The sequence below is a fragment of the Ammodytes marinus genome (genome assembly GCF_949987685.1).
Source record: "Ammodytes marinus genome assembly, chromosome: 3".
Taxonomy (NCBI): domain Eukaryota; kingdom Metazoa; phylum Chordata; class Actinopteri; order Uranoscopiformes; family Ammodytidae; genus Ammodytes; species Ammodytes marinus.
The window spans coordinates 3,621,901-3,693,989 of NC_137232.1; the positions used below are offsets into that span (position 1 = coordinate 3,621,901).

General features: G+C 40.2%; 1 protein-coding gene across 1 annotated transcript; it reads right to left on the minus strand.

Annotated features, from left to right (window-relative positions):
• Positions 1–2,214: 2,214 nt before the first annotated feature.
• On the minus strand, positions 2,215–35,837 carry tbx4 (T-box transcription factor 4; the record flags this gene model as incomplete). The annotated part of the gene is made up of 8 exons (XM_080053846.1): positions 35,796–35,837; positions 35,129–35,223; positions 16,449–16,568; positions 14,439–14,586; positions 4,859–5,011; positions 4,221–4,309; positions 3,491–3,732; positions 2,215–2,816 (listed from the first exon to the last, which is right to left on the minus strand). The coding sequence occupies exons 2-8, from the start codon at positions 35,149–35,151 to the stop codon at positions 2,215–2,217; spliced, it is 1,377 nt and encodes a 458-aa protein (XP_079909972.1). The 5' UTR covers positions 35,152–35,223; positions 35,796–35,837.
• Between the last annotated feature and the right edge of the window lie 36,252 nt (positions 35,838–72,089).

Consider the following 72,089-nt stretch of genomic DNA (forward strand, 5'->3'; position numbering starts at 1 on the left):
GAAAAAAGCAAATTTGGAAGACCCATTGAAATAAACTGGAATCTATGTGACCATAGATCATCAGAAGCTTTGTAGCTTTCCCTTCACAAGTTAATGTAGGAGAGAGGGTATGCTTTTACATGATAAGCTTCGGCAGATAACTGTTTTCATGACAGCAGGAAAACGGTATACAGTATATGTGTAGGTCCTGTCTGAATCTAAATGCAACTTACCCAAACCATTTTATTTGATTTACTGTGACGACATTATGATGTGTCATTTGTCCAGAGAACACTAGAATAACTAGTGTCTGGTATAAAACAAGGTGTATGTACTGTATTTGGTATCTTTTTTGATTAAAGTACGAACTGTAAGTTAACAAGTGACCAAGAGAAACATGTGCTAATCTTGGCATAGTTTGTTGTAAACTTCTCTCTTACTTTAATAGAAACACAATGCAGACAAAAAAAATCCATACTGGATGATTCTGCAAAGCCATGAATTACATCTAATAACAGTATTATTTAAATCCTTACTTTCTAAAAGATCTGTTAAACGAACCTGAAGCTTGGTAATAATATTGCTTATAGAAAAGAAACTGCACACTTGCACACTTGATTGTTTTTTTAATCATAATTTTTATTTTCCTATCATACCATGCATTGGCAAAGCTAGTATTTTTGTACTTTTATCTATGAGTAACAGCTACTTATGCACATGGACCATCCATACCACTTTTACCATACCATCTAGGCTATGTATTGTGGGCTCATGTTTTTGCATGGGTGGGATATGTATCTATATGTGTTGTGTTGTGTGTATATGTATGCTGGCTGCTGGAACACCTACACTACCCTGCTGGGATGAATAAAGTGTATCTTATCTTATCTATAGTTAAGGTATGATTAGGGCAGCTAAACAACACTTGATTAACCTGCCAAAAAATACATTACGGATCCCCATAAAATAATCATTCCTTGTCAATGCAAGGTCAAACTACTGTATGTGATGCTACTTAGAGCTTTTCTTTCAGCTCCCCTGCCTGTCCAGCCTGTTTTGTATTTGCAATCTAGCTAAGGATTTCTTCCAAGTAAATCATTTGGAAGTGGGATTTGTGCGCAGCTCTCTCTTTTTTCATGTGTTCACTGTGGCTTAGGAAGAAGTTCTTTAAGCTCCCATCTGGTTCTGCCTGAGAGTTTTCTTTGCTGTCCCGTTTCATTGGATTTCGTTTGGAATCATGAGTTTGGAGCCAAGCTTTGACAACCAACCACAGTAATATGTCTTACATTCACAAGATGTTTACTTCAGATATGTAATAGCATCGTGCTGCTGTAGACCTGTAGACAAACCTTTGGATAAGACCCTCACAGTCAACTCTCACCATGGATGTATTTTTGTGTTTGTGTGTTCCTTTTTCGCTTGAAAACGGTCAAATATACATAACTGGCTAATATACTGTAGTATAATGCAGTGTATGTACAATTCATTTATATGGCTGATATGATCAATCTCATTTTGCAGTGGACTCGAAGCAATTAAAACCATATTAAGGCCTAGCAAATATCCTCTTGGCACATGTAAATTGTGAGGACTTAAATAAGGCACTGTGATATATATATAAAGTGTTTTTGGACACTATACCATGAAAAACAGTTTAATCAAATTTAATCAAATTACAATTTGAACCTGAAAATGATCATAATATGGGACCTCTTCAACAGAGTGGATCGCTGCGGAAATTGATAAAACCTTCAGTGTTGCATTTTCCCTGGGAGGCCATCCTATAGATATATTAAACATATCACATTCTCCTCAAGACCAAGCACAGCAATTAAAAAAAAAATTCTATTTTCTTACCTGAAAATGTATTAGGTAAGGAGGTATTGTAACTCCCGGTTAGGCAACAATACTTAGATAGTTGTTAAAAAGGTTACTCTCAGTTGCTGTTCAACTAACAGTTCCATCTGATAGACTTCAGGTCAAACCTGCTATTTGTATTTGAACGCTATTAAACCACCCTATCTGATCACAGGCTAGTACATATGCTATACATCTCCATACTCCGGCCACTGTTCTATGTAATAGTGCTTCAGTGAGAATTCATGGATGTAACTGTAAATGGCTTTAGAGTGATCTGTCATTGATCATGGCTGTAGTTCATTATCATTCCTTGACATCAGCAGTCCACAGTGATGTTTTGCACCTTTCAACTTTGGACAAGAACTGCCTACTGCATTAGCTGTCAGTCCAGTGAGTCCATGTGCTACCCAGCCCCACTGGGTACTGATAGGAGGGATCCCGGATGGATATAGCGCCCTGCGTGGGATAGGCTGAGAAATCTCTGTGAGCCCTGAGCGGTGAGCCTGGCTTCTTGTGGAACAGAGGTGGATGGCCTGCCCTCTCTCTGGCCTCTGGAGCTCTCTGGACAGTGGGCGGGTTATAGACCCCCAGCTCGGCCTGTGGTCGTGATGCAGTGGCAGATGATGGGTGAGGTACAACAGGCGTGACCGTGGCAGGGTTGGTGAAGTGAGCAGTGAAGGGCTGGTACGGCACACCATCCACACTGTAGCGAGGGTAGGGCTGCATCGTAGCCCACATATTGCAATTTATGGAAGAGGAGTTGGTGAGGTCGTCTGTGTCCGCTGCCCCAGGTCCAGCCTCTGTTTCCATACTATCGTACATGCAGGCTTCTCTGGAGTCCATGGCCTCGGTGCCATACGGATGAGACAGCAAGGGCGACTCGTAAGGAGGAGCGGAGCGAAGGTAATGCTCTTCTGAGGCAGAGGATGTCTCCAGATATGGCCGCTTACATCCCAGCTCCAGGTGCCGGCTATTATCTGCAAAGTTATAGAGTTTACTGCATTGTTTTTTGAGGCGTAACCTTGTACAGGAGGAAGAGTTGTTTTATTCAAGCACAGGTCAATTTTGAGATTTTTGGCTATTTTGCTTCCATAACATGTCTTTTGTCATAGTAGTATAAATCTAAAAAGGTCCAAAATGGCCATTTAGATGTTTAATTGGCTAAACATTGCCTGTATGCGTTTAATTATTTCTTCTATAAAACCGTCTTTAACTGCCATTATCTCAAGGATTTGTTCATATGCTGTTCATTGTCTGATTTATGATACATATTGTTCTTAAGAACCTGCCAAAAAAATGTAAGACCTGTACAAAGTTGTTTTTTTCATTTATAAAATGAAAAAAGTCTGAATCCAAAATCTGTTTTGTAAAAACTTTGTTTTTACAGAGTAAACAGATTTTTTTTTGTCTTTATCCAACATCTAGATTTATGTTTTGTGCAAATGTAAGCATAAAATACACTATACATACAAACGATAATAGCTTTAAAGTCAGTAAAAGAATTGGCCATTTTTCATCATTATATGTATAAGCTAAACACCGTACCATAGTCACCATAGTGCACTGTCTGGCCTTTAATAGTTCAACCAGTATGTAAATGGGTACACCTGATTCTGTACAATGGCTAATGGAACAGTGGCTCTCAACATACCTCTATGTTTGAAGCAGTGGTACAGAATGCTGGGATCTCTGCTCTGAGGAAAGTGGTTGGAGATAGGGTCTTGGGGGTCTGAGTTAGACAAAGGAACCCCCGTCTCATACTGGTAAGAAGACAACACCTGAGGGTGGTGGTGCCCCGGGAAAACTCCTGATCCAAGCTTCCCCGCCAGGTGACTGTGTGAGGAGATGAGCCTCTGTCGAACCAGATTCTTTGAAATCACTGGGTATTCTTTCCTTTAAAACCAGCAGCAGAACAAGATGAGAGGAATCAGTTTCCCATGCCATTCCACTCAACACACTCTTTCAATAAGGTGGGACAGATTTTTTGTATCCTTACACAAATAAATCCACTGACAAGCTGAAGTTTACAAAATACTTTTTCCCTGCGTTTCAACCTCATACTATATACTATTTAGTATGCGAGAAAAAGATTCAGGATGTCCCAATACCTGCACGTCAATTGTAGTCTGCTGAAAGTACACAATTGCCCCACTAACTCCAATAGCATTTTGGAGTATTCGTCTTTATTCTAGACATTTCTCGGCATAATGAAAAGAAAATCTTCTTTATCTGATTTTTTTCTGTCCCATGGCCCTAGAACTCTTCTGTACTTTAGTATGTAGTGTAGTAAAAAGAAAGAGTATGTGATTTGGAACGCAGGGCTAGTATGCTAAAAACAGAATGGTTACCTTCCTGGTTCCCTTGATTTTGTGTTAACTTACCCCTGAAGTCTTGAAATGCGCAGATCTCCTTCTTCACTCCCTCGAAATCCTTTTGCAAATGGATTGTTTTCAATCTTCAACTGAGTTATCTAGGATCATAAGATTTCATTTAAGATCTCATTCTATTTGACACAAACCAAACGTAAAGCAATGTCAGCTACACTGGTAACTCCTGACCATAGGTCCTTTGCTGTGATGCACTTGCAGGAACAATGTATACATACAGCTCCGGAAAAAATTAAGAGACCAGTCTGGATTTTTCTTAAATCTTCATCTCTACATTACTTATTGAAAATGCTCTGAATGACAAAAAATGTATTGGAATTTGCTAGAAATGTTGTCAGTAGTTTATAGAATGAAACCAAAATGTGCATTCTACTCAAACATATTCCTATGAATAGTAAAACGAGAGACACTGAACATTTGGAGTGGTCTCTTAATATTTCCCAGAGCCGTATATGCACACAATCAATCCATCTACAGCTAGAAAGACTTAGGCTAGAAAAGGAGGGGGGGTCCCCTTTCAGCCGTATAATTAAGAAATGGAAGAACTGCTAATATTTATAAAACTAGGAACATTGCATTAACTTTATTGTGATCTGTAGTAACCTGTATATTGCTGATAAGAGTCCTTGTACCTTGTGGTTTTGATAAGAGGTGACGGATATGAAGGTTGTCTCAGGAAACACATGAGTACAGTAGGCAGTGTTCTTTGATCCAAAGGCGTTGTTTTCATCTGCTTTGACTATGTGTAGTCTGGGCTGGTACTTGTGCATAGAGTTGAGGATGATCTGAGCAGGAGAAGGGAAAGCAACACATTTCACTTTAAATGTTGTTGCAGCAACACACAGTATATGTGGGCAGCCACTCTGGTGTGGTGCATATAGGATCTACTGTCAAGTGCATGAATATAATACTAGATTGTATTGACTTAAAGGGTAAACAGACACTATGTTTTGCAGTCCCTTGTTTCCCAATGTACCCAGAAGATCCTCATAAGCTATGATATGCTCTACCAGGTAGGGAGTCGGGACACTCCACGGGAAATTGTGATCCACACAATGTATTTTCCATTCAGCATAATAGGTTGCATTTCTATTTGTTCTTTCTTTGTATTCAATATGGTGAATCGCTATGTACTGTAGTAGTGAATTAGAATACAGCTACTGATTCAATGAACATTGAGACTCCAATATGACTTAATGACTTCATACTTATATAATAGTTATTTAAAAGCAGTTCATGATTGAGACGTACATCAACAATGCACCTCCAATTAGGTAGGACTAGGAGGTTATACAATGTACAATATAATACAAGACACAACAAATACATGACAAAAGAACGGGTTGCATATTCTATGGGAACAGCTATACAGTAGAACAGCATTGAAGTACACACAATTCTCTCTACAAAAATTGTAACTACGAAAATCTGTGTATATTTCATACTATGTCATATGAGCATGCTACATCTTTTTATCTCCATCACACCTGAACTAGAATCCAAATATGTTGTGTACTGTGGGAGTAAAGCAGGTATAGCATGTATTGAGCCTGCATAATGTTAGGGGGTTTTCCAGTGTCTGCGAGTGGGCTCACTGGCATCAGTGCGCTCACTGCTGCCGAGCGTAAGTGACAGTGGGGCAGGGTCAACACTAGTCCAGCTCTGTCAGGGTGGATGAGCATCAGGGCTGTGCACCTCAGCTCTCCCCTCTCTCATTCTACAGACACTCTCTGAGGAGCCTCTTCTTCCTCAAGGGGGCTCCCAACCAGAGGGCCTGGCAGGGCATGCGAGGGGGTGGGGGGGGGGGGGGGGGGGGGGCTATAGGCTCCGGCCGTACACAAACAGCTCTGTGCTCACATGCTCCTGTTGCTGAGGCAGGCTGGAGACAGACAGGAGAGCGATTGGCTGAGCGAGTGTTGACCTTTGTCTGCTCTGCTGTCTGGCTTAGGTCTGATGCTGATACTGCAGTCTTGTGGGGGTGACTGTCTGAACACAGTGATCCGGGAGGCCTTTGCTCAGATCACTGGCCAGCTAAGTAAGGTTTTAATTTGCTCCTCTTCCCTTATATGAACACATGTAGATAGCATTACTTGACTGATATCTGCTTTGAGTGTGTTCTTAAAGGGACAGTATTTTTTTTTTTTTACTATAGCTTGTAAAGACCCAAACCTTTCACCATACAAGAATGTCAATATTGGATGACTCTGCAAATTCCCAGATTATGTCATATGCTTACGTTATTATTACATTATTTATGTCTGTACATGGCAAGTTCTGTGTGGTTAAGGGGGGGAAAGGTTGTATTTATGGAAAATAAGCTGTTGTCAAAAACGCCATGGCGAATACAAAGTTGGCAATGACTGTAAGGTCTGTGATAGGACTTAAAGTCCAGTCTTTTGCATTAAAGTCAAATTTGCAACACACCGATTAACCAGCCCAACCCCCTGACCTCTACGTTCGTATATACTTTCCACAGTGTCACATAACAGGCATATAACTTCATGCTGGTTCACTCAAGGTTGGCAATTGGTGTAAATTGTGAAGGCTATGTTATTTTCAAATATGATTGTGATTCTTTTAGATTAAGAGACTGAATGACCATAGCACCTGTTTGGACAGGGTAATTGATCAATGACTCAGGACTTTACTTTGCAGTGATACCAACCCATCCCTTGTTTATTATATATATCATTGTCACAGTGTCCTCAGAACATCTGCTGCTAGAAAACCTATCCTAGGTCATAACATCTACAGCCGCGGAATAAATTAAGAGACCAGTCTTGATTTTTCTTAAATCTTTATCCCTACATTACTTAGTAAAATGTCCTAAATGACAATATTTTTTTTGTAAATTTGGTAGAAATGTTCTCAGTAGTTTATATTATAAAATCAAAATGTTCATTTTGTTCAAACATATGCCTCTAAAGAGTTAAACAAGAGCCACTGAACATTTGGAGTGGTCTCTTCATTTTTTATATTGCTGATGCTGAGCCTATCCATGGTCAAGATAAAGACAATGGTTGGATGAAGATTAAGTGCAACACAGAGAAGAGAGATTGTCAGGGATTTGAAGAAACCTGGGAACAAGGCGCTACCGATCGCTTTAAACTCGCTATTCCAGATTCAAGAACAGTTTTTTTATCCTAAGTGCAATTAAGAGAACTTAACTCCAACAGTAACTATTCAGCAGGGTTTCCGCAATATGTTTTACACTTCTTTATTCTGTATTTTATGAGCATTCTTTTTATGATCCACTGGAGAAATGTCATTTCGTTGTACACTGTGCAATGATAATTAAAGGCAGTGAATTAAACTGCAATTAAATAAAAGTTGTTCCTTTGTCCTGGGGCCTCATTTATCAACAGTGCGTAGAAAAGGTTCTAAATTCACTCTTACGAATGAAATTTAGTATGTGCTTAAGTACAAAAAAATTGGTATTTATCAAACATGCGCTGGCCTATCATACGCACACCAGTAAGTCATCAATCTTGATAAATCCCACATGTTCTTAAAGGGGACTAGGGCTGGGCGATATGACGATATCATATCGTGGACGATATGAAAGTGTCTACCGGGAGAGATTTGGCCATATTGTTTATATCGCGGAGAAAAAAAGTTAATGCATAAATGGAGCAGGAGACAGCTGTCCCTCCGAGTCCCAACAGTTACACTGCAGTTACACCGCCGCGCCCCACGGGGGCTCTGCAGTAGAGTTCTGGGCTGCAATACAGCTTCTCTACCCGCAACAGAAGAAGCCTCATCTGTTGCTCTAGCTGTCTAGCTCATGGTCTAGCTTCGGTGCACTGTCACTACAGTTAACAAACCAACTCCGTGTCACGGTGGCAGAGCAGCTGGTTTTAACGATCAAAAATGTCATCGGGCAAAGGAAACTTGCTTGCTGCTTCAGCGTGCTGTTGCCGTGACACAGAGTTGGCTTGTTTTAAGCCGCAAACTACATGGGTTAGCTCTCGTGAGCTAGCTGGCTAATAATGACATCTTCAGCCTACTCGGGGCTTCACCCCAGTGCTGTTATTGTTGGAGACAGCCAGCAAGGCTGGTTTTATGTAACTTTAAAACATGTCAAACTTGAAAATATTATTTGTGTTGAAGCTGGAGTTAAAGTTTTACCAGACATTTGCTCATTAGTTAATTTTGACAGCATTTTTAAATGAAGATGAGCAAATACTGCAGGAAAATTCAAGTCTTTCATTATTTTGATATAGGCTACTATCAATTGGAAAATGTAGGCTCTTTGGTTGATGCTGTCATTTTTATTTTGCACTGACTGACTAAAGCCAGACTGGTGTGGTATTTTGCACCAGTTTCTCTTTTGTATGGAAATTTAAGTTCCAAGTAAAATATGAAAATAATCTAATGTGATTAAAGTTCAGTACGGTTATTGTAATCCATTGAATTTTAAGGAAAAATACTATATCGTGATATATATCCATATCGTGATATAAAATTACCTATATCGTGATATAAGATTTGGTCCATATCGCCCAGCCCTAAAGGGGACATATTGTGAAAAACCAAACATTGCCGGTGTTTGGGCACACTGTTTAGGTTATTGGGGTCTCTACCAGCACACACAAGCTTCAAAAAGACAAATATGTCAGTTTCTTCTGGGACACTTATTTCGAAAAGGGGGGGGATTTGAAGGTTTGTTCCAAAATACACCGACTGATGACGAAATTGGTCGGTTTTCATTATCATAAATACTCCCACGGGAAAGCTCACCAGAAACTCGGCAGTTGATTGGCAAATCAAGACGCCCCGTTGGTAACCACGCACACCTGGCAGAGCCTCCACTCGCTCATGCAACAACAAGCTGCAGTGTGAGCTCAACCTCAAGCTACCATCACACCCCAGCCTCGAAGCACACTAGGGCTGAATGGATTTACTTCATTTTTTGTTAGGCTATCTCCAGCAAAGGTTTGCAATCTGTTAGTGTGATCAAAGCCTTTTTACTGGAGTGTGGAGGAGACTGTGCCAGGAAGACTGAGAGACACCATCCGTCCGAAATGTAAGTAGTCCTATTTTAAAAATAATTCTGTCCATTTGTTAGTTCAATGTCTGTAATGTGCTTTATTTTATCCCTCCTATAATAACCAACACCGACTGAAATGAGAGAATGCGGGATTTAGTCGTTAGCATTAGCGCCCGCTAGCTTTACCGTTAGCTTTATGCTAACGGTTAGAGCTGTGAGTCTTTTGCAGTGACTGTTATTTGGCTCTTTTGTGAGCTCACGTTAGTCCTGCCGTGACAGCCCCTGTGTGAAAAACAGACGGTGAAACTGTAGGGTGTGTTGGAAACTGAAGAGTATTTTTTTTAATAGCTTCATCCTGCTACCTGCTAGCTGTCTGATTGTGTAGCTCAAGTACACACCGCAATAAGTCTGCGGACAGTGTGTAGTACAAGCAGCAGTAGGCCTATTACATGATCTCCAGTGTAATGTACACATAGACAGGAATACTGTAAGTTGTCTCTGCTGGTGTTTGTTTCCTGTCCATTATATTTCAAAAAGCACACAGTATCACTCAGAACTTGTTGCTTATTGAGCCAGGGCTATACTGAATTTGTTGTAGCTTTGCCATAACAGATGTATGATGTAGGCCTATACATGTCAGCTAGGCTACATGATGTAACATTGAATGTGCCATGTTTTACAGGTATCTGAGTGACCTGATGGAGCCGGACGGAGCCACCAAGACCGTCACACTATCCGTTCCTTCAGAGGAGGATGTGTTCACTGGGTGGGACAGGTGGTCTTCTTCAGGGCCCAACAACAACTGGACAGTTACATAAAAGTTATGGCTTTGCTTCTGTTTGATATGTACACTTCATATTTTCATTCCACTGGCTATGAATAAACTGCTTTATTTTTAAGGATGTTTTTGGTCTTTTTAAAATGTAATGATACTGTTTTATCAGAGAAAATCTTCAGCGAGATGAAAATGTGAGTTTCAATTAATCCTTTACTACAGGTAGCAAACAGTGACAGTAAGCAACACAATACATTTTTTAACGGTAAAACTTTATTATGAATGAGTGATCACAATACAAATGATACATTATCTACTAGATATTGAAATGTTGTCAGATAATTTGCAACTCTGACAAACCTAAAGCATAATTATTTCAACCATACATTTTACAAAAGATAATGCCTTTCCAGTGAATCTTGACATGATTCAGGATACATTCTTTTCCATTATGGTTACTGTACATTTTTACATGTCAACTCAGTATCGGTTCACAACCAAAGCTTTTTCACTCCACTGGGCTGTAGGTCATTCCACAGACCTGTAAAGACAAACGTAAAACAGGGTGTATGTTACCAGTTTAGAGAGTTTATACATACTTAGCTCAAATTATGTTATTGACTGTGACATAATTAAACAGTATTTACCTGAGGATAATGTCAGGGAAATCAGAAATCTTGATGCCATTTTCACAGTTTTCAGCTCAGACTCCTGTCTGAACAGGTTCAGTTGTACATCTTTTAGTTTAGAACTGGTTAGTGTGCCGATATTTGTGGTAGAAATGAAGCTAAACATGTTTACATTGGTCTCCATGCTGCATTGGCCAAAAGTAAACAAAACTGACAGCTGGGCGTGTGCCATGCCCATGTAGGTAGGTATAGAGTAAATGAGCAGGGCGGTGCATGCACGCCCATGTAGATCTGACCAGTCAGAGCAGACTAGTATTTTTGCGAAGGGGGGTAGATGTCAAAACCTACCTTTTGAGATAGAGGGCAGAAAAGGCTGGAAAAGGCGATGAAGAAATGGGCAATGGTAGAAAACTATTGGGTTTTTTGAACAATAAACCATGAAAACCTTTTCTAGTAGACCTTGGAAATACACCTTTAAAACCGAGATTTAGCATAATATGTCCCCTTTAAGTACCATGCTCGTTCACGCTTAGCCATTTGCATTCAGAAACGCCTCCAATTAACCATATATGGTCACAACACATCCCTTTATCAACCATGTGAATGTGTTTTATCCCTCTCCGCTACAATGGCAAAGAGGGCAACGAAAAGAAACTTCTCCAACACATAAATGGAAACCCTTGTAAACCCTTAAAACAAAAGAAAGCTTGCTGCATGGGAAAATGTGATATTTTCGAGCAAGTTGTGAGGCAACGGCATTGTTTGGGGTCCGCGATCTGACAACTTTACGTGCAGTCATTCATAAACTCTTTAAATAAATAAGAGATGAAGATAAGTTCCTAACAACATTAGAGTTACTAAGGGAAATGAGTGATTGGCGAGTCACCGCGGCTCGTCCAGCTCACAGCTGAGTGCTGTCAGATAAGACGCACAGAGGGCATCGGAGGGATCCTCCGCTTCAAAACATGTAAACGTGTGACACATTTAATGAATAATCAATTAGAGCTTACCTAAAAATAAGTGTGCCATATAACTATTTATTGCATTTAGGATTTTAGCTCATTTGGACGCTGTTTTGACCGTCTGTTTTCATTGATATATTGGCCATATCTACTTTCAGTTTCATTACTGAGTCGTGATCAGTGTTCTTAAAGAAACTTAGATTATAAAACAAGAGGTCCAAAACACAGATGATGATTAAACAAACGTATCAAATGTATGACTTTATATTACTGCATGGGTGGATTTGACGCGCGTGGCGATTATAGATATAAAGAGAACGCTGGCGGTTCTAGTGTTAATGTAGACGTTGAAACTCTTAAATGCTTTGCTTTGTGCTTGTAAAATCGCTATTCTACCACTAGATTCTGTTCGTAAGCATGGTCAGAGCTGTGCTTACATTTACACACATTCATAAGTCTGAGTACATGTTGGTAAATTCCATACTTTGCGTGGCAATGTTCTTACGCCCTACTTACGCACAGATTTGTGCGTAAGTACGGTTGATAAATGAGGCCCCTGGACTCTACAATAGGCTGCCCTCCAAGAGAAAGGGCGGTATGAGTGAAGAAGAAGGCAAATAAACTATGGTTAAATGTTTTTATTACTTCTTCTGTAGTGACATTGTTACTGAATGGGAGTTCTTTCACTCCCCACAGTGAGAAGCAGTGTCCTACTACACACCTCCTGGCCTGGGCTCTGTCCTCATTACTCGCCCTTATCACTGGCCAGGCTCTCAACTCAACGTGACAGCCCGGCCCTGCCACTGATCTGAGAGGTTATGAACCTAATGAGTCGGCCCCATTGACGGGATGGCTTCAGACAAGCTATCCCACAATCCCCCTGGGGAGCACTGCCACAGTCACACTCTTCACATCCCTCCAGAGCTCCTCCTCACTTTCTTTATCCAGTGAAAAAACACCTTCATGATTGATCCTGCTTCCACACATATCAACTACTTATTTTTCTCTTTCATCAGCAGATTGTTTCACAAATATGCTCCTCTTACTGCATGGCTTCTGACATTGGCGTGGGACTGGTCATGTAATGTCAGCAGTTTTCTTGGAGGTACAACCCAAATCGGCAAAAGTGAAATAAATAAATTGTGTTGGGAGGAAAAGGATAAACCCTGTTTACTGTATTATGTATTGATGAGCAGGCTGATTTTTGAACTGTTGAACAGTGCAGATCCTACACACTCCAATTTTCATCTGTACATTTTACAAACACCCATATACACTAACTGGCCACTTTAGTAGGTGCACCGGTTACATTTCTTGTTAACACACATAACTAATCAGCCAATCACATTGCAGCAACTCAATGCACCTGGACAGGACAACTTGTTGAAGTTCAAACTGAGCATCAGAAAGAGGAAGAAAAGGGCTTTACAGTAAGTGACTTTGAACATGGCATAGTTGTTGGCAGGGGCGTAGCACCAAATTCTGGGCCCCTATACAAAAAGTCCTGATGGGCCCCCTGAAAAGCGGTCTTACAATACACATGTCTCTCTGAGCCAGACAACTCCACAATATTTCATCTGATGAATGACCAAATCATTACTTTTACCGGTGTTTCCCCCATAATATGTCTTAGTCAAGGTGGTCACTGGCCAGGGTCACAGGAGGCGCGGCGCAAATTTTGGGGGTATTTTGCTCAAAGATGCCAATGCGCACTATAGAAATAAACAACTGTTTATTTGAATACAGATGTGCAATTTTGTTTGCTATGTGCAAGTATAATTTTACAGACAGTACAAAACACAATTAAAGAAAACTTCTACTGTTTTGGTGCAATACTATGCAGACACACTAAATACAAATAATAGACCATACACTTGTGTAGGCACATCAAGTGCAAATTAAACTTTTTAAAGTTCCTTTATGGATGGGGGGCTGTGATTATTGTGGACAATAGGCCTACTGTGATGCGATAGCCTATAATTAATTAATGGTTATTATTAGCCTACTTGCTTGATTTCTTTTTAAATACAGGTTGTTTTGGAACATGTCTTTCCCAATTTAAAACATAAAAATAAAGCAGCATTGAAAATTCAGAAAATCAATCTTGTTGGCCTACACTAGCATGCTGTTCTACAAATAACTCAATAGTTGAAATAATAAATACAATGTGTTTTCCCCTTAAAATGTCGAAATGCATTTCAAAGGCAGTAACAGTGTGGCACTTCTTTAAACTTACTGAAACTTGCAGGGGCCATCACTCTCATGTATTCATCAGACTTTTCTTTGCGCTGTCTGAGCTGATAGATAGGTTGTGTTGCCACAGTGATGTGGAGTCTTAAACTGTCCTAGCTTTGCCAGCACTTATTTCTGTACAGCTAAATATCCCCATAGAAACATCGCTGCGTTTATTTTCGCCACCAGTTCAATTCAATGTTGGCTTGCTCCTGCTTACTCTCCCGCATACATGGCTTAGTCATGCGCAGGCCCCTGATCTCCTTGCAAGGGTCAGGGGCCTATCACGAGCCAGTCAATTATTTCTTTTTTTGGAATGGCATTGTTCAGGGCCTTCAAAGATCGGGGCCACACATTTAGCTTGTTTAAAAAAAAAAAAAAAAAAAAAAAAAAAAAAAAAAATTTAATGGGCCCCCCTCTGCCTTGGGCCCCCCCACGACTGTATACCTTGTCTACCCAGTCCGTCGGCCCTGGTTGTTGGTGCCACAAACAATATTATGTAACCCACTGATTTTGAAAAGACACATTATACAGCCGTGGCGTTTACATACGATACAGTTTAAAAATAAATAGGAGCCCTTTCTTCAAAAAGTTCATGAGTTAGAGAAATGACTAATTACTCACATGCCCAAAAGGGTCCAGGTGATTGTTTGTTAGCTTGAGCTTCTGAAAGGACACCAGTTGCCTCATCCAGTGAGCTCCAGTGGCGGGGGAATCAGGGTGCACGTAGAGCCTGCCTGGCATCGCTGGCTCCGCCTTGCCAGCCACCATCCTAAAAAGCAGATTGAAAGGCGTGCAGAAGCAAACTTTGATAAACAAGGAAAAAAGGAATCGGTGTTGCCCTTAGCTGTTTTCAAGAGCTATAGTGGCATCCAATGTTTTGAAAATATGTATTGTTTGATCAAACATAGCCTACTAAATATGTCTGTTCCTATCCCCACAAGAACCATATCTCCTAATGTAGTTGTATAGAGACAGAACACATGCTTGCTCTCAAGCCTCACAGTATTACATCCCTTTGGACTGGAGAGAGGTGGCCTGTGCTACAACATTACTAGCATTGCTTCTCCAAGGTGTTGCTGAGGAACACCAGAACCCACCAACTGCAGGCCATGCCACATGATCACAAATAAATGGCTGTAAAAATGATGCAGGGGATTTTGTGTTTTTTTTTCAGCTTTTTCCTAACAAAACCTTTTCTTTTTGTTAACCCGTTAACCATTAGACCAGGGGTGTCAAACTCATTTTGGTTCGAGGGCCACATACAGCCTCTCTGATCTCAGGTGGGCCGGACTAGTAAAATAATGGCAAAATAACTCCAAATCCCTAACTTTGTTTTTCAGTAATATGCTTTATCACTCAGCCTACATTTGTAACCTACATTATCACGGATCACAAGGGATCTCTGTACCCCCCAGGAGATGTCTTAGTAAAGGTTGCTGCTGGCCATGGGAATAGGAGGTGCGGCGCGTAGCGCCGCAGCAAAAATTTTGGGGGTATTTTGCTCAAAGATGCCAATGTGCACTAATGAAATAAACAACTGTTTATTTGAATACACAAATACAACAGGCACTGACCTTACAGTTGTCCAATTTTGTTTACTATATGTACAGGGACACATTTTGTGCAAACATGCAGACAAAATACAATTAAATAAAAGTGCAACTTCTACTGTTTTGATTTATTTTTAAATACAGAGGTTATTGGTTGTTTTGGAATTCGTTTTTCCCAATTTAAAACATAAAAATAAAGCAGCATTGAAAATTAGGAAATACATCTTGTAGGCCTACACTAGCATGCTCCTGCTCGTTTTGCGCACACAGAGCCGCAGACACACCACGCTTGCTAGTACATTAATTGTTCAGCACTAAAAATAAAAATAGTTTTATTTTTATAAAAAAGTAATAAAATAAATGTACTAAAAATAAAAATGTTTTTTTTTTTTTGGTTTTTACTTTGCCATAAAGCACTGTAGGAAACATTAATAGCGGTGAAGCAGGATTGCCATTTACCATTTCCCACGTTGCTAAAATGTGCTTTTTTTATTTAGGCTGCCCCCTAGCGGCAGGAGTGAGCATTTCGGTTATTTCTTTAAAAATTCATAACTCCTCACAGGAATGGGCTAGAGACTTACTTTTTTTTTTGACATACTCAGAAATTTATGCTCTACAGGTCGCGGGCCTGATCAAATCATCTCGCGGGCCGGATCCGGCCCGCGGGCCGTATGTTTGACACCCCTGCATTAGACCATGTCAGGCTTAGATAATATGCTTTTGTACAATGATTAAATGAAGAATTTCGGTATTTGGAGACTGGGGGCCAGATCCACTGAAGGATTTTGGCGCTTTTGCAGTCGCTAAACTGGTGCAAATGATAGGAAGAAAATGCAGAAACAGAAGAACATTCATCGACATTAAATCCCGGCAGTCCAATGTCCAATGACAAACAGTTAGTGCAAATGTAGAAAGTAGTGTGACATTGTGAATAGGATTGTAGCATATCAGACTTTCATCACATAGTTACATACCCTCATTTTCACCATACTGTTGCCATGTACAGAAGCTGTCACAAAGCACTATCTCACTATCTATAGTAGCAGTAACATTCAATAAGGCTTTGCTGTTGACAACATACCATTTATTATCACAGAACTTGTAGCGGTGGTCATCAGCTGGAACAATGTCAATCAGTAGGATGTATTTTGTTTTGGGGTGCATCCCGCTCACTTTGACCTTGTAGCTAGGAAACATCCTCCTGTTGAAGAATGTAGAGAAAGTTGTTCGATGTGCTCTTTCACACGAGGACAAAGCAATATTTAATACGTTATATTAGATTCATTTGCACAAGCACATTCTGCACCATAAACATATTTATTCTTCAAGAGAAATCAGTTTGGTTAAGGGACCTTTAAGAAAAAATTTGATTGAAATTCATAATGTTATACATAACTGTCAGTTCACCTAATATGCATCCAAATTCAGGATTTGTTAAAGGATTGGGGTGTTAAAAGTCCTGTTGAGGTGATTGGACTGAGAGAGGAGTAGGGTGAGAAGCTTGCCTACACCCAAATCTGAAATAAACCCTAACTTTAAAATGAAGTTTTTACACCGATAACCCCACTAAACACATTACAAAATAAAACCCACTGGCCAAATTCTTGACATCGTCTTTACCGTGGAAATCTCACATCTTCTAGGCTGGGAGTGATTTGTCTGCTTGTAGGCATTTATTTGGGAGGAAGACTGAAATCCGCTCATACTTTTGAGACCTGAGAAGCCATAAAAAAGTATGGGAACACGCTTGATCTTTCATCTTCGTAAATGCCTCCAGACTAAAAGACAGAATATGCTAATATAGCACTCAAAGCCATAAAACACATGAAGGGAGCTACCTTTCCTGACCTTTTCTGGGAAACCCAAAACTTTTTTGTTCCATCTGCGCCAAAGGAAGTTTCACAAAAGGGCTCTGCGCCCCCTTATAAAGCCCTAAGTGGTTTTTAACGGCACCCCGGATCGGACAACAGTTTAGATAGCCGACGCGTCATCGCTGAGGAGGCTACAGTCAAAAAGGGCCTGCAGTCTATCTGAGGGTGCTGCCTATGGCAACGTGTTCAAACATTGGAGGACGCATTCGTGACAAGCTCTGCATGCTTTCTGGGGAGAATAGCGTAACATTCAAAGCCTTCTCTTCATACTTGCTGTTCTGATCGGTGCAAATGTCCTTTTCAGCGGCTCATATAGTGCCTGACACCATCTGATCATGTTACTGTAAAATACTCCCTGGGATAAGAGAGAGAGAGAGAGAGGAGGGGGGATTGAGGCAGGTAATTCAAATCTTTCTCCCAGGCTCCACATCCAATCAGTGGGAGAGATCAGTCCCAGTATCATCCCCACTGAAAGATGAGTTAATCTCAGAGGAACATTCAAAACAGAGACACTGCTCCACTCACATGGTATAGGCAAAGCACATGAATGTCTGTGTCTGTGTCAACACATGTGGCCCTCAACACAATTTGTAATATGGCCATCACTAACCAAACCAAAAAAAACATTTCCGAGTTGATTTCAACTCCCCAAGTGTTACTTTAACGTTTTTTGCGTTGATTATTGTTCAGTGTTGGGGTTATTTCTCAGAGGTAATCATGTCAGAGTTGAATCAACTCAGATCAACTCTGCATAGATTGAATTGAGCTCCTCCCCTGCATTTCACCACTTCATTTGGAGACAAGAATACAAGTCAGCGCCAATCTTCTCTCCTCGTGCAATTGACAATGGTAAGTACAATTAGATTAAATTTACTGAAACAATTATAAATTGTTGCTATGAACTGCAGTCTTTACTGTGAAACATCTACAGAGATTACACTCTTTGCACAGCCATGTTTAGGAGTCTGTGGCTTACACTGATAGCTAGCTAACCCTCTTAACCAAAACCATCTCAAACATTATCAATGAAGTTTGAACAACCCTTTTCGGTTAAACCATGTGATTCTTTGTCCTCAGCCTACAACCAAGAAATGTCCTCCTTGTTGCTGATACACCAAGGCTGAAGTCTCTAACAGTTAGTGCATCTGATGCAGTTGAGAAACGTGCAGTCTTTTCATAAGGTAACTATTATTAAGGTGATTCTCAGAATTTGTCTTTTCACCTTGTTAGCAACACGTAGTTATCTCTGTGGCCGCACATTATTCTTATGTCTAATGTTCAGTTTGCTTATCTCAACCCTAATGCTGCTGCAGTTTGGAGTAGCAGGGTCGGCAGCCATACCTCCCTGCTGTTGGGTGTCAGAAGAAGAGCAAGATTGACAGCTTCTAGCACATTTAGTGTTTAATATGTCCTATGATGCTGATTTAGTAAATGTTTAGACATTTCTGTAGACAATAGTGTATAAAATTGATGTGGGGAACTGAAGGACTCAGCCACAGACAGAGACTTGAGATCCAGACTGCTCATACAATGTTGCAGATGGAAGTTTGTACATTATACCATCATTCATAATGTTTAAGTATAAGTGTTTGAATTACTGCTTTCATGAAACAGAAAAAATAAATAGGGGAGAACGGGGGAATCTGAGGCATCGGGTAATGTGAGCCACCCCCTGTATCTAGGCAACGGAAAACATTTGTGGTCATGTGAGATATATGTTTTCAAGCCCCTCTCATTTCCCCATGGCCCTGAAAGAGAGGACCTCATGGTGCAGTAGTGGTAAGCATGTTTTTTTCACCAAAATAGGTATTTTGCATGTAAAAGTAAATTTTCTTGCTGTCAACTTAATCAACTGTTGTGCCAAAGCAAATGTATTCACGTAGAAAAACTTATATCATACGTGTTGATGAACTACCAACATATGAAACCATGTGATGCTGATAACTGAAGATTAGCCTGAAATGCTAAGAGAGGTAGTTTTTTCTCAAATTGTGGTGGTGGGGGAAAGTGAGCCAAATGCTGTGGGGGAAAGTGAGCCACTGCCTCACTTTCCCCCACCATGAGGCACAAGTTAAGTTTAGTCTTAAACATATTTTAATGTAATATTACATGACATATGTTTTATTTTAATGTCATACACATTGTAGAAAAGCCATCATGCCAAGGAAATACACCAGGAAGACGACCTGGGGCAACCACACGGAAAGAGCACCTTCTCATCTTTCCCTGTAACCTTCAGGGCTGGAATGTAGATTAGGCCAAATTGTAGAGTATGACAGGCTGATGTTATAATCCAGTTGGGTCTTCTCCTGTGTTCTGAGTCCCAGGCTGTTCTCGCTGGTTCTGATTTTCCTATGCTTTGACCCCCAGACACTAGCTGGCTCTAAGGGTCCTGTGTTCTGACCCCCAGACTGTGTTCTAATCTAACTGGTTCTATCTTTAATTTGAATCTTATTAAAACCTTTTGAATTATAATATGTTGTATTTGATTTTGTTCAGAGTTACTTTCAAGTGTTTAGAATATTTGCTTTGCTTAATTGACCAAACCCCATCATTCTTTTACTAGTCCGACATTAGTTCTGGAATGTGTAGCTAGCTTTCAGGATTCTTACTGTTACAATATGTGTTGTTATGGTAGTTTCAGAGTGGAAAAAGTAAGTGGATCAGTTTACCCCACAGCTGGGGTAAAGTGAGCCACATGACAACTTTTTTTTAAAACAATCATATTTTCACTGCCCTTTGTCTTGAAAAAATTCTGCTAATGCCCATTTCTAGGAAACATCTTGAATTAATGGGAAATGTGTACATTTGAGTGATAAATAATTTTAGCTCCCTTAGAGGGGAGCAAATGTAAAAAGTGGCTCAGATTACCCCGTTCTCCCCTATAATTGTTTTGAAAATTGCTTTGTTTATTGGAATCATCGATGGTATTTAATAATATATTAATATATATAAATAAATATTAGATTTGAATATTAACCTTTTTCAGTGTAATAGCTTGACACTTTAGAGAGCAAAAATAACACTACTAAATAGTAAAAAAAAACAGAAAGTAACTACAGACAGTGTTGCTTGTTTAATCCCTCAGTGTTACTTTAACTCTGTTTTGCGAGTTAAAAAAGGAACTCTGGTACAGTGTTAAATATTTAACTATTTTGAAAGTGTTAATTTAACTCTTAAATTTAACTCTAAATCTGGACCTATATAAACCCTGAAAAAGTGTTGAAATTGACTCTGTGGGAGTAAATTCAAGACTCGACTTTTTGCTGTGTAGAATCACATATGATTTAAGGGTCAAAAAAGGTTGTAATGAATTGACTATTTCTAAAGGCAAAATACAGTGTTTATTCCTTTTCAGAGCATTCCCACTTGAAGTCATAGAGAAGGGAGACACTATATACAGCTGTGGAAAAAATTAAGAGACCACTCCAAATGTTCAGTGTCTCTTGTTTTACTATTTATAGGCATATGTTTGAGTAGAATGAACATTTTGGTTTTACTTTAGAAACTACTGACAACATTTCTACCAATTTCCATGAAGTAATGAAGAGATGAAGATTGAAGAAAAATCCAGACTGGTCTCTTAATTTCTTCCTGAGCTGTATTGCAAATTGGGATTATGTTTTTTTTTTCTTAGCTGCATGCGCAAAAAGGTCAGAAGAAGTATGAAACAGAGTTTGAGTATTTCATTTCTGCAAACCCGGTCATTTACAGAGTACAGGTGGAGGGTTTTGGGATTTCTTTTGTTTAGGGAAGTAACAAACATGATTGGATGAGTGCATACTGGTTCAGCATGAAAGGAAAACGTTTCAAACATTGTTATTCAATCCGACAAGGACGCCTTTAAATTGACTTGACCCAAATAATTCTAATCCAAAAGACTTTTTGTAAAAAAAAACTTTCAATATCTCCTCACCGGCCAATACCCGTCCAAACTGTGTGTGCTAAAGACATTAATCCGTAAAATATGCTCTATAAACTGGTATGTATACACAAACAACAATGCTATTGGACAGGTAGTTAGTGACGACTGCTTTTGCTGGAATCCCTGACTCCACCTTTAAGTGTTTGGATAGATGAGCTGAACTGTGACCTTGTTTGGAAGCTAATTATCTTAGCCGTATAAAGTCCCCACTGGTGGCATGCCCCACTGCACTTATACATTTTGAATGTCAAAAGTGTGTATTTTAAATTTTAACAGATAATAACACACTTGTACATATCAATTTGTTTTCATATTCAAATTTTAATTTGTGTTTTGATATTGTGACAATTGCAGCCGCACAATCACTGAATTGTATTTTGCTGTGCCTCATAGTCCTATCGTTGAGCTTTCTGTTTTCTCTGTCTATAGTGGTGGATGCATGTGAAGTAGAGAAAAATTATATATCCCTGTTACATATATGAAAAAGCTAAAAGGTAATGCAACCGATTCTCAAAGGCAGACAACATGAAGGCATGGGTATAAACACACGGCGCTGTGACTAAGTGAGTGATTTTAAGAGGAGCATGAGAAATGGCTGTTGGAGAGTGTGTGTATGATATCAGTGTCATGGTGTGCGTGTGTGTTTCTGTGCCCAGCCAGCTGTTTCTCTTAACAATCCCACATGTTAAGGCCCTTTCCAGTGATCCATTCCCGCTCTGGGAATCTTCAGTATACCACGGGCAGATCAAAAGGAGTGTTGGCGGGGAATGATGAAGCGCTACGAGCCTATAGTAGACTGGGCCTTTTGTGGGCGCCGGGTTCCTCTTATCAAGCGGCCGCTGCTCCCTTGACGGGCTGTGTACAGAGAGGGAGAGTGAGGGAAGAGCTGCACTAGGGGGCTTTGTAGAGGGAGGATTAGGCCTGGACACTGACACTCACAATAACAAGTCTAGTGAGTGGACTGAGTAACTCACTACTCAGAGTGTTGGGAGAATGTGGGGTACCCTGCACGACGGCCTGGCTGCTCAAATGCTCCAACACTGGGTCCCCAACTCCTTCAAATTCAGGAAAATCATTAAGAAAGATGTTCTTATTATAGTGGAGCCGATAAGTGCTACAATCTTTCAATTTGTGATACAAGCGTGAACATTGGCATGAGCAGTCTCCATGGGTCACTTGACAAGAAAATTGTCCGAGACAATGAAATGAAAAAAAAAAAAAAAAAAACGGTTTTATGGAAAAAAAAACAATACATTTCTATGAGAAATTTTAAAATTCACAATTTAATTTCCCTAATTTCGTTGTACAAGTTTGCACAATAAAGTCTGACATCTTGAAATGTCTGGGACAATTTTCTTGTCAAGTGACCCATGGAGACTGCACATGCCAATGTTCTTGTTGTATCATCATGTAATACTACTGTAGAAAGGCTACAGTTTAGGTGGTCTTGAGGATTTCAACTGTTGATTGTTTACATCTACTTTGTGAGACAGGAAGTGCCCCTCATTCATTATAAAGAAGTTGTCAGTGCTCAATTTCCAATCTGTTAGAAGTTTGTTAAGACTCGAAATGTTGTGTTTTTAAATGAATCTTTCTGTCCCGAAACTTTCAAACTCCTCAAACAAAAACACATCCCACATGCACAGAGTGGAGTATTATTTCAGCTGCTCTCCAGGACGGCTGAAAACATCATGAAAACAAAGTAGAACTGACCGTCTGTAGTTCAAACTGTCAGTTCATTTATCTTGTAAAGTTTAAAATGATACACATCACACTTAGCCACGTCACATTCTGACATGTCTGTTGATGAAAGGTCCACTCCAACGTCTCACTCGCTGCCTGCAGAGCCACACTGCCATCCCTCCATTTCACTTCTTCCTCTTGACCTTTTACTTCCACTTGTAAACAGCAGAGCCCCTGCATCGCCTTCTCCCTACTTGGTTTATTTTAAACGACCTGGCACTTATTATGATTTTACTTCATATTAGCCATTCAGCTATGTGTAGGTGAAGTGGTCTGAGAATATCTACTCATCACTTTGCTCTCCCCTGCCTCTGTGTGCCGGCCCCAAAAATGGCCACTGCTCATGTATACTTTGACCAATCAGAGCAAGGCTCCGATTCTCCGTTCTTATTGGCTGTTGGGACTGTCCGTTCACCTTGGCAACGACGTTGTTGCGTCAGTTGCGTGAGCGTTCACGACCCTAGCAGTCTGACAGTTTGGCACTACGGCAGCCAACAAACAGCAATGTCTACAATCAACGGCCCCTAAATGTCCTATTTCCCCTTTAACAACAACTGCTTACACCACTAAGACAGCAAGGATACGAGGAAAGACCGGGAAAGACACTAGTTGTAAAGACATGAACTCGCATAACTGTCGTTTGGAGGGAGGAGCTACAGCGGGTAGAGCGTGTCAGGGAGGGACCAGAGAGAACACAAGTAGAGCGGTATTTGGATTAGAATCTCTATCCCAACTGCTATTTTCTCCCAAATCATATACCCCAGCTTTAACACAGATTGTGAAACATTTAATTGCTGACCACAGCTGTACAATTAAACATACAAAGACAACTGGCCCAGAGGTTAGAACAATTTCTTAAACAGGGTCTCAGTTAAGTCGAATCAAGTCAACTTAAAAAAAAAATCTAAATCTTACTAAGTAGCCTACATTCCTAGTCATAAAACACAGAACCTGACAAGCAACATTTCACCTAGATATAGGGACTCGTAAATTCAATACACTTGAATTGAAAATGAGGATTACAAGGCTGGCTTACTGTAACACAAAAGCTCTTCCTATTACTAGCAGAAAATGCTCAATATGAGTATTTCCAGCTAACCCTGAAGATATATCATCTTTAAATGCAACAATATCACTTAATACTCTTATTTCAAGTAGGTGATTATCTTAACTCTAGAACAGTTCCACTAATGTATTGTATAAAGGAGAAGTAAGTGATATGCTCCTTTTAGTCAGTGACTGCAGTTAGCAGTCCACTCCCTCGTCCCTACGTCACCACCACATGAACACACAGCCGTCTTCATCAGATAGTGCCGCGATGGAGAGCAGCGAGTCATCATTCACGTTCATCATTCACGGCCACCTCTTTTTAGCACTCTGTCTCCTGATTGGATAAAAACTAGCAGGATACTCAAAATTTGATCTGGCAATAACTGCAAAGCTGAATGACTGGGAGACCTGTGTCATGAACTGTGCATCCTGTTTAAGTAATTGTTGTATGAATATAGATTGATTTGACACTTATATTGACAAAAAATATCACTTACTATTACTTATTTCTCCTTTAAGTTAAACTTGCAATGACGAGTATGACATGGACAAGTCGTGAGAAGAATACTGCAGGCTTATTTTGAAACTACTTCATAATACTGGTCAAATATACCTCCAAATGAGTTTTCCCAGTGAATTTCAAGATATCTTCTATCTTGAAGGACTTCACCTTGTATAGCTTGTTTTGTTTTTTCACGTGTAGCCCAATATCACAAAAAAGAGCTTAACAGCTACAGACAGACTGATAGACAGAAACCATTGTCAGATGCATGTATACTGTAAAATGTGAAGAATTCCCTTTTACCATGTTGTGCTTTTGGAAAACAATGAGGGTTGGAAACCCCAAGAATTAAGAAAATAAATGATAAAGACTAAACGATTATTGACAGGTTAGGACATGAAACTAGAAATGCAATTCCTGAAGAAAATGTGGTGTGAATGCTGCCGCTGTGGAAGCTGACGCTTCACTGCTGAATGTTCAAAGAGTATGAAGTATGAATAAATAAGAATTGAATTGAAACATTGAATGAATCACGAAATATGGAAAAGCATTAAATTATTATAAACGTACAAAAGCTGACGCTACACTGCTGGATGAATATGAAGTCAAGGTAACAGTGGCAATCTCATCAGTACATCATTGAGTCAAAGTCGACATTCATTCAAAGTTTGAAAAAAAAATCCCCCAAAGCTTATTATAAAGCTTGTTATACCTATTGGTTTTACAAAATGCAAGGTCACAGTGACCTTTGACCTTCAAAATGTAATAAGTTCATCTTTAGGTTGGAGTGGACAAAGTGCAAAGTTTGAAGAAAATCCCTCAAAGCGTTCAGAAGATATTGCATTCACAAAAGGCAAGGTCACAGTGACCTTGACCCTTGACCTTGGAAATCTTATCAGTACATAATTGAGTCTTCGGGGGGGGGGGGGGGGAAAGAGGGGAAAAAATTTATAATCCATTGTACTGCAGTTGCTTTGCTACTCTGTGATTTAATAAAAAAACAGTCGACACTTTGTGCAAAGTTTAAGGAAAATCCTTCATAGAGATATTGCGTTTTGAAACTTTCCCCATGTGATCATTTGTTAATTCTTTTTCACATACAATCAAGTTGAAAAAAATGCAAAGCAATATACTTTATGTTATATTGTTTTACCCTATCTATTTCATTGTTTTTTGTAAATTGAAGTTAAAACCGAGCAACAGAATGGGGAAGAAAGGGGGTTTAAGTGACTTGGAACATAGCATGTTGAGGGTGCCAGAGGGGCTGGTCTGAGTATTTCAGAAACTGCTGATCTACTGGGATTTTCACACACAACCATCTCTAGGGTTTACAGAGAATGGTCCGAAAAAGAAAAAATACCCAGTGAGCGGCATTTGTGTGGACGTAAAATGAAATTTTGAAGTCAGAGGTCTGTGGAGGATGGGCATACTGGTTCATGATGATAGAAAGGCAACAGTAACTCAAATAACCACCCGTTACAACAACCAGGGTATGCAGAATACCATCTCTGAACACAAAACACAACCAACCTTGAAGCAGATGGGCTACAGCAACAGAAGACCCCACCGAGTGCCACTCCTGTCAGCTAAAAACAGGAAAATGAGGCTACAATTCTCACAGGATCACCAATATTGGACAATAGAAGATTGAAAAATCATGCCTGGTCTGATGAGTCTCGATTTCAGTTGCGACATTCAGATGGCAGAATTTGGCGTAAACAATATGAAAGTATGGATCCATCCTGCCGTGCACCATCAACCATGCCATGTTCAAAGTCACCTAAACCCCCTTTCTTCCCCATTCTGATGCTCGTTTTGACTTCAGTACATTGTCTTGACCACGTCTTCATGCCTAAATGCATTGATTTTATGCCATGTGATTGGCTGATTAGCTTTTTGTTTTTATAAGCCATTGAACAGGTGTACCTAATAAAGTGGCCGGTGAGTGTATATGCTTATTCTGAATTTAACACATTTCAAAAAAGTTGTGACATGGGCATGAGATTAGGAGAGCTGTAGAATGTTAAAAAAAACCTGTTTGTAACATGACTCACATAAACATGTTAACTGGTTACAGGTGATATTATCATGAATGTATATAAAGGGGCATCCCGTAAAGGTTCAGTCTTCACAAGCAATTATGGGGTGAGGCTCACCACTTTGGGAAGAACTTGAGAGGAAAACAGTCCACCAGTTTAAAAACAACATTCCTGCAAAGAATTTAAGGATTTCATCATCTACAATCCATGATATCATTAAAATATTTTGTAGAATCTGGATTAATAAATAGCATGATTTTATAAAGGATATCACTACATGGGCCATGGAACACTTCAGAAAACCATTGTCGGTAAACACAGTCCATCGCTTCATCCACAAATGCAAGATAAGACTCTTACCATGCAAAGTGAAAGCCATATATCAACAACCAGAGGTGGGACCAAGTCATTGTTTAGCAAGTCACAAGTCAGTCTCAAGTCTTTGCCCTCAAGTCCCGAGTCAAATCTCGACTCGAGACAGGTGAGTCCCGAGTCAAGTCCCGAGTCAATGCTGACAAGTCCCGAGTCAAGTCCCAAGTCCTGCAGTTTGAGCTTCGAGTCATTTCGAGTCCTTTTAACCAAAAAGTAATAATATATTTACCCATCATGTACGCTTTTAAAATCCATATTTATTTATTAAAACAAGTGCAATTGAAATTGTGGAAATTTTTTTTACGGACATTGCACTTCCTAATTGCACTATTTACCAGTGATTTTTAACATTTAACTCATATTTAGCACATACACGCACAGACACTCACACATAGGCTACATGTAGAAAAGGCCCCAAAGTTTATATGTAACAGTGTTGTTATTTCTTATAGTGTGTTAAGATGTGTTTTGTTCAGTGTGGATGACATTATAGCTGTCAGTTAGTGGCTGTGACGTCAGTCGGCCGGAGGGTCTGTTTAGTAAGATTATTTTTCGTCAGGTGTGTGAGCGTGCATGTTGCCGCAGAAGTCGAACATTCCACAGTTGAAACGTATTTATTTGAGTTTATGTGAATCACCCGTGTGTGAGTAAGTAGGCTACATGCAGTCCCCATCGCTGTATAAGTAACAGTTTATGGATGTTATTAACGGCCGCGATTCGCGGGTCGCAACAGCTGTTCTAGCGTCTCCTCACGAGCCGAATGTAAGCTTTTGTTCTTTTCCCGCGATCTATGCTGCTGTGGCTGTGAAAGAAGGAAAATAAAGAGCGGATAAACCATACTCCTCCTCTCTTAGTCTCATGCTAATAGTCTGACGTGTTTGGCCTGAAAGGTGAAGTAAGCGGTTTATTTATGTTAATATAAGTGTTAAATCGCTCTTTATTCATACAGTGATCACTTACATAATGTGCGCGTTTCATAAAGCCGATCTCTCAGTCAGCTGCTTTGCATGTAATCGTCAAATAAACTTATTGGAGGATCCCGAAATTTTTATCCAATCAGAAGAGAGAACGCTACAAACCGACACCCGTCTCACTCATACATAGTATACATATATATACTGTATATATTAGGGCTGTCAAATTAACGCATTCATTTCGATTAATTAATCACAGAAAAATTAACGCAATTAAAAAAATTAACGCAGATTAATCGCACTTCTATATTGCCCTTTGACCCGGTGCAAAAGAGGTGAGGCGATAGCGAAGCTGCACCTGTAGCTTGCTGACACGGCCCGCACGGGATTAAAGAGTAAAGAAAGAAGCATAGAGAGGGATGTTTTATGGGAAGCTCCGGGCAAATAAGCATGAAGGTAGGAATACGTCTTATGTTATTCTCCGCAGTGTCTGTGCATTATTGATTTAGTGGGTGCCTAATTAACAATAGGTTCAAAACAGTATCTCTCAATCTTCCTCTGTGTCTCACTTTTGTTTGCTAGCTGCGATCATCTCCTTCAAACAGACACCCGCCCCCTCTCACTCTTCCAAGCATATGCCTGTCTTTTTTCCTCCTTTGTGTGAGAGAGAGACGAACGGTAGCCTATACAGTTGTTTATAAACAGGCATAGAAGTGTCATATAAGTATGTGATTAATTTAGATTAATTAATCACAGAGCCTGTAATTAATTAGATTAATATTTTTAATCGCTTGACAGCACTAATATATATATACATATATATATATATATGTATGTATGTATATATATATATATATATATATATATATATATATATATATATATATATATGTATATATATATATATTAGTGCTGTCAGTTTAACGCGTTATTAACGGCGTTAACGCAAACCCATTTTAACGGCATCAATTTTTTTATCGCGCGATTAACGCTCGTCGTGGCCTAGCAAACGTTGTGGTTTTTTCACATGCTGTTGCATCAACTAGTAATGTTAGAACAACTGAAACACCACAAACTATTCATATGGCTCGCCATTAAGTTACTGTTAAGTCAACCGGAACATGTCCTACAGTGTAACTTCACATTAAAATCATTTAACTGGCAAAACGGCTAAATGTCATGTCAATTCTGACTTTTATTTTGAAGCAGAAACCGGAACCTAGCACTTCCTAGCTCAGCTGCGCGACCTTCACTAGTCTTCTGTGTGTGACTCGGGGACTACGCGGAAAAAGAACAGAAAAGTAAGCTTTTCATTTGCAAAAGTCCTACTTATAACCCTGCGCCCCACCAAAACCTCTATGAATGTTAGTGGCAGCCGCCAGTCATTCATTTTCACTTCAATTTTCACTATCAAGGGTGACTTAAGCCTCGGCTGCAGCAGCAGCATACAAACCAACCACCAGCACACAAGTGTATAGTGTGTCCACTCCACACAGTCTGAAATGAGTCGTGGATGAACGACTCCCAAAACATTTAGGCAGCAACCACCTTAATACTAATTTGTTTTATATAGGCTAGAGCCTATGTTGTTTTATGGTTTGGTTTTTAAATAAAAAATTAAGTTCCAATTATGTTTGTGTATGCTGTTCTAGGGGAGGGGGGGTCTACATTGTTGTCTATTTGCACTGAATTGGAAATTATGATATTTTAGAAGAAATACACTGAATTACAAGGGTGTAGAGAATGGGTGTGAAAAGAGCATTACAATGAGAAAAAATAATGGGACAAAAAGAAATCAAGAGACATTTAGGCTAGAATAGATAAAAGTTAAAGTGAGTTAACTATGACATTAATGCGATTAATCGCGATTAAATATTTTAATCGTTTGACAGCACTAATATACAGTCATTTGAAAAAGTTTGGGACCCCCTTCTAATTTTGGGGATTTTTGTTCATCATTAGCTGGGATTTCAAAGAAGCAAATTCCTTTTCATATATGACATACCTTAGGGAAACAGAAGCAATTCAGCAGTGTCATTTTGTTTATTGGAATAATAGAAAATATGCAATAGGCATCATAACAAAATTTGACTGGTGCATAAATTTGGGCACTCCAAAACAAAAATGACATCAGTACTTAGTTGAGCCTCCTTTTGCAAAAATAACAGCCTCTAGACGCCTGCGGTAGCCTGTGATGAATGTCTGGATCCTGGATGTAGGTATTTTGAACATTCTTTCTTACATACTAAAGCAATCCAGTTCAGTTAAATGTGATGGCTGCCGAGCATGGAACGCCCGCTTCAAATCATCCCATAGATTTTCGATGATATTCAAGTCATTGTACTGCAACGGCCATATCAGAACATTGTACTTTTCCCTCTGCAGGAATTTGAACTGTGTTAAGGGTCATTGTCTTGTTGGAATATCCAACCCCTGGGCAACTTCAACTTTGTGACTGATGCTTGAACATTATCCTGAATAATCTGTTGAAACTGGGTTGAATTCATCCGACTATCCACTTTAACCAGGGCCCCAGTCCCTGAAGTGGCCACAGCATGACCACAAATTTGACAGTATGTTCAATCGGCTCAAAAGAAGCCCGACGACATCTACGACGACCGATTTCACGGCACACACCAAACAGATTCGTGTCCCAGCCCCCTCCCGACTCTACGACGGCGATTATCGGGCCGGTGTGTCCGGGCCTTTAGGGAGTGAAAAGGAAATTGCTGAGAATGATGAAGATGACAATTCATTGTTCATGTAAAAATACTGAAGATTTTTTTTTTAAAAGGAAAAAAAGGGCTTTGTTAAAGCTGTTAAAGTCCAAGTCATGTGACCCGAGTCCACACCTCTGTCAACAACATCCACACATGCTGCAGACTTCTCTGGGCCTGGGCTCATCTGAGATGGACTGACACAAAGTGGAACAGTGTGCTGTGGTCTGATCAGTCTACATTTCGTTTTTGTAAATCATGGACGTTGTGCTAAACATGATTATAGAAAGTTTAGTTATTGTAAGCTTTAGAAGTTCAGAATGTTGGTTCAAAGTATTCCAAAAAAGTGATATAATGGTGGTTAAAGATGGTTGTATAGGAGAAATATACAGACGCAAACAGTCATGGTTTAGTCAAAAAATAACTAAATGTACATTCTTAGCTTACTTACATTTCATTTAAAGCGGGTGTGTGCCCATGCACAGCCTCTCAGAGCTGCTGTGGTTATCTCTGCAGATATTTGACTCTTTACCCAGCAGAACACAAGCTCACATTTGACCCCCCCCCCCCCCCTTCCCTATTTCGTCTGCACTGGTTTGTGACGGTATGACTAGGCTTTGACAACACCTCTTAAATATCTGTTTGATGATTTATCATCTGGCTCTGATAGACAAAGCTGTCACTGTTGTTCTGGGTCATGTCATAGAATTATGACGATATATTTGATTACATTTTCTTTTCTACTCTGTTGTTCATATTTGGATCATTAACGGAGATTCGCTGGAAACGAGTCATACTTTACTTCTAAATCTTAATCTACAGGGCTACCACAACAGCCGCCTCACTAAAACTGATTTCAATGTGAATGACCCAGTGTGGTGTGTTGATGTGTGTTGTCTGTCTGACAGTAGGTCAAAGGCACAGCTGCACAGCTCCAGCACTGCAGGGCCTTCAAAGGGATTTAAGGATTCAGAGACCACTTCATCAGGCGGACAAGGGAAAGCCCATCTCTTACAGTTATGCAGCATTAAGGGGAAAATGTGGTGACCTTTTACATTTTTTTACTGGGAAGAAAAAACAAAAGCCCATCCCTTGAGGAATGAGAGGCGGAGGTGGGGTTTGAGAGTGTACTCACTCTCTGGTTAATGTCCAAAAGGCCTCGCTATCTAATCCTCAGGTCGCATTAAATCCAACAAGCTGAACAGTCATTTGTGTTTTCAATTATATAGTGGCTGGCTGCTGCAGGGACTTCCTGTCTCCTCCCAAAAGACAAAGTTATATTTTACTATTAGTCGTCTGAACAGATCATCACAGAAAGGTATGGTACTCATTATGCGTAATGAATTCATCACTTTAATATAACTTTCTCTGTCATTTTCCCACACATTTAAATACATTGTGACTAATGAAATATTTAATATTTTCCAAGTTTTTTATTTCCAGTGTAAAGTTGGTGGGAACTTACATAACTATTCGTGATAACTATGCTAATGTTAACACTTGTATTTATTATATCATAATTGTAACACATTCGTAGTGTGTGAAATACCTAATGAGTATTTATGAACAGTTGTGGAAAGTACGTATATTCACTCAAGTGCTAATTATTTGCTATTTTCTTCCTCTACTGTTGTTGTTCTAATGTACTTTTTACTTTACCCCAAATATCTGCCTGTAGTTCATTTAAGAGTTATTTAACATTTGAAGGTTTTACACTTTACAAGCTTGTTGTTAGCACTTCAGTAAAATATCTAAATGCTTCTGCCAGCAACTATTACTACGGTTATTTGGGTAACACTTTATAATAACTATACACTACTTAGCATTAGTTAAGGATTAGTAATGCTTGATTAATCATTTATAAAGCATTATTCCTACATTATAAATGAAGGATTCAATATTTCTAAATCAAGTATTTACCATTCAAACGCAGTTGTATATGATTTATTAATGGTTCATAAGATCATTCAGAAAGTGTCAGTAAATGATTAATAAACTATTTACATGTAGCCTATATTTATGCATGTATTTATACTAGGGCTGTTAAATTTAACGCGTTAACACAGGGTGATTCATTTCTGGAATTAATGCGTTCATTTTTTTAACGCAATTAACGGATTCTAACGTTGTGGCTGACCAAGGATCAGTAGCTGTGCGCGGCCAAACATAACAGCACGCTAGCCCATGCCATGTTTTCAACTGCTAACGGCCACGTCTGTGTCGCGGGCGGCAGTTGCTGTCGGAAGCAACAGGAGGAGAAACATTAGCCTCGTTTGAGATGTCGCCGTCTTGCTAAGACCTGCGCAACTATGACGCTCGGCTTGCTGAGCGCACAGCATTTTTGCAGCATTTTTGTTGTGCGCTCAGCAAGACGCGCGTCATAGTTGCGCAGGTCTTGCTCAGACCTGGGTAAGTCGAACGAGGCTAATGTCTGCTGTTTTCAGACATGACGTCGGCTTTCTGGCACAAATGTACAGTCCTCTAGAACGTGGTTGTGCGTACACACACACACACACACACACACACACTCACACACACAAACAAAACGGACCGCAATCAAGTTGTATTAAAGAATGCACAACCTGGGCGCCTTTAGCTCAGTTGGTAGGACGTCCCCCCCCCGGGCCGGGCCCAGCAGCAGACCCGGGTTCGATTCCCGCCCGCAGACGTCCTCTGCATGTCACTCCCCTCTCTGCCCCATTTCACCTCTGTCTCTCTGAACTATCAATAAATCATAACAATGCCAAAAATATATATATATATAAAAAAAGAATGCATAACCTATGGATTCACCAAAAACATTCGATTATATAGCCTACATTTGCTCAAAGACATAGCAAAGAGACAGATACATTTAATTATGGTGTGGTAGGCATATTTGAGTTTGATTTAAATGTATTTTTTGTATTAAAACGATAATTTGGATTTTCAATTAATAAAAAGACTAATTTTAAATGTACATACGATCATTTATTTTTCCGTTCATACAACAATATACAGAGAAAATTCGAATTTTTCCGGTATATTTCGAAACGTAGAATTAATCGTGATTTAATCGTGATTAATCCACAGCAGCCTGTGATTAATCTGATTAAACTTTGTAATCGTTTAACAGACCTAATTTATACATATACTGATTAAGACATGCACCAATGGTAAGTGAGTATGTTTTTTTCGATGTTTTATAAAAACTTAATAATACTGATAAACTCAGGTAGTTACTAAATTGTTAGTAAAGTAAATGTGTGGCCTCATCTACAGCGAGGACTATCTTTGCTTTATAAAGCATTTACAAAGGAGATTTAAAGGCTGGCAATACCTGAAGTCTCACAATGATCCTTCTCTTCTCAATAGAACAAGGAAACAGACACAACATAAAGGGATATACAATGCATCTAACCCTAACCCTTATGAGCAGATGCTAATGAGTCTATGTAGGCTACACTGAGATAGGAAGACAGAGACAACAGGAGAGTTACATCTGTTCACATTGGCTGCCAGTCAACCATTTGATTTCACATCATATGTCATATTGATTTACTTAGGCCTATTCAAAATATAAACTAATACATCAACAAATCCTCCATTTCTTCTGCACAAAACTAGGCTACTCAATAGAATCCAACAACCAAAATAAAACGTATTATCACATTCCTTTTCAATACTGCAGATAATAATTAGCCTACATTAGCCTAATAGGCCTATACATTTTCCAAATCATTTCTCCTCTTTACAGTAATACACTGTAGGCTAGTAAACCTTTCAGTGGTATTTAATCTACGGCCATGTTTCTTGAGTTACCTCGCTAAAACAAGTAGCTGTCACGTGACTGTATTTCAGTTTATGCAACTTAGGTGAAAAAAAAGGTCATGGCTGACCCCTATGGTCCAAGAGGCTTTATTGGTGCACCATGAGCTGTACATGTGTAACAAATGACAAGTCAATCAGAGTCAGGGGGAAAGGGGCGTGGCCTGTCAAATATTGCATTTTTGAGCTATGGTTTTCACATTTGTGGCGCCCCCTATGGGTTTGGCTCGAAAAGCTTTAGAGGACATGCTACCACACATGTTCTGCACATATCCAGCAAGTGTTATGATGATAGGACCTACGGTCATGAGTTATGGCCAATTAGCTGCTAAGCCCCGCCCCTGAATAAACGTTATGGTCAATGTTTTTCAAGATATCCTACTAATCTTTTACAGTCATCCGTATCTCATTCCGCTGGTGCTTCGTGGTCAATTTGGTGTTGATTGCGTGAAATTTGAGAAAGGTCTGTTTTTAAGTTCAGGCAAATTAGCGAAGAATATTTCCTGGCGGACTTATAGAAAGGAATAGATGAGCTATGCATGCACACACCTACACACAGACACAGACACACACACACAGACACAGACACACACACACACACACACACACACACACACACTAAAACACACACACACACACACACACACACACACACACAAACACACAGCTGTTACTAGGCCTACTTATCCGAGTACATGCACAACGTGACATGTTCAAAATAAGAATATGAGCATTGGGACCCATTTTGAACCTACACGTATCATGTAATGCTTTTCCCATGTTGTGTGACTGACTGATGGTGTGTTTCCTGCTCCACTAACCTGCCTGCTTTAGTAATGATCATCTCTGTGCCGGCCTCATGGAACCTCTTCCACAGTTCCCTCTCGTGAAGAACCACCTTGATGTTCTCAATGTTCTGCAGGAGAGCACACAGCACTGTTACAATCAACACAAGGCAACACTCAACTCTACACAATGTATTAGAGATGGGCTTTCAAGAAAACCATAATGCCATTTAAAATACAAGTATATAATCCTGCTACAGAGCAACTAATAGAGGAATCTGCCGATTATATCAATATAAGTGTAAATCTCCTCTCCAGATGGGTTGAATGCATTTTATCGCTTGAAGTATTTTATTTGATTAATTTTTTTCTTCACACATAACTCATCAAACTACAATAGGTGCAGTTTTTGGTGTGAACAGAAATGTCCACTGTTTCTGCACTGAACCTTTATTATTATAATTAGCTTTTTCTTGAATCCCAATTAACTTGCTTTAATTAAGTTGTATCTATTTAGAGAAAAAAACAGTGCCTCTTTATTAAGCTACTTGACTTCAGGCCCTATGTGTGTGTGTATGTGTGTGTGTGTTTGCGTGTGCGTTTGTGCGTGTTTGCGTGTGTGCGTGCGTTTGTGCGTGTTTGCGTGTGTATGTGTGTGTGTGTGTGTGTGTGTGTGCGTGCGTGTGTGTGTGTGTGTGTGCACCTGGTCGGGCTCACTGGAGCAGGGGATTGTGGGAGCTGTAGACAGGCCCGGTGGTGGTGGTGGTGAGGGGTCTGGGAGGGGCTCTGTGTCCGTGGCGGTCTGGCCCTGGCTCATACATCCATGGGTCCCAGCTGAAGCCTTCTCCTGCAGCATCTCTACAGGATGACATGCAGAGCCAGCTGGGTGTCATGTGATAGTTCAATGCACATCGGACCAGGCATGTGTGGCAACTTCTCACAGAGATAATGTCCACTCTCATTTTATAAATCCCATCAGTGTAGCCTTCATTTACAGCATTCTGTTAAAATGCACATATGTAGTTAGTCTGCTTTATTATATACTGTACTACTGCTTCTTTCCAGTGAATGTGAGGCGGCTATTCATTTGTACTGACAGTAAAGACAAAATGATGAATTGTGTAACGAAGACTGTGTAAAATGTACCATTGTCTAAGAAGCATTGTATTTTTTTTTAAAGATTATTTTTAAGATAGTACAGAGTTGAAATGGGGTGACAGAAAGAGGGGGGATGACCTGCAGTAAAGACCACTGCAACGAAGGCCGGAGCCAATATGGTACGCGCTCTATCCACTACGCCACCGGAGCGCCCTAAGAAGCATTGTATTAAAGGTTCAGTAAGCAAAATGGTACTTTTAGCTAACTTCCTGTCAGTTACTGCAGTTAGCAGTCCCCTCCCTCGACCCCACGTCACCACATTAAGCAGCGAGTTATCTAGCATTATCTCAGATCCGTAAGTGCGATGATAAAAACCATCATGCGAAACTTCCCAAAGACATTGGGAAGGATTTTTACCTGCTCCGCCATTGTAGGCGCATACACATTCAACCATCTGTCGCTTTTTGCGCGTGCACCGGCACTGAGACGCGCCGGTTTGTAGCGTTCTGTCTTCTGATTGGATATCAGGTTGTGGGATACTCGAAAAGTTTATTTGCCGATTACATGCAGAGCGGGTGACAGAGAGACCTGCGTTATGAAACGTGCACACTATATAAGTGATCACTGTATGAATATAGAGCGATTTAACACATATATTAACACAAATATATTGCTCACTTCACCTTTAACTTTGCACAAATGCATTACCAGTTGACATGCATGAGATCATTCATATTATATATTTATTTTAAAACGTTAACTGACATCATTTCCCAGACTCTCTAGATATCCAGGCCTAATTAATAACAAATCTGTATTTGAAGAGCTCTGAAATGTATGCTCGAAAAATGTATTTAAAACAACTTTTGAAAAATGTCCATCCTGCTCACTGATAATACATTTAGAAAACCATGGGACGATCACATTTTAAATTGTCTATTATATCTATCTTTAATTTAATTCCAGTGTATAAAATCCCTTCGTCCGCTCATAGAAGTCTGCTACTAAGGTCTTCAAATACAAACACAATTTCCTAATACTAGCCACATTTGTTTTGGCCCAAACAAAGGGTGACTTAAATTCCGTTATAATTGAAAAAATAAAGAAAAAGAAAACATCAAATGTGGAAATAAAATCCAGCAAATTATCTTTCACCATGTAGGTTTCCTCCTCAAAAGTGAGGTCAGTTGTTTGGACTGGACTACTGCATGATAATAATAATAATAATAATAATAACAATAATAATAATAATAATAATAATAATAATAATAATAATAATAATAATAATAATAATAATATATTTAATTTATATAGCGCTTTTCTCGCACTCAAAGCGCTTTACATAGACAACAACTTTACATGATGGTTGAAAATGACTCGTGTTGAATCGGGCCAAGTTGTGTTTTTTTTCGATGGAGATTATTATTGGACGAAAAACATGAAAAAAATTCTCCAGATTTCAACTTTTTTTTTCACACTCTCTACACTGTCTGCTATCGTTTTCAAAATGTAAAATAAGAAATTACAGAACCTTGCACACACGTTGCTGTGCTGTACCATCTCATCCAATCTACAGTAGAATCTTATCACTTGACCCTCTCATGTGAACCTTAGCCCAGGCAGACTCAAAGCTGTTTAGCTGGGTCAGGTAATAGCCAGCCAGAGGCCTATAGCTTTGAGTTCAGATTTGTGGCAGGGACTATAGACACAAGCCTCGGCAGCAAATCACACTGACATACTGTGATCATAGCTGGGGTAAAAAAATGCAACGGAGAGAGTGCAGTCTGGTTGGACGGTGCACATGTACTGTTGTTGTAAAACTGACGCAGCTCCAAACTACAGTTGATAGACTGGGTTTTTCTAACAGACATCTGATCCAACTGACATGGTGTGAGTAGAAATGGAGGAAGCATTAAGGTGAGACATAGCAGGCAAAATGTAATTTTTTCAGCTTTTTCAACTTGTAAATTTAGAGATTTCTGTGTTGACATATTTGTCTCCTTTCAGTTTAAATCAAAGGTTCAAAATGTACTTTTAGGTGTTTATATAACTCAACCTTATCCGTTTGCGTCTGTATATTTCTATATACAACCATGTTATAACGGCCATTATCTCGTCAAATATTCTTTTTTCAATACTCTGAACACTTACATCGACTCAACTTTCCGTAATCATTCTTAGCACTATTCCTAAAGTAATTACTGAAAGAATTGTAGTCCAATTCATGAAAAAATGATCTTCTTTAAAACATGCCTGATATAGGGGGCGCCCTTAGCTCAGTTGGTAGGGCGTACCCCCCCCCCCCCCCCCCGGGCCGGGCCCAGCAGCAGACCCGTGTTCGATTCCCACCCGTGGCGGTTCTCTGCATGTCACTCCCCTCTCTGCCCCATTTCACCTCTGTCTCTACACTATCAATAAAGCATAAAAATGCCAAACAAATATCTTAAAAAAACATGCCTGATATGCATTTCTAAGACCTGCATAGTCTTTTTATAAGAAAAGGTATTTATACAAAATCTAGATTTTTTGTTGTTGTTGAAAGAGATGAAAATGTAGTCATAATTATATAGATATTGCCAAATTAGCATATTGATTCAAACATTTCTGAAAAAACTAATACAATTTTTAATAAGTATTTTATTTTAGTTATCAACTAGCTTTCCTGATGACGTCTATAAATTAACAATGTACCTTATTCCCCTGCAGTGTCCAACCTTAATCCATTATGTTCATTATATTGATGCTCACATGTCCCCCTGTATCTCACGCTTCAAGAACTACTGCAGATTGTCATTGACACAGCTCCCTAACTCTCCTAACCCCATGTGTGTGTGTGTGTTATCCTACTGCTGCTGACCACAGTGTCACCCCGCTCCACACTGCACACCATCTTCTCTGAGTTCTACAGACAAGGCAGCAATATTGGTGAAGGAATAACAAGCACTTTATTCATGCTTCAAACACATCCATTTAGTTTTCAATGCTATGTCAGACTGCCATGTATATCCTGATTATAATTTGTCTCTCATGTTAAGGCTACTGTATTCCACACTGACCACAGGTTCCCATCACTCTCATATAACTTTATAGCGTTCTCAAGTTATCTTAATTACCAATCTTTCTGTAGAAAGGAGGCCATGCAGGGCCAAAGTACAGCACTACTGGCGTGTTGCATGTCTTCTCCCTGCCCCTGTGTGTGAGCCCACAGTGCTTCATTCCTTGGGCCTGTAAACACACACTCTCTCAGGCATGAAAGTGGAGAGGCCGTGTCTACTGTAAACTGATGGAGACATTTGTGAAAGCTAATAAAGATAAGGGGCTGACAGGGAGAATAGCCACAGAGCCATTCACTGGTACTGTTTAACAGAGCAGCACCCATTGTTTCTGTTCCTGTCACTGGACACAATCTGAAAACTATTGTTACTGCACGCACAACACAGAGCTGATACCTGTCAACGCTGTAAACAAAACAACAACTAATAAATAAAAACAGAGGTTTCTTGTGAGCTGCATGTTGGGTGCCTAACGTTACATATTTAAAATCCTTCAGGGAGTTGGGTGTTGTGACTGCTGTTTGAACTGAAAGAAATGTTTGCTTAAATGAATGGGCTTGTAAATCATTGTATTTTCAAAAGGAAGAAACAATGCCTGTGCAGCACTGATAAACATGTTAGGAATCTTCCTATGCAGACGTGGATAGTTGGGAACTATCTAGAGCAGGGGTTCTCAAACTTTTGATAGCTGAGGGCCAATTTAGGAACCCAACATTGGACCGAGGGCCGCCGAAGGAAAAAAAATTATAAAACTGAAATAATTTCAATGGCCAGCGTCTTTGCGTCTTTACAGTTTACATGTATTGGTCAGCATCCAATACTGTGTAATTAACACATTTAAAGTAATAAATGAAGGGCTAGGTGTCATTTCAACATTGGGGAACACACATTAAAAGCGGGGGTCTGGGGGTTGTCCCCCAGAAAAATTTGAGGTTTGAACACTTCATTTTGTGCATTTTGGTTAATTTTTATGCAGTAATTTGTGTCTTCTGTATTTATTTATGGTGGAAATGTTAAGGAAAAGACAACTCGCTCCCATTGACACACATCTAATGGAATATAAATCAAGGCACTGAGGCATTCTGTATTGCATTCAAATATTTATTCTACTTTATTGTTCAAAACTTTCTACACATTGAAAACGTATCACCTTTTGGAGTGTTTTTTTGTAGGACTCACTACTCATGATGCAGCAGCAGTGTTAACTATTATGACACTATACATTGGAAATAAACAGGGTGGGCTATCAGCAGTCAACTAGGCAGATAGTTCCATGGCTATCAGCAGCTAGCTAACGTTAGTTTGTTAGCTAAACTTTAGGCAAAAGAGTTAGAAACCAGATAATGTTAGCATCCATCCTTAGACACTTGACCTAATCTAATTCACCTTGAATGTGAGAAAGTGCATCGTATTGGGCTTGACAAGCTCACTATCTAACAACTTACATTGGGACCACTACACTGCCTGCTGCACTGCGGGAGGCTGACCAGCCGTCTGCAACGAGAGGCAGAGGCCAGCCGAACTTCGCAAGTTTAATAAGTGGGGAATGAATACAAACAATTAGGAGGGATATTTAAGTGTTTCGACCCCTGTACTGTTTTTACTGTTACGGGGGACGCATCCCCTCCGTGCGTTTCAATAAAAAAAATAAAAATAAAAAATAAAAAAATGTTTTTTTTTTTTTTTTTTTTTTTTTAATAATTCATAATTCAATGCGGGCCGCGGGCCGCCAGATATGCTTCCGCGGGCCGCCATTGGCCCGCGGGCCGCACTTTGAGAACCACTGATCTAGAGGATAAGTTTGACTTTTCCCATGGTCAGAAACACACCCTGAAAAGATAGGATTATGTGGATACACACAGTCATTAACAGGAACACTAAAGTAGCTGAGGGGTTTGATAGTGGCTTTGTTGGTTTCAGCCCTGATGTTGGTCAATATGATGTGTGTGTGTGTGTGTGTGTGTGTGTGTGTGTGTGTGTGTGTGTGTGTGTGTGTGTGTGTGTGTTGTATGATATTAGGCCTGTTAGACAGTTGTAATACATTTCAGTCTGTCGCCATTTTGTGTCTGCATCTCCGATAAAGGCCTGAGCACCAACAGGCTTTTCAGTCTTAACAAAACAACAAATAATATATATATAAATATCTCTCATCAACTGCATAGTTTAATTACACTTCAATATAAATTAGCAGCAACCTTCTGAAAGAAAAAATCCTCTAGGAGAATCCCCATTCATGAATCGCATATATAGGCCCATTAGTAAATTGATGAAAGTCGAGGTCTGGCATTTAACCTATAGACAACATCAAACACTCCCACACAAAAAGAAATGCGATGGCCATCTCATATACAAACTCCCACATTGACCTCAGCGCCCATCAAGCCTGTGGCTTCGTGCTCCCAAACCGTTCATGTGATGGGGAGGACTGTTTTAGGATCACTAAAAGGCGAACGTGCGAAAAAACCTTCCAACACCATCATTCATTTACGCAAGTAATCAAATGTAAATAAAAAAAAGATTAACTTATTTCTTATTATTTAAATGTTTTTATTTCATTATTTCAAATCATATTAAACTATACATGCTATTTCGATCGGGATTATCTGTTAATACCTGGGTGCAAGCCAATATTTAAGCATAAATATTTAAAAGATGTTTCATTTATAATAATGAAAATAATAAACTGCATATATGCCTACTATAAACGGATGTAATAATAAGATATGGGCCTAACAAGAATTAGACCAATATTTATATGTATGAATATTATGTAGGCTATTTGATGACAGTAATAATGTAATGAACAAAAATAAGCAATAAGGAGCCTATAGGCCTAATATTCAGGGGGAAAAATCGAAAGACAGCCTCGGTTTTATTCTAATCAGCTACAGCCCTCCCTCCACATCCACAGATCCAAATATCCCCGATCAGACCCCCTCACACTCTGCGCTGTCCCTTGCCTTAAACAGCGCTGTTTGAAAGCAGTCAGATTATCAGCGGATAACCATTTCACACACAGCAGCTAATACGTGTCTGTGTACTGTACCTCATGCATTCAGCTATCATCTGCTTAAATCCATCCCTGTGCGCCGCGGCTCTGTCTCCAGCCTGCAAACAGCGGGGTGGTGCACGTGGCTCTAAAGCGTGTGTTCTCTGGCGGGACTCTGGAGACGTTGCGGCGGCGATGCGCTGGACTGATGTCGGTGCGTCGCTCGGTTCGCTCTGCCTTAGTGCCCTTCAGCTACTCCAGCACAGAGGAGCTCAATGCGCCTGTGCAGTGCGCTCTGTAAAGGGGGGAACTCAATGGGTTGTTTTCTTGGAAGCGCGCTCACACACACACACACACACACACACACACACACACACACACACACACACACACGCACACACACACACACACACACACACACACACACACACACACACACACACACACACACACACACACACACACACACACACACACACACACACACACACACACACACACAGTTGCTCAGCCCCCTGGTTGTGTGAAAAGCAGTATGGGAGAGAGTGGTTTGTCCCCCGTTCCTCTCACTGGGCATGCCTTCACTCTGCAGCCGGTAAACAGAGCATTCCAGGCGGACTTTACCTCCTCTGAGCCTCGGCAACAGCCAGACAGCAACAACACAACCACCAAATACATCTGTCCCTCACATTCTGCCAACATACACTTTGCAATTCATTACTGTATCATTATGTTCCCACATAGAGCCTCCTGCTTTGGGAGAGCAGATTATTTACCCTGCATGGGCAGTAGCCTGAGCCGCTGTGTGAACCGTCTCTCCATCATTTACCTCTATAGGAGGTCAGCAGAGTGGACCAGACCTCAGGAAGTCATTCACCTGAGCTATTGCACACACACTGCTCACTGTTTACAAGTGGCATATGTGGCTACAATACAACACCAGAATCGGAATCAGCTTTTTTTGGCCACAGTATGTGCACACTCAAGGGGCTTGACTTTTAAATCTCTCTTGGTCAAACTTTGTTATCAATTACATTACATTGCAATCAAAAGCTATTATTAAAGATGAATAAACATTTAAAATGAATAAAAAAATATACGCTTCACTCAAGGAAATGATCTCCAGCGTTCGATTGCCTTAAATGATCACGGCCTCAGCGACAAATCCACCGCAAGAATGAATAACTATTGATAGGAAAACGATTTCCCCCATACACACTTATACACCAGATGAGTAGGCTATACTTCTGACAGCAACAACACATTTGAATTTGCAAATCTACTGCAGTAGATATGAAATGTAAAACGCACAAACAATATAGGCCTAGGCTATTTATGAAAAATAATAATTATTATAATTCAATATTCTTCCTAAATCCATGGATTAGGCTACATCTCAATAAATCAACTGGTGAGATCATCTCTGTCGATTTACAGAATATATTACAGAAGTAAAGATCTACGCGCATCCCAATTAAACAAATGACTTGGTCGACTTGAGAAAACAATGCGAGGCCCGCTATATCCACTAACACTTTGGCCTTCATTATTAAAAAAATATAATAGTTCTCTAGTCAGAAAAAAAGCTTTGTTACAATAACGAAGATTTGAATCACACTCAGGCGCGAATACACAAAGTTATTAACATAGGATAGCCTACATTCAATTAGTAGGCCTACTAATAAGGAAGTGCCCTAAACCACTAGCGAAAAATATTAAAGATCCTGGAATAAAATGTTAGCCTACATTAAGCTTTTTATTTAGATCACCCGTTGGTATTTTACTTAGCCCTATTATAATTCAATTCAGAACAGCGGCCATTAGAGCTTCACATTTCCATTTGTTTTCCCTAACCGCAGTTTCATACATAATAATTTGATATTTGATAATAAATTGTTGAAAAAAATAAAATAAAAATACAATAAAATAAACGCAGTAAAGGCTGCTTTGGGTCACTTGATGCGTTCACTACACTGACCAGCCTCACAACGGCCTGAATGTGAAACCACTTAATAATAAGTACAAAATATAAGAAAATAATTCTTAAGAAAATCTTCACAGCTTTAAGCAGGTCGTAATGTGGCAGGCATCGTGTGTGTGTGTGTGTGTGTGTGTGTGTGTGTGTGTGTGTGTGTGTGTGTGTGTGTGTGTGTGTGTGTGTGTGTGTGAGAGAGATGTTAGTCACCCATCGGCAGCCATCAGTCATCAGCTTCTCGACTGCGCACAGGCCTCGCTGTAGCCTATATTTGCAGGTGAAATATGCGCTTGTGGTTTGCGCCAACTTGACACGAGCGAATGAACGGCCACCGTTTGTGATTGGGCCATGCGTGTGTTCGCAGCCTTATAGCGCTGCTGCCAGACACTCAACTGCGACTTCTTCCAACAGCTGAGTTGAGTTGCTGCCGGCGCTGCTTCAGTCCCCAAACCTCAAACTATTAACTACACACACAATCTTACCCGCACTCATAAACACCACTTCGTCTGCTTCATTCACTCCCATCTAAAGTCCATACATCACTCTAGACTCTATCCAAACCATACAACACCTTCATGTGCATGTGTGTGTGTGTGTGTGTGTGTGTGTGTGTGTGTGTGTGTGAGGCTGCATTTCTCTCATATGTCCTTATTCCGTCACAGCAATTTAGACAACCTATTCTAATTAGCCTGAAAGCAAATTACAGTAAAGCCTCAACCAACCCCCACAACTCATTCGCGGCCTGTGAAGTCTGCTACAAAGTCTGGGCCTTATATCGCCCAGCCCTAAACAGAAAATGTGCCATTATTAATATATATACTATATACTCATGCACACACACACATATATATATATATATATATATATATATATATATATATATATATATATATATATATATATATATTCTGTTTTCTTCTGCATGTTCAGCACCATGCACTTTTTTACTGGAATTGCACTTAAATACTTTTTATTTTTCAACTGAAAGAAAACCCACACAGTTGTAATGTGCCTAGTTTCTTTTGAATACATGTATATATTTTGACATTTTTTTCCCCCATATGTTTTATAGGTTAGTGTGTGTGTGTGTGTGTGTGTGTGTGTGTGTGTGTGTGTGTGTGTGTGTACATTGGAGAGTAAACAACATTACTATACACTTAATATCTTAAATCTCGAGGTACATATTAAATTGCGTAGTGACACGCATGTTACACCCAATGGGTGCCCCACGGTCAAAACGCCCAAAAAACCTGTGGAATTACTGAAACTTTGCTCATTGTAAAACAAACTATACTTAACATGCTGTGTGAAAGATCAGGGAAAAGCTGTTGCATGCTCAAATTTGAACACAATGAATTATCTTCATTCATTTTTGTAAATGTATTCATAATTTTTTTATTTTGACTAAAATGGAAGAAAAGGCACCGTGAATGTATTGAAAATGAACAGTTTTAATTTCTAAGGAAAAAAAGTGTTGTACTTAAAGAGAAATAGTGAGTTGTTTAGGGTTGGTGTTAGTGATGTGTGTGTGTTCTTACCTCAGTGACCTCTGTGTTGCTTTCTCTCCTCAGCACTGGGGGAATGTCAGTCCGCACGGTGCCAGGCCAGGCTGCACTCCTATCTGCTTCAATCACAATAGTCAGATTATTTTTTTATAGTAGAAGAATTGAGCGTAGATCCTAGAGGGGGAATTGAACCTGGACACACTCCCACATGTCACGTGGTTTGGGGCAGGAGGAGGTTACACACGGCAGGCAGGCTGAAACCAGTGTGGGATTGGGAAATATGACTTCTACAAGGGGGATCACTGGAAGACTGGAAGGGACATACACACACACACACACACACACACACACACACACACACACACACACACACACACACACACACACACACACACACACACACACACACACACACACAAATGCAGGACTCAGCTCTGTCGATCAGAATTCTTATTAGATGTGTTCTTGACATAGAGTAAGTATTATTACATCATAGTATAACATTGCTATCGTTCATGTTTATAGTTTGCTCTATTCTTATTAATTGTACAATATTTTATTTTTGCAAAATGAGTCCAATAAAAAACTGCAAATACGTTTCTCTAAATTAAGAGGTTTTACATTTTTCACATCAACTGTGTACCACCGTCTGAAGATAAAGAAACCAATTTAAAAACTACATTTTTTTTCTCCAAAATGTTTTGTCTTCTGTATTGTTGTGTTAACTATATGCTGTTGTGTTTTATGTAATCCAGGGTTGAAGACCAGGTCATATTCCTGCTTTAGGGCATTGGGAGATCTGACTATTTTCAAATCGTGACTCATACATTGCTGAAAACATTTCTCCCTCATATCGAATGACTGATTCAGACAATGTTACATAAACTCTTTTTCGCTGCTTTTCCATTTTACTGCCAATCCAGTGATCTTGTTTGGTTAGAAATGACGGTTGCTGAATACTCCTTCCAGTTTCACCTCCCTGTGTATAGTCATTGCTGGAGGCTTCTCGTCGCAGACACCTCAGAGATTGTCAGGCTGAAAACGGGCTCCATCTTCAAAGCAGGGAAGTGCCTCCATTTCAATCATTTGACATGTTGCTGCTGTTGGTGTGGTGGTTGACGGAGCGTGTGTGTGTGTGTGTGTGTGTGTGTGTGTGTGTGTGTGAAACCACGTAATGATAAGTAAAAAATACAAGAACATAATACTTAAGAAAATCTTCACAGCTTTAAGAAGGTCGTGCTGTGGCAGGCATTGTGTGTGTGTGTGTGTGTGTGTGTGGGTGGTGGGAGTCTGGCCTTTTCTCTCATTTCCCTGTGTAATTAGCAGGAGTTGGACAAGGGGGGGGGGGGGGGGGGTCAAGGCACGCCAACATATTTCATACCCCGACTGTTCTATAGGCATCCTCCTCCAAAATGGCGGATGAGGCTCCATTCTGTTGTTTAGCTGGATACAGTGTCAGCCCTGCTCCTCCTCCTTATATTCTCCACACCGCTTCCTTTCTATCATCACTGTCCTGGCCGCGCTTTAGCCTGAACTGGACTGAGCACGTCAAAAGATAAGGTGGAGATCTTCACATGGGCTCTCCTTTCTCAGGCCTTTCTTGGTCTATCAAACCAAATCAGTTTTAGTTGTATAGCCCAATATCACAAATAGACATTTGCCTCAGTGGGCTTTACATTCCATACAGTACGACACCCTGCCCTTAGACCCTTAGCTTGGCTGAGAAAACACTCCCAGTAAAGAAAACCTTTATTGGGATTAAAAAATTGAGAAACCTCAGGGAGAGTTGACAGAGTAAGGGATCCCTCTCCCAGGACGGACATACTGATTTACTGTCTACTGTTCACGGCTGACCTCCTATACATGGCATACAGTAGAAGCACACATTAGAACATTTAAGGAGGGAGTTGTTGTGGCTATTCTGTATTTGGAGACAATATGGGATTGATCATATACTGTATCACCATTTTCCTGTTTGCTTTTTTTAATGTAGCTGCCTACATTATGAGAATACCACTCCAAATGTTCAATGTCTCTTGTTTTACTCTTTAGAGGCATGTGTTTGATTGAAATGAACATTTTGATTTTATAATATAAACTACTGACAACATTTCTACCAAATTCACAAACAAAATATTGGCATTTAGAGCATTTTCAATAAATAATGTAGAGATAAAGATTTAAGAAAAATCCAAACTGGTCTCTTCATTTTTTCCACGGCTGTATAGCGCAGTATTAAGGAGTCGGTAGAAACAGAGCTAAAAGGTAAAGTGTTAATATTTCATTTCATTTTGCTGAGTGGCTTCCACATTCGTTGTAACTGTATAAGGTGATAATATATATAAATTCATAGCACCTTTTCTTAACACTGTTACAAAGCCTTTAATGAGGAAAAATAAAAGCAGAACCTATTTCCAGTAAGAAGACAGGCAGACAGAACTAAGCCAAACTAATATCATAAGAAAGAACAGAAATAGAATAGGTATAAAAACAGAATAAACAAAAGCACAGAAACAGTGAATATAAAATAAGACCAGAGAGAACATAGGTGATTGCAGTGAATAAATATAATCACAAGTCAAACATTTTCAATTGCTCTAAATTCAGTTCCAGAGTGTCAGGGCTTATAAAGAAAATGTCCGATCAGACTTTCCCTGCGTTCCAAATCACATACTTTTTATTTTTTTCTACACAACATAGTAAAGTACAGAAGAGTTTGAGGGCCACAGGAGAGAAAAAAAAGTCAGATAAGGAAGATTTTGTCTCGTTATGTCGAGAAATGTCAAGAATAAAGACGAATACTCCAAAATGCTATTGGAGTTAGTGGGGCATTTGTATATTTTCAGCATACTACAATTGACGTGTATGTATTGGGACATCCTAAATCTTTTTCTGGCATACTGAATAGTATGGAAGTATGGGGATTGGAACGCAGGGTTTGTTATCAGCCGTGACCTGGGGACAACTAGCGTATATAACTAGCATCAGTGGATCACAGGGGGGACCTTTTTTACGTCTCTCTTTCGGCAGCTGCATTTTGGATGAGCTGCATTGCACTTATCTAAACGAGAATAGATGCACTTGTGTACAACTTAAAAGGGCGCAGATAACCCATCCTTTGGGGACCCATACTTCAGCTGAGCTGGTGAGGAATTAGAATTTCACATAGAGATGGAAAATCTTTAGCCTCATAGCATAATTGCCTAAATCATATTTACTCTACTCTACTTTTACTCTACATCTACTCTATTATACATCTACTCTACTCTTCATCTACTTTTCGTTAGCCTAATAGCATAACTGCCTAAGTCATCTTTTAAGGGTTATAGAGTACGGCCTATGTTCAATCGATCCTTTAATAATATCATGTGTTTTCCCAATTCAACCTATGGGACTGAGCAGATCAATTATTCATTTTCTGATTCTGATGACAACAGGAACAGGACTGACAAAAACACCAGGTCTACTTAATAGTTTTTTCCCCATTGGCTTTGAAATGTTTCATACAGATTACTACATCGAGTGGAATTTGTTCAGCTGTCATGGACATGCATCTTTTGACATGCCACATGCAACCTTTACCACCAGTATGACTGTGTGTGAATGAATAGAACCTGGATCCCTGTGAAGGTGAACAGTTTAATACGTTGCTGAAGACTCACTTTTGTTGCATTGGCCTTTAAGTTGAGACTTTGACACTCCTAACTTTTTTTCAAGTATCTTATATGTTATTTTGTATTGTATCTTGTACAGCACTTTGGTCAACTGATGTTGTTTTTAAATGTGCTGTAGAAATAATTTTGACTTTGACTTTTGACTTTACCAACTTTTAAGACAAGCGGCAGAAGCTACAAAGTGACTTGTTATGTTTTGTATACTGTTTTCCACCCTTAAAAGTCCCTGGATATTTTGGAATACTTTGCATTCATACAATGACTTCAATGTTTTAAAGGTAATGTTTTGACAATTTTGTTAAAAAGTCTCTGCTGTCCAGGAATTCTGGAATCTAAAGGGCTGATTCAGTTCAACTAGAAGAACTGTGGACTTATTGGAAAACAGTTACCCCTGAAAAGCATGGTGGCTACACTTTAGGTAGTTTAGACCTTCGCTGTGTTCTAGTGTGGTTTCCAATATGTCACGGATTCCATCAGCATTATGTGGAAGGGATTAATCTGTGTGGTCACATTCGATCCAGGCCTAAATCCTTTTGTGGCCAATTAATTGAAGAGTTGTGGTTTGAGTTTCCACAAAAGGCATTTCAATTCAGTCTCTAACATGGCTTTTGTATTGGTGAAGTTGGCTGTATATTTGCTAACTTGCAGTTCAGGGGAATTCTCTCAAACGTAAGCCTCAAATCGCAACTTTGTAAAAATGTCCCTTTGTTCACTTAGGTAGAATCAATCATAATATTGGTGATTCACAATTAAATGTTGCTTTCTCAAAAAATGTCCAAATACTTTTATTTAGTTTACCGACACAAAGATATATTTGGCACAGATCAGCTCTGCTTACATACACAACGTTAATGAGTGTGTGTTTCCAGCATGGAGCAGTTAACCTCCAGCTCAGAGCAAACAACTAACTCACACTGAAGGCCTTTGCACACCGGAGGCGTTTTTTTTCTCGTGCAATTGATTCGCACATTAATAATAATTATCGAACATTTATAGAGCGAAAACAAGCTTCCATGACAGCAACGTAATTTCTCTTTGCAAAATTCCGTCTTTTACTTTTTCGCACGTTCGAGTTCGAGTAATCAAGTTTGATTATTCTAAGAAGTTGCTACCGATAGTCAGACGCGTCAAATTCGCGTTCCAAAAGATTGGCTTTTTTTTTTTTTAAGATATTTTTTTGGGCATTTTTATGCTTTATTGATATTGTAGAGACAGAGTTGAAATGGGGCAGAGAGGGGAGTGACATGCAGAGAACGACCGCGGGCTGGAATCGAACCCGGGTCCGCTGCTGGCCGAGGTCCATGGGGGGGACGCCCTACCAACTGAGCTAAGGGCGCCCCCTTACGATTGGCATTTTGTGCTGTTTATTTGCGACATGTCCGGTGCGCAAAGGCCTTGAGTCAACTTCTTCCCGCTTTCCATCAGCAGCCACCAGACACACAGTCAGCTGCTGCGGAGGCCACTCACACACCCCTACTTCTAGATAGGTCAACTAGTAAACATGCTTTTCCTGCAAGTTCTATCAGGAATGTCTTTAGGAATGTGCAATTATGGATATCAACATGCGAGATCAGTCATTACTACAGATGTCTGTCCTTTGATCCTCGTATTATCAAAACCAATCCCAATGTTTTGTTGGTTTAGGTTTAGTTTTGGACAATGTGTTCGTGGAGGGCTTCCTTCTGAATAATTCATGGTATCGTATGTATGGCTTGCTTATTGTGGAGCAATACAAATATTGATCATTAAATATCATTATTAGTCTTAAAATTCAGTGCCACATTAGTTTGATACGTGCAATGTGAACACATGTGTACTATATGTGTCTTAAGTGGTTTGATATAGCTATTGCAGAGGGTAATTGATCCCAAAATGTGCTCCTCTCTACAACTTTACATCAGTTTCATTGTCTTTACAATGTATTTATATGAAAACACAACTGCAACATAAGGCAGGGCCAAAGCTACCATTAGGTACAGTGAGGTTGTGTTGTCTGTAAATTAAATAAAATATATTGGGAACATATGCAGAAAAAAAGTCCAATTTATACAGTATTTATTAGAAATATAGATTATTTAATTCACATTCTCAGAGGAATTTGAGATTTCAGTATTTCCTAAATTCTGTTCTCACAGTCTCTCGTCACCAAATATGTAGCAGCCCTGTAACCCTGAACCAAATCAGCAGTATATATTAACACATGTACCTATTTGTCAATACGAGGAATTTCCAATTGAATCAAATAGAAACAAAATGGCTTCTTTATGAATACATTTTGGGGTTAATTGTAAAGGTCATGATGAGGGTAAACTAAGGTTAGGGTTTTAGGTAGATCATTTTTCAAACACCATAGAGTCCATGTGGTCCACATGTTCCACTCACAGGAATGACCAAATTATTACAATAAATGACAAAACAATTGAAAAAAAAGAAACACAGTACGATAAGTTTAGAAAATGCAGAGGCCCTCCAGCTCCAGATTGTTTCGACTCTACGTCCATATGTTCACCCAGTGAAAACATGTGATTTGGCAAACCCTGTTTGCACTGTTCAGATGTGCGCAGTATGTGGGAATGGTTGTAGCAACCTAAAGCTTGATCACTGCATGTGCTGACATTCATCTTGACAAATAGAAATGGGATGGCATCAGTAACAGTGTCTCATTCCATGAGGTCCATCATAATTTGCAGTGCCGTGCTCCAAAAAAAGCCTCAGTTAAGGTGAAGTTTTGTGTTTGTGTTTGATGGCTTAAAATAAATGGAAATTATTATTATTATTTCAAATCCTGAATTCATTCAAAGTTTATTTTTTAGCATGGCATGATGTTGAAGCTGTCTAAAAAGACTAGCAGGGCCACAGCTCCTGTGTATGTGGCCTCTCTCTCTCTCTCTCTCTCTCTCTCTTTCTCTCTCTCTCTCTCTCCCTCTCTCTCTCTTTCTTTCTCTCTCTCTCTGGCGTCCCACTATAGTTCCCCAGTGCTTGAATTTAAACAGTGTCATGCCCTTTGTTTTTCAGAGGTAATCCCCCGGACTCTTTGAAGTGGGCGCCATGTTTGCACTGTGACCATTTAACTTGGAGCGCAGCTTGATGATATTAGTGTCAGGGTCAATTGCTGATTCCAGTTGGACTTTAGAAGCTGGCTGGCTGGCGGTATGTGGGCATCATGTGCTGCTCGGTTCAAGATCTGGTCAAACCCATAGTCTTACTTACACTCACACACACACTCCTGCTCCTCCAGTTCCTCTGATCCCTGAACATGTGACACAGGCAGACATGGGACCTGGTTATCCTGCTGACTTCACAGACCTGAGCCCAGCACAGTGGAAGTTGTTCCTCAGACCTCCCATGAAGGAACCTCCAGCCTTCCCTTACTTCCCTTTTCATAAGGAAAGAGAAAGAGAGAGAGAGAGCCATACGGAGTAGAGTAACACAGCAAACTCCACTGTGTGCCTCAGTGTAGAAATGTCTTTGCCATGTGCAATGTGTGAGAATGTGGAAGTGATACATTTGGACTTTCCCTGCTGCCCTTTTATGTGGTTGTCTAATAGCAGATGTAGATCTGGCTGGCTCCTATTGGAGACTTTCTTATTAAAGCAAAATACTTGAGTCATGAGGAAATGAAAAGCAGTTGGCAGTGAATTGATTAAAAAATGGGTCTAACGTCACATCAGAGGAAAAATTAAAATGTTTCAGAAATACAACAAAAATCCTCGTAGCACCTTCAACAAAAGAGAGAGAGAAATAATAATAATAATGATATATATATATGCCTAAATAGATTTAGGAAGTACTCTGCAAGGTCCCACCCTCTCAAATGAACTTTGCCACATGTCCTGAGATGTCATGGAAAGCATGCATCTCTCCACTCCCACCCGAGTTCAGTTATAGTAAACGATATCACTCAGGTAGGCACTCTTCTGATTATGAAACCAAAAGAACGCTGAATTTTTATGTTTTCTGTTGAAAAAAAAATAGGTCAGTAGAATATGGTTTCCTGTAGTTGCTAGCAATCAAACTAGTCTAATTTACCTTAAAACATTTCCCATGTCATGCAGGGTAACTTACAAATATACAATTTATTTCTGAAGCAGATATGTCCAATCTGTGGTTTACTCGGGAAATAATGTAATCATTTACGTAGAATATAAATAGGTCCCATGTTATGAACAAAGTGTGTGATTATGGATGGCAGCGAGGTGACAGAATCAGGGTGAGAATAGGGCTTGTTGTCAGTGGGGTTAGTGCCCTTTTCTTTCTCTTGCTTGAGCCCCTGACCCCCCAAACATTGTCTGTGCACAGCCCTGTTGGTTGACATCAGGTGTTGGTAAGCATGTCGTCAATGTAAGACCACAGTGATCCTAAAACAATACAGCCGTTACATTATTTTCTTTTAATGCAGGTTTCACTTCTTTGTCTGGTTGGATTGTGTTCTGACATGGTTAGGTTCTGGTGTTCCTAATACTCCCCCCTGTGGTTGGACCTTTGCCACTCCAATGTCTCTGAACTAAATGTAAAACAGCAGTGCATCTTTGCCTGTGACAAACTCATTAAAAAACAGTTGTAACAAGGACGAGCTCGTCGGGATTAAAGTTAAATGGAACCAGTGGGCTTTATTTTAAGGGACTACTTTTTGTCGTAGTCCTTTTTGGCTGTACTTCGCCGACTTAGCTCTGCTGCTGGCGGTTAAAAGCCTTGGACAGCCGTTTGTCTCGCTGCACTTCACTATGTCTCCGTTTTTATTGGGTGTGAGTGACTTGTCAAAATAACTTCTTTCTCTTTGGGCTCAGCCTTCGTTCTCATGCAGGAGAGGAACCCTGTGTACACCCCACCATCTGTGACTGGCTCCAGGACTTTCTGACTGGCAGGCCCCAGTCTGTCAGGATTGGACTTCAGCCAGCATCATCACAAACATTGGCACGCCACAGGGCTGCGTGCTCAGCCCAATCCTCAACACCCTGTTCACTCATGACTGTGTCGCCTCCCACATTGACAACACCACCAAACTTCTACAGCTGCATTGTTGAGAGCATCTTGACCGGCTGTATCACCGCCTGGTACGGCAGCGCTTCTGCTCTGGACCGCAGACGACTGCAGAGAGGGGTAAAGACTGCAGAGAAGATCATCAGAACTCCACTGCTCTCTCTGCAGAGCATCTACCACCACAGAGTCCACAGGAGAGTTGCCTCCATACTCAAGGACCCCACCCACCCCCAGCATGGACTGTTTACACTCCTACCCTCAGGACGGAGTTACAGAAGTGTGAAGTCCAAAACAACCAGACTAAAGGCCAGGACACACCGGCCCGATAATCGCCGTCGTAGAGTTTCGAGGGGACGGAGACACAAATCTGTTTGGTGTGTGCCTTGAAATCGGTCGTAGTTGATGTCGTCGGGCTTCTTTTGCGGCGGACAGTCTTTCAGTTTGAGCAATTTGATTTGTGGAGGGCTAGCGAATCAGTGAAGCCCGGAAGTGAGGCGGGTAGCACAAACAGCTAACAACTGTTAGCCATCGTTTTAATGTGTTTGTTTGTTTCGTTCAGCGAGTACTCACATGCATCAACCCTTGTTGACTGCTCGACACCATGCTCGACACTCTTTGCTAAAAATGGTGCTCTTTATGGTCCATAAATATAAATACGTATTTCTATCTATGTTTATGGTCTAGAGAGCCGTCCCATCATTTCCGGCTTCCGTATTTTTTCGGGCCACAATACAGATTAGCGCCGCCTGCTGTTATGGAGACATTACGTCCCGCGCAAGCGCAGAGCGTACGGAAAGGCAACAGTCGGTTTGGTGTGTTCTTTGCACTTTTTCGGCCGCGACGGGAAGACTGGAGCTCCCTGAATCGGCAGTCTCCATTTTCGGGGAGTCGGACTGGTGTGTCCTGGCCTTAAAGAACTCTTTCTTCCCCACTGCCCTCTGACTCCTAAACAACAGATAGAAGTCTGTTGTTATTGTTATTATTCTACCTCAGGACTGCCACCACAGTTTACATTTGTACATTTTGGTTATGCACAACGGCACACTTTCTTGGATTTGCTAAAGCTAGCTTTAAGCACAACAACAGCGGCGGAAACGTCTTATTTTTACACGCGTTGCCTCTCGCTTTGCTCTGTTAACCCATGCAGCGTATTTTCGCCGGTCAATTTGATCGCTACGTTCGGTAATTATGTTGTGTTTACGTCTAGTAGCGGTGTTTTTAAATATGGCGGGCATGAGGTTTGAGTTGGTCTGGTTGGTCAGGATAATCTCTCCCCCCGGCCGCTGGCGCAGGCATTTCTCATCTCTGGCCCAGCTCAATACTGGGGATAGGGTAGAACCGGTTTTTACAGCCCGGAGACGGCTCTCTGGTGGTGTGAAACCAAAACACTGGCTCTAGCTCCGAACTAGCTCCGATTTTTAGGCGGTGTGAAAGGACCACCTCTCTGCCTGTCTGGAATGCACATCTCGTTGACCGATGAGATTAGTGTTGCCGCGTGTTGTTCTCATTAAGAAAAGCGTTGTCAGTGTTAGATACTCCTGCCACGCAAGTTTCAAAAACATGGCTGACGCTACTCAGTGAATCAAGTCCGCTCCTGGCATACAAAAATAAACAGTTAAAGGAATACAGAACAGAATGGAAAGAGCCCCCTACATCATAATATCATAATATGCAGCCATTGGTAGTATCTGATCTCTATTTTGTTAGTTATCACGATGGTTTGCTGAAGTATTTTCCCCTGTTGCTATGTAATCCTACATTAACCATCGTCCTTTAGGGATGGGTTGATGCGTTTCACTCATAGATTGTATATAAAAAGGTTCCACTCCTGTCAGACTGTCTACCTTTGGCGGGCCGCATTGTATTTCAAATTCAGGGCTTACAACGTAGAACCAAGTCAGACATTCACACGACTGACACTTCCGTTCTGCCCCTTCATAATAAAAGCACTTAACAGGAAATAGGTTACATCTCCCCTCCTCCAAAAAGAAACGTCCCCGTTTCCACACAGAAACAACTTGTGGGCACTAAAGAATAATGGAAAGTTACAAAAATAAATAAAATGACTGAAATTGCACACAATCTTCATACCCTAAACTAAACCATCAGGCATGGAGCATTGTACCCACTATTCAAGGGTCAACTTACTAAAGCAGTAGTCTACAACGTGTGTGTGTGTGTGTGTGTGTGTGTCACATCTTGTACCCTGACATACAGTAGCCTATTAAAGATCCTTTTAGATTTGGTTGTTTTCTTTTAGTTAATGATATGTTGCTATATATTGTGCATACACATAATATAAAACTAGGCACATATTGAATATGAAGCCTGCAACTGAAAGTATGTAGTCCAGTAATTTAAAAGGAGAAGTATCAAGATTGCTTTATTCATGATTTTAACCTTGACATTTTGAAATTGAGCAGTTCTATGAACAGTACATATTAAGAGATAAAGGGCTGATCAGTGTTTGCGGTATGGTGCATATGCAGTTGACTCTGTATATTGTCCCCCGTCTTAATGTTAAGTGGTCTTGACGGCGGTTTGTTCACCACACATTTGGCATGATACATTGTACAAGAGATTTATTCTCGTTCTTTTCATACGCGGAGTGACATTCCGCCTGTGTATCGCACTGGACCTGTGGTGTGGCATTGGGAGAGGAAGCCTTGACAGCATCGGCGTCGGCAGACCCTTTTCACCGGGGCACGTGCCCCGTTGTGGATCTGCGGTGCCTGGGTATGGATGGGGCACTGATTTTTTAATTAATTTATTTATTTATACCTTTAATTTTTTTTTATTTAAGTCTGACTCATCTGGCAATCTACAGAATGCATGCTTGCATTTTTTTTTCTTAAAATAGGCCTATATGCATGGTGCCCCCCTCATTGGCCGGCCGCTGCAATGAAATGTACGTGACGAATGCACACACTGAGGAGAGAATCATTCTCCTTGATATCGACTTTTTGAACCTGTCCAGCACAGCGTCAGCGACCATTCACTCCGGCCGGCGTGAAGTGAAGTAAACAGTAACGGCCTCCACACACATCCTGCGTCTACCTCTGGAGCGCGTCGCGTTACCTTACTGCTGCCTCTCTCGGACTTTTCTCGGACACACATCGTCTCAGCAGCTGCTTCTAAAAGCCCTATCTTTCTACATAGAGTTTTCATAGATAATTCCCATTAAAAATGAAGTTATTTCATGTCATCTATGATGCATATGATTTATATTGAGTCTAGACAGTAATCCGTTCGCCCCATTGCCATTTTTTTAATTTTTTTTGCCATATTTTCGCTTGTTGGAAGTTTTATTTTGAAGGGGACACACCAGGAAATGGTGAAACTACAGCGAAAGCTGCCAGTATGAAGTCAATATGACTCTCAGCAGAGTATTTCAAAAATCACTTTACTGATTTATACGGGAGAGAGAGAGAGGGGGGTGTGGTCGGGGAAGAAGAAGGCCGTAGACACAGATAGAGCAACGGAAAACTGTTGCGCTCATCATGATCTTTTTTATTTCTTCACTATATTGGATCTCTATATGTGTCATTTATCCAAAAATGAAATGCCAGAACTAATTGAAAATTAGGTTTGAAATCCCTCGGATTTTGATTGCACAATTAAATCGTGAAATAAAGGGATGTTTTATTTTGAAATAAACACACCGGGTAAACGTGTAACTAGAGTGAATGCTGCTGGTATGACTGTCAGCAGAGTATTTCTCTATCAGTTAAAGCACAGAGACGCGAGAGAGACGCGCTGCTCTCAGAAAAAAAATAGGCGAGCCTCCTGAGGTGAAGGGGAGCGTCGCTGCAGACGTGCCTCCGACGCGCCTCAGCAGTGCGTCTGAGGTTGGATGTGTGCTCGCTCTACGTTGATTTCTGTGACAAAAAGTCAGACGCAGACGCGAGGTAGACGCGCAGTAGAGGTAGGATGTGTGTGGGGGCCGTAAGCGTTACATTTTTATCCTCTGGAAGCATAGAATGTCTAACAGCTGCAGTTGTGAAAGGACATTCAGCGTACTGAGACGCCTTCACACTTGGTTGAGGAGCACAATGGGGCAAGATAGGCTTCATCATCTTGCCATCATGTCGGTTGAGCGAGGAGAACTCTCCAAATTAAGCCAGTCACAATTGATCGACAGCTTCGCAAAAATGAAGCAGAGGCGCTACCGTTTACTGTTAAAAAAATGAACAGCTCCCCTATCTTTCTGGCCATGATATACACACCTCATAGGATCATCACCATCACACCATCATAGGATGGTCTGAAATAGAAATGATAAACACAGACATGTAGGCCTATGTATGTAGAGGTGTTTTTTTGTTTTTCCTTTTACAGTTGCACATTTCAAGTTTTCAGTTTTCAAGTTCATGTTTGCTGACAGATATTTAATGAAGATACGCTTTATGATAATAAATAAGTGCTATAAAATATTTGCTCGCGTGCTTGCATTAATTATCTGTGCCCATGCTTTTTTTAAATAAATAATTGCCCAAAATTTTTTTAGCTCGCGCGCTTCGCGCGCTCGCATTTTTTTTTGGTGCCCTATTGTGCCCCTGTATGGTATTGGGTGAGCTGACGCCCCTGCTTGACAGCGCCCTGATTTCATCTGCATGATAAGGTTAAGATCTCTCTATAACAGTTGGTCCCATGACTAGCCTTTTGTTCAAACTGCCTTTGTATTTCACATCCCTGAATTAATCCCTGCACTTGTCACTTTCACATGGGCCTATTTTAATGAAATATTCAGATGTTTCAACAGATGCAGGGCGTGTCAGTTCTGTAGGCAGTTCACGGGGCAGTGTACAGGGACTTCTCCCCCTCTCTCCATCACATTCAGCAGACACACAGGTGACTAATATCGTTAACATGGGCCCTGTTGCATTCAGGTACCCCAGGGAGCCAGCATGAACAAATCAGACACCCACACACTCTCACAGCTTTGTTAGCACAGTTAGCTTTGGTTAGCTCAGTGGCTAAAACACTGATATGTAGCCTACTATGTATGTCTAACTGGAAAGTGTCCCCCCGCCAGCAATTTTACCCCGAGCGATTTTACCCTCTCACGCGAGCGCCTTTAGGTGTCAGAATATATTCTCTGTGTCTCATTGTCTTCAGTGAATGTATATACATATCAGTGATTCTTGAGAAGTGGGACAAAACAGGGTGCCATGTTGAAAAAATACAAACCCTATGTTTAGGCAAATTAAATAACATGCATGTATCCAACATATACTAAGCTACTGAGCTAAGCTTTGACACAGCCTTCCAACCTCTGTCCTTTTTATCAAAATGGGCTTTTTACCTTGCCATTCCTTATTTTGTGTCAGCACCGTCAGACACCTAAAATACAAATACATTTTCCCTCAATTTATTCTAGACCCATGAGATGTAGTGATCACAAATATTCACCAAAACTGACAGAGGCCAAAAAAAATATTTTCAAAATGTATATGAATATTAGTGGTGGGCCGTTATCGGCGTTAACGTGCTGCGTTAACGCAAAACTCTTATCGGCGATAAAAAAAATATCGCCGTTAATCTCTTATTCCACCTCCTGTTCGGCTCAGGGGAGATGGTTCCCTCCAGGGCCGATGGCTGTTCGCCGTCAGGGTGAACCCCCTTCCGTGTGTTCTCTGGTCGGGTAATAATAGCCGGGGGCCGTTGTTGACACTTGAGGAGCCTTTATTGCAGGAGCGAAGCTTCTCTCACACACCCGCCGCTCTCTCTCTCCATCACTTGCCCACGACACACACCACCTGGCTGCAGGATCGCTAATGTAACACTCAGCGCCAAACCCCCTTCACAAATCTGTCTATTCAATGTTTACTTATGAATGTATCCATGTACGTAACTCTGACATGTACATAACTTAATTTATTGTTAATAATATGGTCTGTTTATAAATTCGGCATATGATTAAAGCATCTAAACGCCCGTAATCATGTTAAACGTTTACTGTTTTTAAGTTATTAATGCCACTCGCTCCCGCAGATACACAGCAGAGGGAGGTCTTATATTCAGCCATTGCTAAAGGGAGTGCTGTATTATGGAACGGCCGCTGTGGTACGAAATTCCAGTCTCAACAATGTTTCCTACACGAAATTATAACTCTAGCGTCTACAGCCCGTTGTTTTCATGTAGTGTAACTTGTGTAATGTGTTACATTATTCAGCTGTTGCCGTGATGTCGGCTAACGCTGATGCTAATGATAACTAGCTCTCCGTCGCACAATAGACTGTAGGTTGGTGTTGCAGCCAGCTGTTAGGTGAAGCGCTGTCCCACAGGTAAAAGCCATGGACCTATAAAGCCTGTCCAATATTCACTCTAGTCCAGCTTCTTGAAAAGTTTATAAGGACTTTATTATTTATGTAAAAATTATATTTAATGTTTCACTTGAAGCACAAAAGTAATGGCTTTATTTTCTGTTATAGCCTATAGCCTACCCAACAAATTAGTTTTTTCGTTTTTTTTAAGCACAAAAAACAGTGCAATGTTGTGATTTTTAGCCTTATATCTGATTAAATTGTTAGAATATTATTTGTTCGCAATAATTAGACACTCGTTCTGATGACGAAATGAAAGCCACCTGGCTTGAGAAACACGTTCTCAAAGACTTACTTTGAGTCATTATTTAGGAGCACACACATATTATGAATGAATTCAAATGAGACATTTTAATCTAGATTAATCTAGATTAATTCCAAAATTAATCTAGATTAATCTAGATTAAAAAAAAAATCTATGCCCACCTCTAATGAATATACATTTTTTCATGTATATGAATATACATTTTTCATATCGATTTTCACATACGACCAACCATTCCTCAACAACTATGAAATATCATTATGCAATATTGTCAAAATAATATAAATCTGACGGAGTTGACACATATCTGACAGAGTTGACAAGTATATCTTATGGATTTGATATATCTGACAGGGGTGACAAAAACCCAGATGTAGTCATTTTAACCATTAATAATCAATAACAGCATATTATTGGAGAGACGCCGAGATCGTTTATCGGCATGTGGCATGTGCCACGGCGACCACTGACATACCATGGCATGTGCCGCTCAGCAACGGTACTGCCAGTCCAAACAATGGTATATGCCACCAGCACGCCCCGCCTCCCCCCTATAATTTCACGACAGGTATTGCCGTAAATGTAAAGCTAAATATATTTGGTCTTTATTGACACTATATCACAACATAACGCCGTAAATAAATGGATGTATTCATGTCTCTGGTCCTTTCCTTTGTAAGGATATGTGCGATCTGTTTGTTGTTGCTTTTGAAATGACAGATGCTTTATAAAACAGTCGGACTTGCTCCGGTGACGGTAGTTAGCCTAGCCACCTGAGCAGGTCTGACTAATCGATAACCGCGATTTTGAGCTAAATAATTCCTTCCTACATTGTGGAATGTTTAATGTTGAAAGCAATCACACATTACAGCACATCGCTACACTTCACGTAACATTAATCAGGCAGGGGTGGGGGGAGGGTGGCACTGTATGCCTATGGCTAGACATTCATATATGACACAAGCACGGAAAAACGGTATATGCCAGTATGAAATGGCACTTACCATTTCCATAAGTGGCTTGCCAGTTACATTTCTGTGCTTGTGTCATTTTGTTTTGTGCTCATGTGTTTTTTATGTTTTCTTTTAAGCTATCAACCTCTCAGGGACTGCAGGTGAAAATTAGCCTGCATGGATAAATCTGGCACATTTACATGTTGAACTCTGGTGCTCATGTTTATTAATGTGTGCTGTCCCTTATACAACTTTTTTTTTAAAATAAATACAAAATCGAGAAGTCGGCCTATAGAATGGACTATAAATTGACCAATGACCAAATGTTTAAATCAATTCAGGATATTAACTGACGGCCTTTTTATTCATCACGTGAACACCCGTTACCAAAACTAAATAAATTATCACCAGTAGATGGCGCCACACGCATTTAGGTCTGCATTCATTAAGTATCTGAAAAATTCAATATATTTCTCAGAAAGCTATACAGTGATTACCATTTTACATGAGTTGCATGCTAGTGGAAAAACGGTAGATGCCAGTAGGAAATGGTACATACCATTTTATATGAGTGGCATGCCAGTGGAAAAATGGTAGGTGCCAGTACGAAATGGCACTTAACAGTGGTATGCCATGATACCGCTGGATCATGTTGGTATAAAAAAATATAGATAGATAGATAGATAGATAGATAGATAGATAGATAGATAGATAGATAGATAGATAGATAGATAGGTAGATAGATAGCTAGACAGGAAATCTGACGGTGTTGACATATATATATATATATAATTTAATATAAGGGGATAATTGTGCTACAGGCATTCTATTCTTTATCCCTAATAATGTCAACAATTTTAAATATTTTTGACTTTTAAACATAACAGCAGTTAATTTTGGAAGACGGCCTTTTGTCCCGCTTCTCAAGAATCACTGATGTATTTTTCATACAGCCCCATGTGTTATGAGAGTAAGAGAACATGGCTTCGGCTTTTAGTCTCCCATAACGTCACACGCTAAAAGTCTCCTTTAGTATTAAACAGCACTTCTAAAATACTGTACGCTGTCTTTGTTTGGTAAGAAGAAGAAATAGAAGAAGCAGCATCCGTCAAACTCCAGTCTGGGTATACTGCGTGTATGTGGAAGAGGCGCAGAGTTTATGGAAGCAGGCGTGGGTGTATTTTTTACATGCTCATGTCTGAGCTCCAGGACAAGTGTTGGGGGGGGGGGGGGGGGTATGTTTTTAGAAGAGCTGGTGGGGTTTAGTCTCAGCCTCTTGAATGGGGCCGTTCATCATCAGCAGAGACTGTTAGTCTTTAGCTAATCTCCTGTGTTCATCTCCATGTCAGTGTGCAGAGGGGGCCAGGCCTCTCTGTGTGCCATCACAGCTAAATGATTTCTCCTCGGGTCAGACACACACATCTCACATCATTTAGTTAGTACATATTGTTTATTATATGTAACATTATTCTATTACATGTACAGTATCCTATTTGACTACAGTTATTATTTGTATTGTTACATACAGTTTTTACAGAACATACAGTATTCTATTTCTCCATTTTATTTTATTTTGCATTCTAAAATTCACTTCATAGTCAATGCACCTTATCTCTACACTTTTTTTTATCAACACTGTGTTCTTGCACTACTGTTGTGTTTTTTTTGTGTCCCATGTGTTGCTCTCTTCACTCTTACATGACCAAGGACCAGGCCATGGATCAAGACCCTACACTCTCTCTCTCACACAGGTATGGATGAGCCAAAGACCCATATTAGTGTGATTAGTGGGTTTGAGGACCAATGATGCTTGATTGAGGAAAGTGAAAAGTGTCCATTTCCACACACGCCTCTGCTGTTCCCTTTAGTTGTAATGAGTGGAGTGAAGAAGGTTACCCCCGCAGCATGGCCCCCTCTCTAGCACACTTCTTTAGCTAACCCACCCTGCGTCCCAATACCCATACTTCCATACTATTATTCAGTATGCCAGAAAAAGAATTAGGATGTCCCAAAACATGCACGTCAATTGCAGTATGCCAAAAATACCTCGATGCCCCACTAACTCCAATAGCATTTAGCAGTATTCGTCTTTATTCTTGACATTTCTCGACATCAAGAAAAAAGAATCTTCCTTTTCTGGTTTTCTGGTCTTAATACTCTTGTGTACTTTAGTATGTAGTGTAGTAAAAAGAAAAAGTATGTGATTTGGAACGCAGGGCCAGTGTTTGGCTTTGCTCCAATGTGGAAGAGCTTTTTTCCATTTGACATCTTTCGATCTGTAACTTGTCTCCAGAGCAGCAGGTCATATTGTACCATGATACTCTTTTCATGAAGCTCTTTCATGTTATATTTATTCCAAATCATGCTGTAAATGTATGGTGATTGAACAACCAAGAATCGCAGTGCGTGAATTAAGTCATTTATAGCGTGAGATTAAAAAACTGCAACCCATGGGTATTTACTGAAGGTCCTACTTTTAGATGCTTTTCCACTAGCGTCTGACTTGTATACATTAAGATTCCACAGAGAGAGGCCTTTTTCCAAAGTGTACCGTTTGCCTTGTTCCTCTTTTCACCGCTTCATAAAGAGGTTTATTGGGCTTGTGGTCTGAAATGGAAAGCTGTGCAGCTTGGCCCTGACGCTCTGTCCTGCAGACTAATAGACCTGGCAGAGCTTTGATATACAGTGTGTTTGGGATCAAATGAATCCTCTTCACTAGCAGAGCTCACCCTGCTCTGCTCAACGGGCTGCTACTTGCCTTTGGTGTGTGTATGTGTGTGTGTGTGTATGTCTGGGAATATCATAGGCCACAATAGGCAAAACATCCCCACCGGCCGACATTTCAACTGCCATCTTTGACTCTAGGTTTTTATGCACAATTGCATTAAACCGTTTCATGCAATATTGCATTAACCTGTTTTGTGGCGCTCACTTTATTGCATAAAGTCTGGTTGGACCTTTGTACAGTGCTAAAGATGTATGCTCTTTAACACATTTTTTTCAACAAGGTTTTTTGGAAACTTGCTCCCCTGGTTCTAAGCTGCTGTTTGTTGTGGTTCTGTTGTCGCTATGATCAGAACAGTCAAACTGAATAGACTCTCAAAGCTTGTCTAACATTATTATGACAAAAAAACTCTGTCTAACTCTGTCTCTGTCTTCCTCAGGGAGACAATTTCAAGTGTGTTGAGAATGATTTGGCCAGTAAAATACTTCCATTATATATTATAGGGGAGAACGGGGTAATTTGTCACATGGGTTGGATGTCACATTCGTTATATCTCGCCACCAGAGCGCGCTAGCTCTGAAATGTTGATATAAAAAAGGTCCAGAATTGGGATCGGAGGTCACATACAGAGCCGGCCCGAGGCATAAGCGAACTAAGCGGCCGCTTAGGGCCCCCGACTGCCTGGGGGGCCCCCTAAAAAAAAAAAAAAAAAAAAAAAAAAAAAAATTTTTTTTTTTTTAATTTGTGTGTTTGATATTAACATAATATTATGCAAATGTGAGTTATCATACAAAAAAAGGAATAAAATGTTTTGGTCTAGATAATTAATAGCCTAAAAATGTAATCAGTTCATCTGGGAGGAAATCCGAAATTATCTGATCATGTCACGTTCACATCCATGCACAGTGTGTATTGAGTTTATTTAAAAAACAATTGGAAATGGGGCTGCCCTCAGTTGCCCATGCACTGTGTATAGTCTATAGCCTATTTCAGCCTTGTCTGTGGAAAAAAAGATAACTGGACAACAGAGTTCTTCTGCTTCGTTCCTCACACTGCATTTAAATGCATTCATAATATTACAGAGAAATATGTCCCGTAAAAGAAAAAGAGCACCAAGCCCATCCCAGAGGACCCTCCATAATATTTTATTTTATATTAATATTTTTATGGAAAATCCATGTGTCCTTCTTCAATAGCTTCTAACTCATCTGACCCAGTGTCTCCAAATTATTTGTTCACACAAAATTTCTCAGATTTAGCCTCTTAATTTTCCTCTCAAAGTACACCAGATTCATGCATTTCACTTTAAAAAGGTTAAAAAAATCTCCCGGGGGGGCATACCCCCGGACCCCCCTAGGAGGGTCTGAATCTCGGCTGTCTAATATTTTCACACTGCTGCACAGTGGAGGCACTAGCGGAAAACACTGGGTGTGTGAATGATATTTAACAAAGATCTAGTTTCTAGTTTCAGCAGCGCTAACATTGGAGAGGGGCCCCCTAATCATATTTCGCTTAGGGCCCCCTAAAGGCTTGGGCCGGCTCTGGTCACATACATAGACTTCCTTGGAGGAAGACAGCTGCATTTCAGGTGAGAGGATGTTTTGTGTTTTTCATGTCAAATTCAAAATATTTTGCTTCTCAGTATTTTTCTTCTAGGCTTTTACACAATGGGTTTATAACAAAACACTTGTTACCCTCAGAAAGTGTGAAGGGTAAACTATAGTTTAGATTGTGGTTAGCAAGCTAATTAGTTGTCAGATGGTTGTTGGCCTTGATGCTAGCAAGAAATTCAAGTTGGGGTTGGTCGTCAAATTTTTTGGGGGGTTGGTTGTCACATGTTATCTCAAGGCTGCAGCCAGAAAAGGAACCCAATAACGAAATAAATTGTCAAGCTGTATCCTCACTGACACCCCAGAGGAGGAAAGAATAGAGCAGGAAAAGGCAGCTAGCAAGCAAAAGAAAAAAGGGCAACAAAATCAAAACAACCCAGTGCATCCCAAACTAGACCAGCTGCCAAGGCTACAGAACGTTATGTAGGCCTATTTGTCAACTTGACAATGCAATTAAACATTCAAATTTGGTTCTGCCTCCTTGCCTTCTTTTTAAGATTTTTCCCATTAAGATAACATTGTGACAAACAACCCCATAGTGTGTGACAACCGACCCCTTGATGGGGTTGGTTGTCACAATGTGTCAGAGTGTCTTTGATGGTAAATTACTTCTTCATTACAATAAGTTGGAAAAAAAGAGAGACACACATTTCTAGCCAACACCTTAAGCTTCAATTTAATGTAGGGATGGCTATTGACAGATGTTTTGGTGATGAGCAATTCTCACTAGAGTAAAAAGTGTGCCTACTTACCCCGTTCTCCCCTATATATACTGTAGGGGAGAGTGGCCTAAGTTGTGCCACTTTTTACTCAAAGTGACTTTAATGTGAGGCCTTGACAGTAAAGTCTCCAAATCAAATATGTACATATATTTCAGGGTGTTGTGCATCCCTGGCAATAAAAAAGTTGGATCTGGAATAAACTGTTGAAGAAATATAGCTTTCGGAAAAAAAGTTGTCTTGTGGCACAACTTGCCCCAGGTGTGGTGTAAGTTGTGCCACAAGAGAGCATACCATGGGGTAAATTGTGCCATTGATATATATCTCATAAACTGTAATGCAAGACAAATCCATTAGACAATCACTTGTTTAAGGTTTATTTAAAGTAAATAAAGTAAATATTTTACAAAGATTGAAGGACAATTTTCTTAAACAAGGCCTAGCAGATCTAATGGTTTTACCTGCAAAGCTCACAATGACAAAGTCACCATCATCATCTTTCTGGCCATCTGAACTCTCATCAGTGGTGTCGTTAAGTGGAACGGAGATGACACTCTCTTCTGAGCTACTGTAGAAAATCACTTTCTTTTGGTGACCAGCGTATACAGCCATGCCAATGGCACAACTCTCAGAAATGTACTTTGCACTAGCTGCTCCGCCCTTGTAGAACCAACTGCCACCTGGCATATGCGATTCCCCCTCCATTTCTGCCTTTAAATCAAGGCTCAAAACCCATCTGTACACCCTGGTTTTTCCTCCCCATTAACTATCTTACCTCTGCACTACTATCTTTGTTTATATGTGGATGTCTGGGCTTTATGTCTTTTATTTTTTTGGTTATTGTTATTTTACCTTCATAATTTTTTACCTACTGAATGCACTATGTACAGCACTTTGGACAGTGCAAACTGTTATAAATGTGCTTTTATAAATACATTTTACTTACTTACTTATAACTCACCCTAGGCCCTCTGGCACAAATCACCCCAACCCCAGAATTTTGGATGATAAGCATGACGCAGCAGTTTAGGGCTGACATCGTGCAAACTATATAGACACAAAGTGTAGCATACTAAAGCACTAAAACATGTGTCAAATGTTTTCAAACGTGTCTATAATTGTTCAGACACAATAATCCAAAAATCTTGATCATGGAAATTTTACTTTGAAAGGCAAAACATTTTTTTTTTAGCTTAAAGCCACTACAAGTAACATGGCACGTTGGCGGCCCCTTTGGACAAAAGCGGTAGTATTTTTACGATGCCAGCTGTCGTGAAGCTGTTTTCTAGCTTGTGCCGGGCGTGCAAGATTCAAATGATCAGGAAGCAATGTAGTGCGCTACCGTGAAATTGTGTATACGTTGCTTGGCAACGCCCTCCCGCCTGCCTATCACTCTCCCTTTTAGCTTTTCTTCATTGCATTTTCTTTTTTTTTCTTTGATGGTTCAGCCCCGTTATCAGTCATCATGACGACAAATAACTGTCTCAAACAAGGCTCCCGCTCCCCTTCCCTCACCTGGAGGGATAGGCTTCTCAAATCGCGTTGCTGCGCCACACTGAAATCTGCGACCAATACGGATATGTGACCATAGAGCATGCACGTGTGAACCGAAAATCGGACTGGGTGTGCGACCAGACCAAACGCAGTAATAAAAACTATATAAAAACGTCTTTCTCTGCACTGATGGTCTCGTTTGCTGTTAAAGGTAATTTATGATTATGTGAGGAAACATGAGGCTGTTTAAAAGATATTTAAATGTTACTCGGAGCTGCTTTAAATGTGCTTATTCCATGTTTCTCCCTTCTTTACAGGATGAGTTAAATGGATGGCTCTTCTTAAATATGTGGTCACATTTCCAATTTCTTCTATGGTTTTCCAAAAACAAGGGGTGGCACAACTTCCCCACCGGCACAACTTAGGCCACTCTCCCCTATATACTGTATATATATTATATATAATATTTGTAGTATTTTATAAATAGCTTTTTCCAATATAAAGAACAAGCTTCTGTATGGAACCTTTCACATCCTAAACACCAGGCAGGAAATTCTTTTCAAGCCCGCTCCTCTGTTGGGATCATTGGAGAAACATTCCTAAAATAACGTGTAAGAAAGTGAAGGCAGTAGATTCTATAATGTGACAGCGGTTTGAGAAGTGAGATTTTGGTTTCGGGGGATTTTGATTTTCTGCTAGAGTTGTGTGTTATTCAGTATAAGACCCAGGATAAACTGGAACCAGAGACTGCTTATCCAAAAACATAAACAGCACAATCATTTAAATACATATAGTTGTAGACCATGGTTAAGGGCTAAACTGCACGGTAAGGGAGGTAAGTGTAGAATTATGCTTAAAAAGGAAGGCGTCACATAACATAAACCAGCACTACACACAAACCAAATCACTCAAATGTTCCACACTATGGAATACACTTGTAAAGATGGCTACTCTACTTTACTTCCTCCTCCTTAACACTGCAGAACACCCCACAAATAAAATAACAAATGGCCCATTAGATAAAAACTGTTAAATCATCATGTATCATCATCATCTAATTAAGTATACAGATAATAATATGTGTGCTGATACACAACACACATATTATCTGTAGTTGCTCCGATGTATGCAATGATCATCATTTCTGTTCTGTTTTGATACATATTGTAGCCATGCAATTCATTATACAGTATTAATGATGCAATGATGTCTGTAAAATAAGTAAGTGTGCCACCTAGTGGTTACTTGTTTTGGAAACTGCACTGTTTGAGAAGTGACCATGAAGTCCTTTGGTTGTATGTGTTTTCAGTTCACAGATAGTAGATACATAATAGTAGTAGATACATGGTAGATACATAATCGGCCTACACTAAAAATATATATATATATATATATTATGAAAATTGACTGTATATCTTTGATGCAAGTATGTGTTGAATAAGTAGAGATACAAGGAGAAAAGCATGACTGTCAAGAGGATTGATTGGCTGTTGTGGGGAAAAATGAGGATTTGAAAAAAGTTGAGGTCCTGTAAAGTGGTTAATCCAAACATTTCAAATGTTTTGAGAAATGGCCCTTGTGAACATTGACAGCTATACTATTTTATAGAAAAACATTTTGCAGTGCCAAGGATGGCCTGCACAATAAAGCCAGTATGTCCACTGACAGTATCTTGGTCTTCCGGGGTCAGTACCATACTTTAATTAACAGCTATAGTGCGAGCATTATTTAGAAACAAACTGGTCCTGTGTCTGCAAACAATATTAGAGGAACAACATAAGTGGGCAAAATGACTGATTTTTGAATGCAGTCTAATACAAATGAAAGCTTTGGCTTTGTGTTATCATAGTACAACACATGTCTTTTTGTTCTGCCTTGTCCAGAAGGGGGCGGCAGGTCTGCACAGTCTGCTCCTAAACTATCCAAAAAGTAATGGACCCAAGAACACACACACACACACACACACACACACACACACACACACACACACACACACACACACACACACACACACACACACACACACACACACACACTCACACTCAGTCATGACCTGTTGCATGTGGCGTTTTGCCTGCTTTGAATGCACTATACCATGATAAGCTGCTTGATACAACCACTTCCAGATCATTTCCACACAACAACAGACTCTGTTTTAAAGGAGGTCAACTTCACTCATCTGATCAGTGCATTGGATCGCCCCCCCCCCCCCCCTCCTCTCTCATTCATCCTAAACAAACACGTTGAATGCTACAGCTCTGGTGGCCCATGTGATCTGCCTGTACTTCATTACAAGAACATTTTATAGGGGTGTTTATTAGGTGGTTTTTTAATGGATAGTTTTGCTCTGAGCAGAATAGAATCAATTCAAAGCAATGTGAGCTTTGCCCTTCAGCACATCTCACTTTCTTGGTGCTAAATGTGATTTATTCCTATTTGTATTTACTTCCTACGTGTAGGTGTAGGTGTGTGTGTGTGTGTGTGTGTGTGTGTGTGTGTGTGTGTGTGTGTGTGTGTGTGTGTGTGTGTGTGTGTGTGAGTGAGTGAGTGTGTGTGTGTGTGTGTGTGTGTGTGTGTGTGCGTGTGTGTGTGTGTGTACGCGTGCGTGTGTGTGTGTGCATGTGTGCGTGCGTGCGTGTATGTTTGTGTGAGTGAGTGAGAGAGAGATAGATGTTAGCTCTACAGTGAGCTTAGAGGCTCCTTGTCTCCTCCCTCCTCCTTCCCCTCTGCAGAGAACAGTGGCCTGTGATTGGACGTCTCTCACTCCCCCTTTGGACCAATGCGATGGCTGCACCTGAGGCTGGCAGCCAATAGGATGCCTGTACTGTCAGTAGCATAGACAGCAGCAGCAGTCCTGCAGAGCTGTAGCATAACAATACACACTGTAGTCCCACACCATACAGCTTCATGGGCTGCTCCACCGGCCCCATCACACCCATACACTGCACACATTCTGGGCCCTTCATTCACAAATAAAAGAAGCATGCACTCACAAACTGTTTTTCACACAGTCTAAATACTGTCTAACTTTGCGGATCAACAATGATAAACAAATTCTTTTTTAAGGCATCTTTTAATTGTTCGTTTAAAATACAGCTGCTTGACACCTAAGAATACATCAGTCTCCAGCCTTCAGGTACTCAAATCAGTCAGTGTGTACCCAGGAATCATAGGGAGTTCCCTGGGAGCCTGGTACAGCCTTTTCTCTCATATCATTTTAATTTCCTTCTCATGAAGCAACTCACAAATCAAGAGGCTGATGTGAGCATGCACAGATCATGACAAAAAAAATAGAGCATATTGTCAGTTCACTTATTCATTTTTTTAAAGAGTTGAATTAGTATTGTTACTGTTTTTTTTTTAAATTACCAAGTGACCGCCACAAACGCCTAGTGTATAACAACTTCATTTGAATCACTTACGAAGAAGCATCCAGATCAATAAATATTTGGTGAGTAAAACATACCCCCTTACAGTTTTTATGGTTATATAATATTATATTATTTCATTATTCACAGATGCATTAACATGTATGCTGAAGTTTAGTGTGGTAGCTGGACAAGCTAATTATTTTGACACACCCTTGCGGTATTTCATTCACTATACACAAGGCATCCTATTTATTTAAGCC